A 60,948-nucleotide genomic window follows, 5' to 3' on the forward strand; every position below is an offset into this window, starting at 1 on the left:
ACGTGCTCTCACCACTGGTGTCCCCCAGGGCTCTGTTCTAGGCCCTATCCTATTCTCGCTATACACCAAGTCACTTGGCTCTGTCATATCCTCACATGGTCTCTCCTATCATTGCTATGCAGACGACACACAATTAATCTTCTCCTTTCCCCCCTCTGATAACCAGGTGGCGAATCGCATCTCTGCATGTCTGGCAGACATATCAGTGTGGATGACGGATCACCACCTCAAGCTGAACCTCGGCAAGACGGAGCTGCTCTTCCTCCCGGGGAAGGACTGCCCGTTCCATGATCTCGCCATCACGGTTGACAACTCCATTGTGTCCTCCTCCCAGAGTGCTAAGAACCTTGGCGTGATCCTGGACAACACCCTGTCGTTCTCAACTAACATCAAGGCGGTGACCCGTTCCTGTAGGTTCATGCTCTACAACATTCGCAGAGTACGACCCTGCCTCACACAGGAAGCGGCGCAGGTCCTAATCCAGGCACTTGTCATCTCCGGTCTGGATTACTGCAACTCGCTGTTGGCTGGGCTCCCTGCCTGTGCCATTAAACCCCTACAACTCATCCAGAACGCCGCAGCCCGTCTGGTGTTCAACCTTCCCAAGTTCTCTCACGTCACCCCGCTCCTCCGCTCTCTCCACTGGCTTCCAGTTGAAGCTCGCATCCGCTACAAGACCATGGTGCTTGCCTACGGAGCTGTGAGGGGAACGGCACCTCCGTACCTTCAGGCTCTGATCAGGCCCTACACCCAAACAAGGGCACTGCGTTCATCCACCTCTGGCCTGCTCGCCTCCCTACCTCTGAGGAAGTACAGTTCCCGCTCAGCCCAGTCAAAACTGTTCGCTGCTCTGGCACCCCAATGGTGGAACAAACTCCCTCACGACGCCAGGTCAGCGGAGTCAATCACCACCTTCCGGAGACACCTGAAACCCCACCTCTTTAAGGAATACCTAGGATAGGATAAAGTAATCCTTCTAACCCCCCCCCCCCCTTAAAAGAGTTAGATGCACTATTGTAAAGTGGTTGTTCCACTGGATATCATAAGGTGAATGCACCAATTTGTAAGTCGCTCTGGATAAGAGCGTCTGCTAAATGACTTAAATGTAAATGTATATCCCAGGACAAATTAGCTAGCAACAGCAAGCTAGCTAAATAGGACAAATTAGCTAGCAAGTGCAAGCTAACTAGCTAAATTGCCATAAATGTTTAATGCTTTTCGACCTGCCCCAAATTAATGTCATTGGTTCAGAGTTTGTTTTGATATTTTAACCTGCGTGTTGTGATCGCGTTTGGTGTAGGGATACAAAATAAATGTATGCACGATAGCGCACGATGGCGCACGCGAGCAGCAGGATGGCGCACGCGAGCAGCAGGTTTGGGTTCCGTGTTACAGCGCTTCAGATTCCAGGCGAAGCTATCGACAAAATCCAACTCGAACGTGTACACCGCTTCGGACAGAGAGGGCAAAGATATGAATGCCCAATCGTTGCCAAATTTGTTTCCTTAAAATATAAAATAATGGTTAAAAGCCTGGGTAAAAGACTTGCTGGGATCAAAATTGGCATGAATGATCAGTTCCCGAAGGAAATTGCAGAATGGCGTAAAGTTCTGTATCCAATTTTCAAAGAAAATAGATTAAAAGGGAACGAGTAGCTCTCGTCGTCGATAAACTATATATTAATAACCAGTTTGTTCAGAGACACAAAGACTATTCCATGGTTATTTAAAAAATTACAAAGTTCTCATAGACAAGGAAAATAATGAAACACAATTTTAGCCCGGTTAATGGATTGTAACAATACAATAAAACATATAGCTTTTTTATCTTCAAATATAACTAATTGGAACACACAAGCACTAATTCAACATGGTGAAGATAAAAACTCAGTAAACACAGTATGTGTGGTGTGTGTTTACATTCAATTCGTGCATATAGGTACATAATGCATTTCTGCAAATTTCGTGCGTTTTTGTGTGGCTTAATTCGTGAGAAAAGACACGAATTTATATGCTTCTTATTCGTGCGAAAATACACAAATTTAACCAGTAGGCTACACACAAGCCTTTGTAACAACCATATAGACGCGATAGTCTATATTTCATTTTTGTTCTTCTTAATGGCTAATTGAACGTTATGAATATACAGAAATGTTGTCTTTGTTTAACCATGTTTTAAAATGTGTAGTTGTATGCCTATATGTACTGTTTTAGACTTGCTGAACAGAATTTTTGAGAAAAGACACACATTTACTTGCGACTTAATTCGTGGGAAAATGGTTTTATTAATGCCAATGCTGTTTTCTGTGCTTGATTTCGCTGAATACTTTGGATACTGGTGCACTTGTAATCAGAAGTCCTTTTTGTCATGTAGGCAACAGTACACGATTTTCTTCATAACCCATTTAATATTTCGTGCAGCCTAAATTTCACACTTTTCTTCATAATGCATTTATTACATGTTAAACAGGTTAATGTAAAATAATGAATTATGTTGGCTCATACTTATGGCACTTCCAAGGCCTTTCCATTATGATTATTACGGTCATGTCACTCATGTTATATACTTTGGCTACTGTAACGCGTTCTACCAGTTAACAAGTCAGAAATGTCAGTTTCCTAGTACCGACTAGCACTTGAATGCAGTATTATGCTGGCTTCAAATTCTCGTGGGAAATGGGAAAATGGGAAGTTGTAACTCCAACATTATTGTGTTCAAGTGCTTTTGAAGTCTGAAAAATTCTTAAACCAATAAGATTGGCACATAATTTTTTCATTTCCCACTTGTAGTTCCTATTTGGAGGGTCATTCAAGTGAAACTTCCCATTCAGAACTAGGAATTCCCGAGAACTCCGATAGTACCTGAACGAGGCATTAGTATGTGTAATAGCAGCCTACATACATAGCCTACATCTGTCTTCAGATTTATTTTATTGGTGATTTTTCCATTGAAATAATAGTATTTAATCTTCCACTACACTCTTCCGATACATTTATTTGCTGCAGACAAGATTATATTCAACAGGTAGGCATTTTGAAACCGTTCAGAGATTACTCCAAGTAATGGCACTCTTTGGAATCTTTGCCAGGGAACATTTAAATACATTATCAATGGCAAATACTGTTTTCTATGCTTGATTTCACTTAATATTTTTGGGTGTTGCGCTCATTGCAGTCAGAAAACATATGTTGGCCGATCAAAATCCTTGCGGGTGATGTTGCTTTCTCTCCCCAAGTCGTACGAGAAAATAACGGAAAACTGACCCAAGATCAGTACTGTACATAGGCAACTTCAACCCAATGTAATGCGGAGCGCGTTCCAGCTCGTCAACACAATCGGCTGCAGGGGAGGTTGCTTTCTGTGTTGTTCAGTTTATATAAGAATATCAAATTAAATGAATATAAGAAACGCTTTTCCAGGCAGTTTGAATATATTCTTATTCTGTGCAGAATCTGTGACCTACAGCACAAATGCGCATCATGACTTCAACAAAGAAGGCAACTTGGAACGTACCCGATCCTCGCATGCGATCATTCTCTTTCCCGGTAAGTGGAGTATGTAAATAAACCATGTGGTTGGAATCGCTAGTATATAATGTTATGGAGATTGATTTATTGCTTTTTACGACATTTCTCAAACCACTATGCATTTTCACTGATCTGTCAAGGTTTTCAATCAAAATCGTAGCTATAGGCCTACTCAACAGTTTCAGCTAGCTTTAGCTAGCGAGCTAGGCTACAGTCTATGGAGTTTCATGGTCAGAACAGGGTTTTGTTCTGGGCAACATCTACACACCTGATTAAACTAGTTTGAGTGGTTAATTACTTTAATCCACATGTGTCAAACTCCTACCATGGGAGGTCCGAGTGTCTGCAGGTTTTTGCTCCACCCTTGATTGATAAATGAAGGTCACAAATGACTAAGGAACTCCACTCACTTGGTTAGGTTGTCCAGGTGTTGATTGAAATGAAAAAAACAAAAACCTGCAGAACCTCGGCCCTCTGTGGAATGAGTTTGACACCCCTGCCTAATAGAGCTAGTTCAACTTGTCTTTGCAAAGCCTTTCCAAAGACAGTTTTAGATCTTGTGGAGAAAACAATTCCAAACAATGAATGAATTGGGACCACCAGACAGCAATGCTCCCATCCACAGTGAATGTGTATCTATCCAGTGGTCATCTTGTTATCCATCATTCACATTCTTTACATTTTTGTACACCACCTGTAGTTTTTGTGATGTAATCCACTTACAAATTAAGTACATCTTAATGCTCAGTTAATTTTTTTTTATTAAAATAAGTATCCTACATATACAGCGGTGAAATACAATTCTAAACTTGTTGTGTTCTGTTTACTTTCCAGGTCCAAATAAAGACCCTTCACACCTACCACCCTTCTATTCAGACCACTCAGACCTACGGCTGACACCTTTAGCCTCTATCTCTCTTTCTTTCTATCCATCCTCTTGATACAGATCTCTTGATCTATCCTCTGGCTGCATTTTAAGTAAGTGGAAACTTTTTCTCTTTTAATTCAGCTTTCTTCCCATTTCTTGTGTTTTCAAAAACCAAACCAGATTGTAGTTTAAAAATGCAAACCAACTGGAGGAGATTATTCAAAAATTATATCTTAAAATAAGTAACCAAATCCCACTGGCCCAGGTAGTGTTTCATCTGTGAACTAACGACACTCATTGCACTATGCACCTGAAGCTATGGCATGTAGCCTATATCTAGGTTACAATAGTAGTCAACAGTTAGTATGACACATTTTTACATCACAGTGTGGCATGTGGGGTAATGTTAAAGCCTCAGGCTTAGTTTTAGTACCAGGCGAGGTCCATTATCAGATCTGACCCATATGATTGAGTCATTGAAGCCCATGTCACCTTCAAACACACACACAGCACTTTAGTGGGTTTGAGAAGGATCAGGGCTTGATGTTTAATGTGAACTCAACGTCAGCTCCAAAGTTGGCCAAACTCTTTATTAATTGCTATTGTTGGTATGGTTTTTATCTCACAATCTGTAGTTCTCCTTGTCCATTCACGCACCATGCCATAGTGGACCTCCCTGGTGCATTCCATCAGTCAAAGTTATGTGTATGGGGCTATTCTTTCTGACACTTTCATATCCACCTTTCATGCAGAATGGCTCCTGGCTCCAGCCGTAAGCTGTGTCCTAGTTGTAACACATCAATAGGAGTAGCATCAAAGAAGTGCAAGTTCTGTGATGCAACAATACAGCTAAAGTGTCACAACTCCCGCCGAAGTCGGTCCCTCTCCTTGTTCGGGCGGCGTTCGGCGGTCGAGGTCACCGGCCTTCTAGCCATCGCCGATCCACTTTTCATTTTCCATTTGTCTTTGTCTTTGTCTTACACACCTGGTTTCAATTTCCCAATTACTTTTTCATTATTTAACCCTCTGTTCCCCCATGTTTGTTTGTGAGTAATTGTTTATTGTATTGCGGTCCGTATTTTGTGGCATTGTATTTTTACAACGTGTATTGTGATATTATTGAGTAAAATTGCTGTCATTACTCATATCTGCTGTCCTGCGCCTGACTCATCTCACCAGCTACACACAGACGCTTTACAGAATTACTCACCTGAAATGGAGTCAGCAGGAGCAGATGACCCCCCCCCCCCCCCTTTTGCGGTCGAAGAGCGCGTCCAGCAGCACGCAATCATGTTACAACGTCTGGGCACCGCCATGGATCGCGTGCTGCAGACGATACATAGATGGGAAAGAGAAGGAGGTCTTCCAATGCCTCCACCAGCCCCACTACAGCAGGCTCCACTGTCCACCCCTCCTTCACCCGGTCCCAGCAGGATTCGGGTCGCGCTCCCGAGGGAGTATGATGGGACGGATGCCGGATGCCAGGGTTTCCTACTCCAGCTGGAGCTCTACCTGGCGACCGTCCACCCAGCTCCTTCGGGACGTGAGAGCGTGTCCGCCTTCGTCTCCTGCCCCTCAGGCAAAGCCCTGGAGTGGGCCAACGCCGTATGGAGTGAGGGAGACCCAGCATTGGACCATTACGCAGAGTTCACCCGCCGCTTTCGGGCAGTTTTCGACCACCCGCCTGAGGGTTGAGCGGCAGGTAAACGTCTGTTCCACCTGAGGCAGGGGACGAGGAGCGCACAGGATTTCGGGATGGAGCAACAGGGCCCTGATTGATCACTACCGGTGAAGTCTACGCGAGGACATCCGTCGGTAGTTGGCCTGCCGAGACACCACCCTCACGTTGGACCAGCTGGTGGACCTGTCCATCCAGCTGGACAACCTGCTGGCCACCCGTGGACGTCCGGATCGGGGCCCATCAGTTCCATCCCCCAGCACCTCCAATCCGACGCCCATGGAGCTGGTCGGTGCTGCGTTTAGGGCGACCGGAGGAGGGGTCATTCCCTGCACTATCTGTGGCCGCAGAGGGCACACTGCTGGTCGGTGCTGGGGGGGTTCCTCAGGGAGTCGAGGCAGCAGGCAGGGCACTATCGTGTCATCCCAGGTGAGTCGGCACCAGGCTCACCCAGTGCCCCCTGTTGCTCACATGTATGTGTTTATTACATTTCCTGAGTTTTCCCTGCATTCCCAGCATAAGGCGCTCGTAGATTCAGGTGCAGCTGGGAATTTTATTGACCGTTCATTTGCCCATAGTTTACGGATCCCCCTTGTTCCTGTGGATATGCCCTTCCCTGTGCACACCCTAGATAGTCGACCATTAGGGTCAGGGCTGATTGGGGAGGCCACCACTCCACTAGACATGGTTACGCAGGAGGGTCACAAGGAGAGAATCAGTCTCTTCATTATTGATTTTCCTGCGTTTCCTGTGGTGCTGGGCCTACCCTGGTTGGTCTGTCAGGACCCCACTATTTCGTGGCAACAGAGGGCTCTCACGGGGTGGTCACGATAGTGCTCAGGGAGGTGTGTAGGGGTTTCCATTGGTGCGACAACGGTGGAGACCTGGTCTGGACCTGGTGCATCCCCTCAGAATATGCCGATTTGGCTCTCGCTGTAAGAAGAGGGCGACTAAATTATCACCCCATCGACGGGGGGATTGTGCGATAAATCTCCTAGTAGACGCAGCACTTCCCAGGAGTCACGTGTATCCTCTGTCACAGGAGGAGACGGCGGCTATTGAAACATGTGTCTCCGAATCCCTGGGGCAGGGATACTTTCGGCCCTCCACTTCACCTGCCTCCTCGAGTTTCTTTTTTGTGAAGAAGAAGGATGGGGTTCTGCGCCCGTGTATTGACTATCGAGGTATCAATCAGATCACTGTGAGGTACAGCTACCCGCTGCCTCTCATCGGCAGTGCGATCGAGTCAATGCACGGGGCGTGCTTCTTCACAAAATTTGATCTCAGGAGCGCGTACAACCTGGTCCGTATCCGGGAGGGGGATGAGTGGAAGACAGCATTTAGTACCACCTCAGGGCACTATGAGTACCTCGTCATGCCGTACGGGTTGATGAATGCTCCATCAGTCTTCCAGGCCTTTGTTGACGAGATTTTCCGGGACCTGCACGGGCAGGGTGTAGTGGTGTATATGGACGACATTCTGATGTACTCCGCTACACGCGCCGAGCATGTGTCCCTGGTGCGCAGGGTGCTTGGTCGACTGTTGGAGCATGACCTGTACGTCAAGGCTGAGAAATGTCTGTTCTTCCAACAGTCCATCTCCTTCCTAGGGTACCGTATTTCCATGTCAGGGGTGGAGATGGAGAGTGACCGCATTTCAGCCGTGCGTAATTGGCCAACTCCCACCACGGTAAAGGAAGTGCAGCTGTTTCTAGGGTTTGCCAACTACTACCGGAGGTTTGGTCAGGTAGCGGCTCCCATTACCTCACTGCTGAAGGGGGGACCGGTGCGGCTGCAGGGGTCCTCTGAGGCGGACAGGGCTTTTGGTCACCTGATGGCTCTGTTTACCTCGGCTCCCGTACTGGCTTCTTTTCGAAGAAGCTCAGCCCGGCAGAGCGAAACTATGATGTGGGGGACCGGGAGCTGTTGGCTGTTGTCAAGGCTCTGAAGGCGTGGAGACATTGGCTTGAGGGGGCTAAACACCCTTTTCTCATCTGGACTGACCACCGCAATCTAGAGTACATCCGGGCGGCGAGGAGACTGAACCCTCGCCAGGCAAGGTGGGCCATGTTCTTTACCCGTTTTGTTTTCACTCTGTCCTACAGACCAGGTTCCCAGAATGCTAAGGCAGACGCACTGTCCCGGATGTATGACACAGAGGAGTGGTCCATGGATCACACTCCCATACTTCCAGCCTCTTGCCTAGTGGCACCGGTGGTGTGGGAGCTGGACGCGGGCGTTACGCACAGAGCCCACTCCCCCCCAGTGTCCAGCTGGGCGCCTGTACGTTCCGTCTGCTGTCCGCGACCGTTTGATCTATTGGGCCCATACGTCACCCTCCTCTGGTCACCCAGGCATCGGTCGGACGGTGTGTTGCCTTAGTGGGAAGTACTGGTGGTCCACCTTGGCCAAGGACATGAGGGTTTATGTTTCCTCCTGCTCGGTGTGCGCCCAGTGCAAGGCTCCCAGGCACCTGCCCAGAGGGAAGTTACAACCCCTACCGCAACGGCCGTGGTCGCACCTGTCGGTGGACTTCCTGACGGATCAAATAAGACAACGAAACATGGAAGATATGCAACCTTGGTTAACGCAGCAAACAAGCTGGTAAGCTTTATTATGTTTTCCTCTAAAAAGATATCTGCATTTCTAGCTTAGGGAAATGATAGGCCCTATGCACTTATTTGTTGTTGTCTCATTGTTGTTGTCTCATTTTAGACTGTAAATCTAAATGTTATTATTTGACTGATATTTGTTGTGTTTCTGGAAGTTATTTTGTCATTAATGATTCCAGGTACATAGGTTCCACAAGGTAGGAGTGTACCCCCTGCTACTCCTCAGCAAGAGGAAGAAGGATAAGAAGGATTCAACTTTTTCACTCCGGACGCTTTATCTGGACATGGTTCGTCAGCACCTTCAACAGCCGAAGCTAAGTAGTAACATTAACATGATGCCTTCTAATTGCAGTCGCTGTACTTATAATATACAGGAGAATGATCGCCTTATCGCCCTTCTTTATGAGGTTTTCGAAAAGCTCCCTGGTCTTTGTAGTTGAATCTGTGCTTGAAATTCAATACCTGACTGAGGGACCTTACAGATGTTCTATGTATGGGGTACAAAGGTATGGGTAGTTATTCAAAACTAATGTGAACCCCTATTGAGTCCATATAACATATTATGTGATTTGTTAAGCCAAATGTAACTCGTGGACTAATTTAGGCATGCCTTTATAAAAAATCTAAATTTTCTTCCACTTTGACATTAGAGTACACCATTTTGAGTTGCTTGTTGACAAAAAAATCTAAATTAAATCAATTTCACTCTGTCAAGGTTGTGCGCTATTGGTACGAAGTCAGGTGCAGGAGAGCAGCTAGTTGTGATCAGGCGCACTTTATTTGGCAGAGGCACAAAAGACAGACGCAACTGCGTCCAAAAACCTCCAGCCACAGGTAAAAGTAAACAAGTGCGAAAACACTCACAAATATACAAAATGTATGACAAATACATGCAACGGTTCAAAATACGATACCCGGGAGAAAACCAGTCTGGCGCATCACACTAAACACGTAACAAAACAATTTCACACAAAGACATGGGGAGGAAGAGAGGAATAAATACATGCAGTGTGATTAGGGAATGTAAATCAGGTGTGCAGGGAACAAGACAAAACAAATGGAACAATGAAAAGGTGGAGCGATGATGGCTAGAAAGCCGGTGACGCCGAACGCCGCCCGAACAAGGAGAGGAGCCGACTTCGGCGGAAGTCGTGACTGTCACGCCCTGACCTTAGAGATCCTTTATTTCTCTATTTAGTTAGGTCAGAGTGTGATTAGGGTGGGCATTCTTGTTTTTTGTTTCTATATTGGCCTGGTATGGTTCCCAGCTGTTTATCGTTGTCTCTGATTGGGGATCATATTTAGGCAGCCTTTTCCCACCTGTTGTTTGTGGGATCTTGTCTATGTATAGTTGCCTGCGAGCACTACATTTGCTTTGCGTTTCGTTTTGCGCTTTATTGTTTTCTGGGAGTTTCATTTAAATAAACATGTGGAACTCTACGCAAGCCTTGGTCCATTCATTATAACGATCGTGACAGTGACACACTCCAACGTTGTAACACAATAAAATGTGAAGAAATCCAAAGGCTATGAATACTTTTGCAAGGTACTTTATGTAGTTTAAATATTATATTTGAGAGGAGAAGGCGCTTGACCAACATGATTTTTGGTTGCACCTAATCTCACAAAACCCATTGAAAGGGAAAGGTGCAACCCTTGTTCACGATTATCTATTGAATGATTTATTTTCTATTTCTGCTTAAAAACATGACATTCCTTTTTATGTTTTCTTTCTTGTCTTACAGTGGCAAGAAATCTCCAGTTCAACCTACTTTATGCACAAATGTATTCCCTACTCTCCCTTCACATGTATCCCTGTCAATCATAAATGTTTGGTCAAATTCACCATTGAAACATGCATGGAGCATCAGCATGCCAACCATTTGATCTCAATCAGTTTCATGAGAATATGCATTTAGATATTCTTCATATGAAGTGAGATACAAAAGTATTGCAACAGTGACACATTTTTTGTTGTTTTGGATCTGTACTCCAGCACTTTGTATTTGAAATTGTACAATGACTATGAGGTTAAAGTGCAGACTATTAGCTTTAATTTGAGGGTATTTTCATCCATATTTGGTGAACCGTTTAGAAATTACAGCACGTTTTGTACATAGCCCCCAGATTTTAGGGGACCAAACGTATTATACACCCCTAGGAAACCTTTGTTGTAAGAGGTCAACTCTGGTCACAGAGTCCTCAAAAATATGTTTTGGTTGTTTTTTGTAGCCCAGTCTTATGGCTTGGCACAAATCATCCTATGCATGAATTAGACATCATTATGCAATCCCATACCCCTGGTGGCCATGGGGTGCTCAGTAGCACCACCAACAGTTGACTTTTTCACAAATGTTGATGATTTTTTAAAATCAAGAATAGATGAACATATCCAAACGTTATTTGACATGAAGGTTTAGTAAGGGGACCTTATTAAATCAAAATAATCACACGTCAATAGTTATGACGAAAAACACATTTCAAAAAGTGCACTACTTCAGACATTGAATTGGCATGTGCTGATGCAGTACAGCGTTACGTATGTCCTAATGAATGTACATATCACTCTACACATCAATTAGAATGATATTGGCGAAGATATTGATAAAGAACCAACCGGTTAGGGTTAGTAAAAAACTACAAAATGGCGCCACATTTGTAGTTCACAACTTTTCCGTTTTCTGTAACATAATAATTTATCTGTTACATCAATTATTTATTGGAATCCGAAATCTGTTTACGACATTCAAATGAAAGTAACATTGCGCAAGAATAATTTATGAATAGTTAAAAAATGTAATCAGAAACCGTCTATTACGTCACGGGCATTGCGACGCACATAACCAAAACAAACTGACCGGACGACCCAACCGAAGACGTGGCCAAACGCTGTAACCACACAGATATATATACGTGTGTGTTCAAAATTCTCCCACTATGTCAGACCTGCCTGCAGAAGTTTCATTTAAAAAAAATCTAATCTAATTTTAATAATAATACGGTGTTGCTAATGGTAGCGTTAAGAGTATGTCACTTGCAACTGGCCTGTTCAGGATGGGACAACCCCCATTTCAATAGGAACATTTCCAAGTTAGCAGCTTAACACACAAGGGCTATGCATTATTCTTCCCAAAAGATGTCATGGGTCATAATTGGGTCAGCATAATAAAATACAATAATCACTTCAATCATGCTGTCCATACTTTTGATGATTCATTGCGAGTGCCTGTAGATTCTAGGCAACATTTTTCAACTAACCTGTTTCATCTGCAGCTGATGGGAGTCAGTTCTTGTACTCAAGTACAAGTAAAGTAGCCATCTCGAAAACTACTTGAGAGTAAAGAAGTAACTGGTCAAAGTACTCAGTAAGCATTTGTACATCTCATACATACTTAAGGAATTGTACTTAAGCCCATGACTAATGTACTGATGTAGCTCCATCAGGATGCAAATTATTACTTGAAGACAAGGATAACCTTTTTTAGTTTTTTATTAACTAAACTAATAAGCACACACAAACACAGTACATTACAGTTTAACAATGTTTAAATTGGAAATCACCAGGTGATTTCCAATTTGTTTGATATGTTGATATGATATGTTTTTATTGGAATAGTGTATAACGAGTCTGCCTTTGAGCCAGATGGCCCGAGGCCAGTCCTATTTCACAGATTAGGAGATACACAGGAAACGTACATGTTTAGTCTTTGTATGGACATAGTTCACAAAGTCAGACACATCCTCATCCTTGCAAATAAATACACCATCAAAGAATCCTTTGTCATCAGCCCTTGAAAGGATACATGAAATACATTATATATGACATATGAAATATCAATCAACCTCAGTAACTGATTGTGGGACACATAACAATGTTGGTAATTAATTTCATTACAAACTCAAAAACATTTAAGATAAAAATGATCTCAACTGTATTTGAAAACGTTCACACTGGACAAAGAAAAGACAAACCTTGTTTGGATTGTTTAAATGATATAGAGTACGGTGTTATTTGATCAATTACGAATAGTTTTACATACCCTGTTTTGAATCGATACAGCTTCTTGTTCCCATCCACTGACACGGCAAGCATGCCGGGGGAACAGGGGGAACATATCGCAGACTTGATCAATTTCAGAGCGGCAGTACGTCCACTCAAAGAAGCATTTTTGAAAAGTGTCCTCACAGATCATTCCGTTCTGGTAAGAGAAAAATACATATGGGAAATATATGAAATAACTTACAACAATACTATAAACAAAACGTACTATAATTCACTATGGCTGACTGGATTTGAGTTAAAGCAGGGCCAGTGCATAGTGTTGCCAGCAAAGCAGGTGAAAGCCAACACAAAAGTAGGATGAGTACTTATGTTGTAAAGAGCAGGAAATATTGGATGCAAGAGGGACACATCAGGGATTGTAACGTTCTTTGCTTCACGGAAACATGGCTCACTCGAGAGACGCTAACGGAGTCGGTGCAGCCAGCTGGTTTCTTCACGCATCGCCCCGACAGAAACAAACATCTTTCTGGTAAGAAGAGGGGCGGGGGTGTATGCCTTATGATCAACGAGACGTGGTGTGATCATAACAACATACAGGAACTCAAGTCATTCTGTTCACCAGATTTAGAATTCCTCACAATCAAATGTCGACCGCATTATCTACCAAGGGAATTCTCTTCGATTATAATCACAGCCGTATATATTCCCCCCCAAGCAGACACATCGATGGCCCTGAACGAACTTTATCTGACTCTTTGTAAACTGGAAACCACACACCCTGAGGCTGCATTCATCGTAGCTGGGGATTTTAACAAGGCTAATCTGAAAACAAAACTCCCTAAATTCTATCAGCATATCGATTGTGCTACCAGGGCTGGTAAAACCTTGGATCATTGTTATACTAACTTCCGTGACGCATATAAGGCCCTCCCCCACCCTCCTTTCGGAAAAGCTGTCCACGACTCCATTTTGCTTCCAGCCTACAAACAGAAACTAAAACAGCAAGCTCCCGCGCTCAGGTCTGTTCAACGCTGGTCCGACCAATCTGATTCCACGCTTCAAGACTGCTTCGATCACGTGGATTGGGATATGTTCCGCATTGCGTCCAACAACAACATTGACGAATATGCTGATTCGGTGAGCGAGTTCATTAGAAAGTGCATTGACGATGTCGTACCCACAGCAACGATTAAAACATTCCCAAACCAGAAACCGTGGATTGATGGCAGCATTCGCGTGAAACTGAAAGCGCGAACCACTGCTTTTAACCAGGGCAAGGTGACAGGAAACATGACCGAATACAAACAGTGTAGCTATTCCCTCCGCAAGGCAATCAAACAAGCTAAGTCCCAGTATAGAGACAAAGTAGAGTCGCAATTCAACAGCTCAGACACAAGAGGTATGTGGCAGGGTCTACAGTCAATCACGGATTACAAAAAGAAAACCAGCCCCGTCGCGGACCAGGATGTCTTGCTCCCAGACAGACTAAATAACTTTTTTGCTCGCTTTGAGGACAATACAGCGCCACTGACACGGCCCGCTACCAAAACCTGCGGGCTCTCCTTCACTGCAGCCGAGGTGAGTAAAAAATTTAAACGTGTTAACCCTCGCAAGGCTGCAGGCCCAGACGGCATTCCCAGCCGCGTCCTCAGAGCATGCGCAGACCAGCTGGCTGGTGTGTTTAAGGACATATTCAATCAATCCTTATCCCAGTCTGCTGTTCCCACATGCTTCAAGAGGGCCACCATTGTTCCTGTTCCCAAGAAAGCTAAGGTAACTGAGCTAAACGACTACCGCCCCGTAGCACTCACTTCCGTCATGAAGTGCTTTGAGAGACTAGTCAAGGACCATATCACCTCCACCCTACCTGACACCCTAGACCCACTCCAATTTGCTTACCGACCCAATAGGTCCACAGACGACGCAATCGCAACCACACTGCACACTGCCCTAACCCATCTGGACAAGAGGAATACCTATGTGAGAATGCTGTTCATCGACTACAGCTCAGCATTTAACACCATAGTACCCTCCAAACTCGTCATCAAGCTCGAGACCCTGGGTCTCGACCCCGCCCTGTGCAACTGGGTCCTGGACTTCCTGACGGGCCGCCCCCAGGTGGTGAGGGTAGGTAACAACATCTCCACCCCGCTGATCCTCAACACTGGGTCCCCACAAGGGTGCGTTCTGAGCCCTCTCCTGTACTCCCTGTTCACCCACGACTGCGTGGCCATGCACGCCTCCAACTCAATCATCAAGTTTGCGGACGACACTACAGTGGTAGGCTTGATTACCAACAACGACGAGACAGCCTACAGGGAGGAGGTGAGGGCCCTCGGAGTGTGGTGTCAGGAAAATAACCTCACACTCAACGTCAACAAAACAAAGGAGATGATTGTGGACTTCAGGAAACAGCAGAGGGAGCACCCCCCTATCCACATCGACGGGACAGTAGTGGAGAAGGTGGAAAGTTTTAAGTTCCTCGGTGTACACATCACGGACAAACTGAATTGGTCCACCCACACAGACAGCGTTGTGAAGAAGGCGCAGCAGCGCATCTTCAACCTCAGGAGGCTGAAGAAATTCGGCTTGTCATCAAAAGCACTCACAAACTACTACAGATGCACAATCGAGAGCATCCTGTCGGGCTGTATCACCGCCTGGTACGGCAACTGCTCCGCCCACAACCGTAAGGCTCTCCAGAGGGTAGTGAGGTCTGCACAACGCATCACCGGGGGCAAACTACCTGCCCTCCAGGACACCTACACCACCCGATGTCACAGGAAGGCCATAAAGATCATCAAGGACAACAACCACCCGAGCCACTGCCTGTTCACCCCGCTATCATCCAGAAGGCGAGGTCAGTACAGGTGCATCAAAGCAGGGACCGAGAGACTGAAAAACAGCTTCTATCTCAAGGCCATCAGACTGTTAAACAGCCACCACTAACATTTAGTGGCCGCTGCCAACATACTGACTCAACTCCAGCCACTTAATGGGAATTGATGGAAATTATGTAAAAATGTATCACTAGCCACTTTAAACAATGCCACTTAATATAATGTTTACATACCCTACATTACTCATCTCATATGTATATGTATATACTGTACTGTATATCATCCACTGCATCTTGCCATCTTTATGTAATACATGTATCACTAGCCACTTTAAACTATGCCACTTTATGTTTACATACCCTACATTACTCATCTCATATGTATAGACTGTACACTATACCATCTACTGCATCTTGCCTATGCCGTTCTGTACCATCACTCATTCATATATCTTTATGTACATATTCTTTATCCCTTTACACTTGTGTGTATAAGGTAGTAGTTGTGGAATTGTTAGGTTAGATTACTTGTTGGTTATTACTGCATTGTCGGAACTAGAAGCACAAGCATTTCGCTACACTCGCATTAACATCTGCTAACCATGTGTATGTGACAAATAAAATTTGATTTGATAACAGATAAGGGGCATGGCAGGACAGTGGTGCAGGAGGCTAACACATACTGTAGCAAGAGACCTGAAGTTTTAACATAGTTGTAGTACTGGAAATACATTTTGTTACAACACTTTGTGTAACATAACTAACATATTGTTAACCTGAAGTCATACATTGGTAAAGCTGAGTATAATTGATTGTTCCCTGCCAAAGAAGCCAGGTTTGCACACACTGTAGCAGGGATTTTGTCTCACTCCTCCATACAGACCTTCTCCAGATCCTTCAGGTTTCGGGGCTGTCGCTGGGCAATACGGACTTTCAGCTCCCTCCAAAGATTTTCTATTGGGTTCAGGTCTGGAGACTGGCTAGGCCACTCCAGGACCTTGAGATGCTACTTACGGAGCCACTCCTTAGTTGCCCTGGCTGTGTGTTTCGGGTCGTTGTCATGCTGGAAGACCCAGCCACGACCCATCTTCAATGCTCTTACTGAGAGAAGGATGTTGTTGGCCAAGATCTCACGATACATGGCCCCATCCATCCTCCCCTCAATACGGTGCAGTCACCCTGTCCCCTTTGCAGAAAAGCATCCCAAAAGAATGATGTTTCCACCTCCATGCTTCATGGTTGGGATGGTGTTCTTGGGGTTGTACTCATCCTTCTTCCTCCAAACACAGCGAGTGGAGTTTAGACCAAAAGGCTCTATTTTTGTCTCATCAGACCACATGACCTTCTCCCATTCCTCCTCTGGATCATCCAGATGATCATTGGCAAACTTCAAACGGGCCTGGACATGCGCTGGCTTGAGCAGGGGTACCTTGCTTGCGCTGCAGGATTTTAATCCATGACGGCGTAGTGTGTTACTAATGGTTTTCTTTGAGACTGTGGTCCCAGCTCTCTTCAGGTCATTGACCAGGTCCTGCCGTGTAGTTCTGTGCTGATCCCTCACCTTCCTCATGATCATTGATGCCCCACAAGGTGAGATCTTGCATGGAGCCCCAGACCGAGGGTGATTGACCGTCATCTTGAACTTCTTCCATTTTCTAATAATTGCGCCAACAGTTGTTGCCTTCTCACCAAGCTGCTTGCCTATTGTCCTGTAGCCCATCCCAGCCTTGTGCAGGTCTACAATTTTATCCCTGATGTCCTTACACAGCTCTCTGGTGTTGGCCATTGTGGAGAGGTTGGAGTCTGTTTGATTGAGTGGGTGTACACGTGTCTTTTATACAGGTAACGAGTTCAAACAGGTGCAGTTAATACAGGTAATTGTGGAGAACAGGAGGGCTTCTTAAAGAAAAAGAAACAGGTCTGTGAGAGCCGGAATTCTTACTGGTTGGTAGGTTATCAAATACTTATGTCATGCAATAAAATGCAAATTAATTACTTAAAAATCAATGTGGGGCCTCCCGGGTGGCGCAGTGGTCTAGGGCACTGCATTGCAGCGCTAGCTGTGCCACCAGAGATTCTGGGTTCGCGCCTAGGCTCTGTCGCAGCCGGCCGCGACCGGGAGGTCCGTGGGGCGACGCACAATTGGCCTAGCGTCGTCCGGGTTAGGGAGGGTTTGGCCGGCAGGGATATCCTTGTCCCATCGAGCACCAGCGACTCCTGTGGTGGGCCGGGCGCAGTGCGCGCTAACCAAGGTTGCCAGGTGCACAGTGTTTCCTCCGACACATTGGTGCGGCTGGCTTTCGGGTTGGATGCGCGCTAAGAAGCAGTGCGGCTTGGTTGGGTTGTGTTTCGGAGGACGCATGGCTTTCGACCTTCGTCTCTCCCGAGCCCGTACGGGAGTTGTATGATGAGAGAAGATAGTAATTACTAACAATTGGATACCACGAAAAAGGGGGTAACATTTGATTTTTTAAGTAAAAAATATAAATAAATCATACAATGTGATTTTCTGGAATTTTGTTTTAGATTCCATCTCTCACAATTGAAGTGTACCTATGATACAAATTACAGACCTCTACATGCTTTGTAAGTAGGAAAACCTGGAAAATCAGCAGTGTGTCAAATACTTGTTCTCCCCACTGTACCTATTTCTTCATCAATGTTTAAACTGGAGTGGATTCCAATCCACTGGTCCTTGTCTCTAAAATAAGATATGCAAAAAAGGATTAGACTTAAAGGGGCATTCAGAAGTTGATAAAGCCATTTTGGACTTATATTAATGATATATACCCATTGATTCTAGAAGATTAGAATTTATTAATGCCTCATGAGTTTAATTCAACTGTTGTAACCCATCAGAGCCAAAACTATAAGCTTGTTTTAGTCAATGTTTGCAAACAAAGTACATGTTAAAAAAAAACACTGTATAGCCTTAAAACATGGTTAAAACTATTATTTTAATAACATTGATGGTAAGTTATTGCATCCATAGCTCTGTCAATAAATTGAAAGTGGTTACATTTCGCCAACCCCATCACTCAGCTTTTAACCAAAACGGAAGGGGAGTGTGCTTTGTTATTGTTTCAACTACCGATTACAGATTTAATAAAAATACAATAAATTAATTACAAGGCCACTGAATAACAAGGAATTGTAAAGATTAATATATTCAATCGCAGCGTATCCTAGTGGTTAGAGCGTTGGACTAGTAACCGAAAGGTTGCAAGTTCGAATCCCCGAGCTGACAAGGTACAAATCTGTCATTCTGCCCCTGAATAAGGCAGTTAACCCGCTGTTCCTAGGCCGTCATTGAAAATAAGAATTTGTTCTTAACTGACTTGGCTAGTTAAATAAAGGTAAAATAAAAAATCAATACCTGATTCTTCCTCCTCAGTGACTGGCCCAAAATGTTGCACTAGTCTTGATGTACTGGCCCTTGGAGCTGAAAAAAAAAAAGATAATAAAAAGGTTTTTAATTCAAAAAATTTGCTGGAGTTCTGACTCTCCTTTCGTTAAATATGTATTTTCACCAGAGACAGACAAAAGATAGACAGGGAAAGGTGGGATCAGACCTGCATGTAATGTATTATGTGCTGTGGGTAGATGGTACTAGACAGGCCTATGGCACGGTAACAAACGTTTGATATGCTATGATACAGTGTGTTTGAAAGGAAAAAGTCACATCAGGGACCAATCAAATTAAAGTGGATGTATTGCTTTCCTGGTTTGAGGAACAATCTGTCCTCTCTCATCCCTTTGTCTCCATCTGAACCTAATCCCTGGAGGCTTGTTTGTCTTTTTCTTCTTATTTTCCTAAAAGGTGCATTTCAAATATCATGGCTGGCCCACTAATAAAAGTCTCCCACAAGCATGGCTTGCTTGTGCACATATGGAGCACAAGCAATCATTTTATTTTCATGTAAGGTGAAGTGATTTGTTAGCTGAGGAAAGGCACCTGCAGTAGACCCACGTTCTGGCTCACTCACACAGCTAACATGTGTAGAAGTTCACAAGGATGCTAACAAGTGCACCCTTGTGCCTCATGCTCAATGGGCAATATCATTGATGCCCGTGTTCAGGTCATATCACGGAGTCTACGTTTAAATTCACATTTGTGCCACATGGGGTCTTCTTTGACAAACAAAAAGCAATGATAAATCATAACGCTGTGGTGCTGGGGTTGTGTTGGGAATATTTGTGCACGTATGGGAGGGGTTACATTACCGGTAATGTACGACTTGTTACATTACCTGTTCTGGGTTGAGCTCCTCAGCCAGCCTTTTTGCCTCATTAATGGCCTTGTCCAGTTGGGCTTGTGGGTCCTTCTCTTAGTTGAGCTCCTCAGCAAGGCGTTCTACCTTTTTAATAGCCTCATACAGTTGGTCTTGGGGGTCCTCAGAGGCCATACCATCTCAAAAGAAACAAAGAGACAACTTCCAATCCTAACACATTCCTTCACATAGTAACCTCCCGTCTATGAGAAAATCTGCATATCATTGATAGCGTGTGTGTTTTACTATGTCCTGCACGTAACTAAATGTCTTTATCATCCTCCACACGCAGACTGACTGATCTACAAATCACTGCATAACAAATACATATTTATTATTATTATTACTTGCAGATCAGTCAGTATGTCACCATTTACCAACAATGCACTATTAGTCTGTCACTTTCTTTTTCATGTTGTTCTATGACATGTGTGCAACTCCAGTCCATAAAGGCTACAGTGTCTACAGGTTTCGATCAATTTAGATCATTGACTAGTTAGGACCTCCCCTCACCTGATTGTCTGTCTTGACAGGATTTCATCAACTCCTTTACGTCCCTCCTCGGGTCCCTCTCTCCTTCTTCCAAGGAGATGTCACAAGATGAATACAGAAAATCTATAAACAAATGTCACATGACCGGATGAGGTAACCATTATTGTTCTTCTTGTAGAGTAGGCTAGGAGCTTTCCGGTGTTTTGCTGCACGTCACAGGTCGACGCAGGTATTGCACTTGATTTATCGTTCTCATAACCGTAGGTGCAGCCAAGTTGAAATCGAAAGCTTTCTAGCTATTTCGCACTGACGGTAATTTTAACACAGAAAGTTTCTAGTGAAAAGGTGCTTACACTCAGAGCCATGTATTTACACTCAGCCAGGTCATAGTACAATTCCACCCTAGCCTTAGAACGGGTTAACGTTTTGTTAATTTTGGTTGGCCAACAAATTTAAATTTACAACGACAACATACATTTCCCAAAATGTTATACGAAAAAAAAAAAAATGTTTTGGTATTGATGGACAATGGCAAGGCTGCTATTGTATTGTCAGTTAAATTCTGGTCAATAAAAATGGTTTACACATTTTTGTAAGAAATACATGGAACTACAACCGAATAAAACACCATTAGCCATCATGCATTGCTTACATTCATTCTATACTGAAAAGTCTGTTCAGAAAAATCGAAAACAGTACATATAGGCATACAACCACAATGTTTTAATAGGGATTAAATAAAGACAAAATATCTACATATTCATAACGTAAAATAAATAAATAATGAAATACAGGTTATCGCGTCTATGGTTGTTGCAAAGGCTTGTGTGTCGCCTACTGGTTAAGTTCGTGTCTTTTCGCACGAATTAAGTAGCACATAAATTCGTGTATTTTCGAATTAATTGTACCACACAAAAATGCACAAAAACGTACGAAATCTGCTGAAATACATGTTGAGGTTGGGCTGAACCCGGACGACGATGAGCCAATTGTGCGCCGCCCTATGGGTCTCCCATATTGTTTTAAATATTACATTTTTTATTATCAACAACAAATCAATACATAAAGTACATGAGGGAACACAAGTACATATAGATTATATACAATGGACAATCGAGCTAGGGGGTACAATATGACATTACAATTACACAAGGACCTTAAGGGACATACATATACTTACAATTCTAACAGCTTTTTTGTTAGTAGAGTATTTAACAGTCTTAAAATACAGTTCAATTTCTTTTTGTAGGGTAAGAAAATTTGTTTTTTTTGTTTGTAAATTTACATTTGTGTATATGAAATTTGGCCAAAAGAATAATGAAATTAATCACAGAAAAATGTTTCAGCTTATTTCTATCGTATGTAAAGAATCCAAACAGTACATCTCTCCACAATAGTGTAAAATCTTCATAAATGTGTTCAATTATAAACCTACTGATGTCTTGCCACAGTTTTCTTACATGCATACAATGCCAAAAAAAGATGCAACACTGTTTCTGGGTGGTCATTACAAAAGGAGCAATTTGAGTTTATGTTTTCCTTAAACTTCTTCATATAGTGGTTGGCAGGATAATATTTATGAATAATTTTAAAGGAAACTTCTAAAGTAGGTATGTGTGTGGCAACATCCAAACTTTTTTCCAACAGATATTATCAATAAATCCATTCCAATAAGGCATGACATAAGGTATAGATACAACATCCTGCTGAAACAAGGTTCGTATCGCTCTGTTGATGAATGGACCAAAAGAGAAACAAATCTTTCCTACTGATGAGTCAACAGGGTCAATAGAAGGTAGGTTCTGAGGGTCAGGTCTTGACACGTTCCTGAATAACATAGCAACACCCAAGGGAATGGCATCTAAAACAATTGGAAAATCTTTAGGTGTTACAGGGACCTTGTAAAGTGATAAGAATTCCTTATAACTGAGTAAAAGACCCTCTGCATTTACTAGTTGGCTCACCAATAGGATATTATTTCGGAACCAATATTCTAAAAACAAAGGAGTATTTTTATACAATATATCCCGATTATTCCATATATAATATCTGTGTGGAGAAAAATGGTGTTTATAAATTAAGGACCGTGATAAGAAAACCTGCCGATGAAAAGCAGAAAGTTTCACTGGAACTTTGTCAATATTATAATTGCAAAACAACATGAAGTTAAGGCCACCAAAAGTAGAGAAGTCATGATGAGGAATAAAATTCCAGATAGAAGTGGGTCTTCTTAGGAATTGTTTTATCCAATTGATCTTAAAAGTATTATTTAAAGTAGTAAAGTCCAGAAAAGTTTTCCTAATGTAATGGGTATGGTTTCTCCAAAGAAAGTTGAAAAGCATCTGGTCTATCTCCTTGCTTATTTTACTGTCAAGATATAAAGATAGAGCGCCATATGTTAGTCTAGAGATACCTTCAGCCTTGGTTATTAGGACTCTACCTTTTAAAGATAAGTCCCTCTGTAGCCATTGATTTAGCTTCTTCTGGTTTTATTTTAATAAGAGGGTTAAAATTTAGTAAGCCTCTAGACTTCTGATCCTTTGTAATGGTTATGCCTAAATATGTAAGTTCTTCTTTTATTGGAATACCATAATATGAAAGTGTCACACAATCTTTGACAGCTATGAGTTCACATTTATTAATGTTAAGATATAGACCAGACGCTTTGGAAAAGGATTGTATCACATTGATCGATATGGGAATTTGGTTAGCGTCTTTCAGAAAAAGTGTAGTATCATCAGCCAGCTGGCTTATTGTCACGATTGTCGTCAGGAGAAGGAGAGGAGGACCAAGGTGCAGCGTGGTAAATGTTCATATTTTTTATAAAACAACTGAACACTGAACAAAACAACAAAAACGACAAACGAACAGTCCTGTAAGGTGACGAAAAAAACACCAACCAGAAAATAATCACCCACAACTCAAAGTGGGAAAACAGGCTACCTACAGTGGGGAGAACAAGTATTTGATACACTGCCGATTTTGCAGGTTTTCCTACTTACAAAGCATGTAGAGGTCTGTAATTTTTATCATAGGTACACTTCAACTGTGAGAGACGGAATCTAAAACAAAAATCCAGAAAATCACATTGTATGATTTTTAAGTAATTAATTTGCATTTTATTGCATGACATAAGTATTTGATACATCAGAAAAGCAGAACTTAATATTTGGTACAGAATCCTTTGTTTGCAATTACAGAGATCATACGTTTCCTGTAGTTCTTGACCAGGTTTGCACACACTGCAGCAGGGATTTTGGCCCACTCCTCCATACAGACCTTCTCCAGATCCTTCAGGTTTCGGGGATGTCGCTGGGCAATACGGACTTTCAGCTCCCTCCAAAGATGTTCTATTGGGTTCAGGTCTGGAGACTGGCTAGGCCACTCCAGGACCTTGAGATGCTTCTTACGGAGCCACTCCTTAGTTGCCCTGGCTGTGTGTTTCGGGTAGTTGTCATGCTGGAAGACCCAGCCACGACCCATCTTCAATGCTCTTACTGAGGGAAGGAGGTTGTTGGCCAAGATCTCGCGATACATGGCCCCATCCATCCTCCCCTCAATACGGTGCAGTCGTCCTGTCCCCTTTGCAGAAAAGCATCCCCAAAGAATGATGTTTCCACCTCCATGCTTCACGGTTGGGATGGTGTTCTTGGGGTTGTACTCCTCCTTCTTCTTCTTCCAAACACGGCGAGTGGAGTTTAGACCAAAAAGCTCTATTTTTGTCTCATCAGACCACATGACCTTCTCCCATTCCTCCTCTGAATCATCCAGATGGTCATTGGCAAACTTCAGACGGGCCTGGACATGAGCTGGCTTGGGCAGGAGACCTTGCGTGCGCTGCAGGATTTTAATCCATGACGGCGTAGTGTGTTACTAATGGTTTTCTTTGAGACTGTGGTCCCAGCTCTCTTCAGGTCATTGACCAGGTCCTGCCGTGTAGTTCTGGGCTGATCCCTCACCTTCCTCATGATCATTGATGCCCCACGAGGTGAGATCTTGCATGGAGCCCCAGACCGAGGGTGATTGACCGTCATCTTGAACTTCTTCCATTTTCTAATAATTGCGCCAACAGTTGTTGCCTTCTCACCAAGCTGCTTGCCTATTGTCCTGTAGCCCATCCCAGCCTTGTGCAGGTCTACAATTCTATCCCTGATGTCCTTACACAGCTCTCTGATCTTGGCCATTGTGGAGAGGTTGGAGTCTGTTTGATTGAGTGTGTGGACAGGTGTCTTTTATACAGGTAACGAGTTCAAACAGGTGCAGTTAATACAGGTAATGAGTGGAGAACAGGAGGGCTTCTTAAAGAAAAACTAACAGGTCTGTGAGAGCCGTAATTCTTACTGGTTGGTAGGTGATCAAATACTTATGTCATGCAATATAATGCAAATTAATTACTTAAAAATCATACAATGTGATTTTCTGGATTTTTGTTTTAGATTCCGTCTCTCACAGTTGAAGTGTACCTATGATAAAAATTACAGACCTCTACATGCTTTGTAAGTAGGGAAACCTGCAAAATCGGCAGTGTATCAAATACTTGTTCTCCCCACTGTAAATATGGTTCTCAATCAGAGACAACGATAGACAGCTGCCTCTGATTGAGAACCACACACGGCCAAACACAAAGAAATAGACAACATAGAACACCAGACATAGAATGCCCACCCAAACTCACGCCCTGACCAACCAAAATAGAGACATAAAAAGGATCTCTACGGTCAGGGCGTGACAGTACCCCCCCCAAAGGTGTGGACTCCGGCCGCAAAACCTGAACTTGTAGGGGAGGGTCTGGGTGGGAATTTCACCGCGGTGGCGGCTCTGGTGCGGGACGTGGACCCCGCTCCACCTTAGTCTTGGCCCACTTAGGTGGCGCCTCTGGAGCGGGGACCCTTACCGCCGACCCCGGACCGGGGACCCTCGCAGCGAGCCCCGGACAGGTGGGAGACTCTGGCTGCTCCGGACAGGAGGGAGACTCTGGCTGCTCCGGACAGGAGGGAGACTCTGGCTGCTCCGGACAGGAGGGAGACTCTGGCTGCTCCGGACTGAAGCCAGTCGCTGGAGGCTCCGGACTAGAGGACGTCGCTGGAGGCTCTGGACTAGAGGGCGTCGCTGGAGGCTCTGGACTAGAGGGCGACGCTGGAGGCTCCGGACTAGAGGCTTCGTGCCATGGATCATCACAGGAGGCTTCGTGCCATGGACCATCACTGGAGGCTTCTTGCCATGGATCATCACTGGAGGCTTCGTGCCATGGATCACCACTGGAGGCTTCTTGCCATGGATCATCACTGGAGACTTCGTGCCATGGATCCTCACTGGAGGCTTCGTGCCATGGATCATCATAGGAGGCTTCGTGCCATGGATCATCACTGGAGGTTTCTTGCCATGGATCATCACTGGAGGCTTCTTGCCATGGATCATCACTGGAGGCTTCGTGCCATGGATCATCACAGGAGGCTTCGTGCCATGGATCATCACTGGAGGCTTCTTGCCATGGATCATCACAGGAGGCCTGGCTCTGGGAGAAGGCACAGGACTCACCAGGCTGGGGAGACATGCAGGAGAGTTAGGGCTTAGCACAGGCACAGAGCTCACCAGGCTGGAGAGACATGCAGGAGGCCTTGTCCTTGGCCGAGGCACCGGATGCACTGGACCGTGGAGGCCTACTGGCGGTCTCGAGCGCAGAGCTAGCACAACTCCTCCTGGCTGGATCCCCCCTGTAGCCCGGCAAGTACGGGGAGTTGGAACAGGCCGGACTGGGCTGTGCTGGCGAACCGGGGACACCGTACGTAGGACTGGTGCAGTATACCCCGGGCCGAGGAGACGCACTGCAGACCAGATGTGCTGAGCCGGCATCATCCCTCCTGGCTCGATGCCCACTCTAGCCCGGCCGATTCGAGGAGCTGCGATGTAACGCACTGGGCTATGCGTGCGCACTGGGGACACTGTGTGCTTCTCCGCATAACACGGAAAATAATCACCCACAACTCAAAGTGGGAAAACAGGCTACCTAAATATGGTTCTCAATCAGAGACAACGATAGACAGCTGCCTCTGATTGAGAACCACACACGGCCAAACACAAAGAAATAGACAACATAGAACACCAGACATAGAATGCCCACCCAAACTCACGCCCTGACCAACCAAAATAGAGACATAAAAAGGATCTCTACGGTCAGGGCGTGACAGTACCCCCCCCCCCCCCCCCAAAGGTGCGGACTCCGGCCACAAAACCTGAACCTGTAGGGGAGGGTCTGGGTGGGAATTTCACCGCGGTGGTGGCTCTGGTGCGGGACGCTCACCAGGCTGGAGAGACATGCAGGAGGCCTTGTCCTTGGCCGAGGCACCGGATGCACTGGACCGTGGAGGCCTACTGGCGGTCTCGAGCGCAGAGCTAGCACAACTCCTCCTGGCTGGATCCCCCCTGTAGCCCGGCAAGTACGGGGAGTTGGAACAGGCCGGACTGGGCTGTGCTGGCGAACCGGGGACACCGTACGTAGGACTGGTGCAGTATACCCCAGGCCGAGGAGACGCACTGCAGACCAGATGTGCTGAGCCGGCATCATCCCTCCTGGCTCGATGCCCACTCTAGCCCGGACGATTCGAGGAGCTGCGATGTAACGCACCGGGCTATGCGTGCGCACTGGGGACACTGTGCGCTTCTCCGCATAACACGGAAAATAATCACCCACAACTCAAAGTGGGAAAACAGGCTACCTAAATATGGTTCTCAATCAGAGACAACGATAGACAGCTGCCTCTGATTGAGAACCACACACGGCCAAACACAAAGAAATAGACAACATAGAACACCAGACATAGAATGCCCACCCAAACTCACGCCCTGACCAACCAAAATAGAGACATAAAAAGGATCTCTACGGTCAGGGCGTGACAGTACCCCCCCCCCTCCAAAGGTGCGGACTCCGGACGCAAAACCTGAACCTGTAGGGGAGGGTCTGGGTGGGAATTTCACCGCGGTGGCGGCTCTGGTGCGGGACGTGGACCCCGCTCCACCTTAGTCTTGGCCCACTTAGGTGGCGCCTCTGGAGCGGGGACCCTTACCGCCGACCCCGGACCGGGGACCCTCGCAGCGGGCCCCGGAGAGGAGGGAGACTCTGGCTGCTCCGGACAGAAGGGAGACTCTGACTGCTCCGGACAGGAGGGAGACTCTGACTGCTCCGGACAGGAGGGAGACTCTGACTGCTCCGGACAGGAGGGAGACTCTGGCTGCTCCGGACAGGAGGCAGACTCTGGCTGCTCCGGACAGGAGGGAGACTCTGGCTGCTCTGGGCGTGACACTTATAATAATTTCTTTACCAGCTATGGAAATACCTTGTACAGGAATATTATTTAAAGAATTTGCAAGACGTTGGGTGATAAAAACAGGTACGGAGAGATAGGACAACCTTGCCTAATTCCTCTCTTAAACTCAAATATAGGTGAGGTGCCATATTTCAATTTGATAGAGCTGTTACTATTTGCATAGAGAGTCTTAATAGCCTTACAGAAAAAATCCCCAAAGCCAAGTCTCTCAAGGGAGTGGAAGAGAAACTAATGCTCTACTGTGACAAATGCTTTATAAAAACCAAAAAATAATATGAAGCTATCCTTAGTTATTAGGTCTGAGTAGTCAAGTATGTCTAATACTAGTCTGACATTGTTAGAAATATGTCTGTTCCTCATGAAGCCAGACTGTGTTTCATCAATGATTGCATCCAAGACTTCTTTAATTATTTTTGCAAGTAGTAAGGCTAATATCTTATAGTCATTATTAAGAAGACAAATTAGACGGCAGTTATCGATGAGCAGCACTTATTTTTTAGGCTGAGGTATCAGTATTATTAACCCCTGTCTCCCATATAGAGCTGGGAAGTGAAGACCATGAGCTCTGACATCATGTATTGCATGTTACTGTACAGTCACTTCGTTCCAATTTAAGCACTTATCAGTGTCCTAATCTGCCATTTTCAACCCGTACGAGTGTAAAGGGTTAACTCTAAAATCTGTAAAGGGTTACATTTATCCTATAGATCTACACAACCTACTCCACATTTTTTAAGTGAAAAAAAAATTCAATAACGTTTTCCAAATTACTAAGAAATACAAATAGAGGTTGTATTGATTGAGTATGTCTTCACACCACAGAGTTAATACTTGGTGGAAGCACCTTTGACAGCCATTTCAGCTGTGAAAACTTTTTATAAGATTCTACCAACCTTGCACAATCCTGAAAGAAATACATTTTTATAGAACGTTAGCAAAAATAGATAAGATCTTGCTACCATGGAAAGGAAACTACCTGTCTATTTGAAGAAAAAATCACTTTGATTAACTCTTTAGTCATATCCCATTTTAACTACAGTGCCTTGAGAAAATATCCCCTTGACTTATTCCACATTTTGTTTGGTTACAGCCTTATTCTAATATGTATTAAAATGTTTCCCCCCCTCATCAATATACACACAATACCCCATAATAACAAAGTGTAACAGTATAACTTTAGTACCGTCCCCTCGCCCTGACACGGGCGCGAACCAGGGACCCTCTGCACACATCGACAACAGTCACCCACGAAGCGTCGTTACCCATCGCTCCACAAAAGCCGCGGCCCTTGCAGAGCAAGGGGAAACCCTACTTAAGTCTCAGAGCAAGTGACGTAACTGATTGAAATGCTAGTAGCGCATACCCGCTAACTAGCTAGCCATTTCACATCCGTTACACTCACCCCCCTTTCAACCTCCTCCTTTTCCGCAGCAACCAGTGATCCGGGTCAACAGCATCAATGTAACAGTATAACTTTAAACCGTCCCCTCACCCCGACACGGGCGCGAACCAGGGACCCTCTGCACACATCGACAACAGTCACCCACGAAGCGTCGTTACCCATCGCTCCACAAAAGCCGCGGCCCTTGCAGAGCAAGGGGAAACCCTACTTAAGTCTCAGAGCAAGTGACGTAACTGATTGAAATGCTAGTAGCGCATACCCGCTAACTAGCTAGCCATTTCACATCCGTTACAAAAGCAAAAACAGGTTGTTAGAATTTTCTGCTAATTTTAAAAGTATTCAGACCCTTTATTCTGTACTTTGTTGAAGCACCTATGGCAGCGACTACAGCCTCGAGTCTTCTTGGGTATGACGCTATAAGCTTGGCACGCCTGTATTTCTCCCATTCTTCTCTGCATATCCTTTCAAGCTCTGCACAGCTATTTTCAGGTCTCTCCAGTGATGTTCGATCAGGTTTAAGTCCGGGCTCTGGCTGGGCTACTCAAGGACATTCAGAGACTTGTCCCGAAGCCACTCTTGCGTTGTCTTGGCTGTGTGCTTAGGGTTGTTGTTCTGTTGGAAGGTGAACCTTCGACCCCAGTCTGAGAGCTCTGGAGCAGGTTTTCATCAAGGATCTTTGCAGATTCATGCTGTACAACATCCGAAGAGCACGACCCTACCTCATACAGGAAGCGGTGCAGGTCCTAATCCGTCTGCACTACTGCAACTCGCGGTTGGCTGGGCTCCCCGCTTGTGCCATCAAACCCCTGCCATCAAACTCCCCCGGAAGGGGGAGTAGCAGTGGTCAAGTGTTTTCCAGCGTGAGTACTGTGTTGATAGAACTTCGGTAGTGTTTTCCTCAAATTGGCTTTGTTAAAATCCCCATCTACAATAAATGTCACTTCAGGATATGTGGTTTCCAGTTCGCATAAAGTGTAGTTCCTTGAGGGCCGTCGTGGTATCGGCTTGAGGGGGAATATACATGGCTGTAACTATAACCGAAGAGAATTCTCTTGGGAGGTAATATGGTCGGCATTTGATTGAGAGGTATTCTAGGTCGGGTGAACAAAAGGACTTGAGTTTCTGTACGTTATCACAATCACACCATGAGTAGTTGATCATGAAACATACACCACAACCTTTCTTCTTCCCGGAGAGTTCTTTATTCCTGTCTGTGTGATGTACTGAGAAACTAACTGGCTGTCTGGAATGGGACAGTATATCCGGAGAGAACCATGATTCCGTGAAACAGTATGTTACAGTCCCTGATATCTCTCTGGAAGGAGATTCTCGCCCTGAGCTCGTCTACTATATTGTCCAGAGACTGAACATTAGCGAGTAATATACTTGGATGCGGTGGATGGTTTGCACGCCTCCTGAGCCGGAACAGAAGTCAACTCTAATAACACAAAAAACGTTTGGGACTAATAACATATGAAATAACACACAAAAAAACAATACAGCAAAGTTGTTTAGGAGCTAGAAGCAGAGCTCACGTCTGTCGGCGCCATCTTCCGACCATGGTGCTTAAGCGAGCATAGAAGTAGTTTAGCTCGTCTGGTAGGCTTGTGTCACTGGGCAGCTCTCAGCTATGCTTCCCTTTGTAGTCTAATGGTTTGCAAGCCCTGCCACCTCCGACGAACGTCAGAGTACTAGTTAACTTGAACTAGCTATCACGGTAGCTTACATGTCCATGTTGGCGTCGCTGGACTACAGATATCAAATTATTTGTAGTTGTCGTCAGCTAGCGGAATGCCAATGAGACAATGATTTTTACCTGCTACAGTTGTCAATCGTGCAATTATGACCCAAATGCAAACACCTGTAGAAAACACGTCTGGTTTCTGCCTTCAAAATAAAAGCACCTATACACAATGAGCTCCAAAGTCTAAAAATAAAATGCTTTAGTCAAAGTTGTCACAGTCATGTCACTAAAAACAAAGTCAGTTATTTTGCTCCTTTATTCATACAATCCCATTATTGCAGGTACAGTTAAATAATGACAAAATAATAAAAAGCTATTTTAGAGTAAAAGGAAATAAATTGGTACAGGCGGCTAACATCCTACTATATCTGAACTGTGGGAAAATGCACGCGTTCTCTACCACTGATGGATAAATTATTTATTTTAATTGAGAAATCAAGATACCATATGTATGCCTGTGAAGGGGGTAGCAATGGAAGGCAACTAGGTCGCACCACAACCTTCCAGCAGCCTATAAAGAGGCTTTAAAAGCAGGAGGAATTGGGCATCTTGAAATGGAGTAACATGCTTCGAGTTATATAGCCACGTGAAGAGGGAATGGGAAAAATGGGAGTCCACAGTCTTGGGACAGTGCAGTCTTGAATCCGGGGAGGTCTTTCAATTTTCTATACACCATGAGAATTTTTGTCTATCTTCTTTTTCAAGTGGTCTTTGTAAGCCAAGATGTCCCGGTTCCATTTGGTGATGGTTTGCTTTTCGCACACCCAGATCTCCTGGGCCACCTATGGAAAACAAAGGAGAAAGGGGGTTAAATAGTGACACAAAAACAGGACAAGCACATACAAGTGCATTAATCCCAGTTCTTCCAACAAATAATTCCAATAAGTAAACTAGAGCTATTTCTGATAAGCTCATTCAAAATGTTGACTCCGCTGCTGTATACTAGTGGAGTTTAACGGCTCAGCACCGTTGTGCTGAGCACAAATGCATTGCCCTCATTAAGGTTGGAGCAAAAAAAAAATACTTTTTAAAGCAACACTTTCAAACAAATCTGGTTCCAATTGTCCGATCCTCACCTGCTGGATGAGCCTGAAGTCATGGCTAACCAGCATCATGCCGCCCTCGTACTCGTTGATGGCGTCGGCCAGGGCATCGATGGTCTCGATATCTAAGTGATTGGTGGGCTCGTCCAAGAAGAGCATGTGGGCGTTCTGCCCGGCCAGCCAGGCAAAGCACACCCGGCACTTCTGCCCGTCGGACAAGTTTCTAATGGGGTTCACCTGGGGGGAAAAAACAAATGTCAGAAATTGTCAGAAGACAGTTCCCCCAATTCATATATAGGGGTTTAATTGAATTACCGACTTGGGCTGAATTTTAAATGACTACAACCCTGCCTGGGTTCAAATAGTTATTTATTTTCCATACTTAAGCCGCCCTTGGAGCTTTCGTGATACAAATGGAACAGTCCCAAAAGTACAAACCCCACTCCCCTGGCACAAGACAGGCTCAAACGTTAAAATGACTTGAAAGCAAAACAAAATGTTATCTGAAGGCAGGTCTGCAATTGGGAGATAACAATATTTGAGGATCAAACTGACCTGCTGTTTGCCTGTCAGCCCATAGCGGCCAATGATCTTCCTCATCTCCTCCCTCTCCTTGATCTCTGGGTAACACTTCATCATGTAATCCAGGGGGGAGAGGTCAAGTTCCAGCTGCTCTGTTAGATGCTGGAGAAAATAGAGTAGGTTCAGCTATGTGAATTATGGAGATTTGTAAAAATGTCTAACAAACTTAACTTCAACCAAGTAAAATAAAAAAGTAATCCACTGCACAACCACGCACAAAATCAGTTGGTGGAACCACAGATTCACTCAAATTCGCAGACTACTCCAATTTTGATTAATAAATGACCTAAGACAGTTCAGGATACCAGTGTGCTTTAATGGTATGGTACCTGGTGATATCTGCCAATCTTCACGTGGGAGTTCTTGCGGATCATACCGTCAGTGGGGAGGAGCTGAGGACAAAGACAATGAGGAGACATTGGTAGGGATGGAGAGATGGCAGTTGTGGGATATCTGTTCAAAGAAATGCATAGGCAACTAAACAGGAAATAAAAAAAACAGCTTACATTTGGTTTCTTATTGACCATTCTCACAATCAGTAAAAATTAAATTATAAACTATTTATGGTAACGTGTCATGGTATGGCTGAATAACAGGAGAACAATTCAAGTCGGCTAAATGACCATAACAATGTCAAGACTAACCTCTCCCATGAGAAGTTTAAGCAGGGTGGACTTCCCGGCCCCGTTGGGCCCCACAAGGGCCACTCTGGTGTCGAGGTCGATACCGAACTCAAGGTTCTTGTATATATGGGGCTGAATCATCAAACAAGGGAAAACGTAAGACAACAATATTGCGAAAAACATGATACAGTATAGTTTGGAGCTGGAATCTCTTTTTAGTCTTTCGTTTTAGGAACAGTTACGCAAAACATTCGTTAGTCAGAAGTGAGGTTGGACAAACACATACCTGGTCATCAGAGTACTTGAAGCTGACATTTTGGACCATGATGACAGGAGGGGGAATCTTCCCACAGGGAGGAAAACAAAATGACAGGGTCTAAAAAAAGGAAAAGAAGAATGAGTTAAGAGTTTAGGATGGTTTGCAGGTGTTATTCTTTGATTCCTGCCTTGTGACACCCTGAAGGAAGCTATGGAATTATGGATTCTCTTTTGCAATTTACTATTATCCTGGAACTAACAAAACCCATGGCGTCTGCTCTACACTACTTGGCATGCTGCTTAGATCAGAAAAACTTGCCGACCAATTTTTTGTCACCGTGCCCCTTCATGGAGAACACACTGCCTGGCAGGGGCACTATAATTTGACCTTTTGTTTATATCATACCACAGCAGCAATAATAAGAGTACACCCAAACTCTGGTCACCTGCCTGCAGTAATATCCACTAACTAAGGTCCATAGATTTCTGATCATGTGACTTGCCTGTCCAGGGAAACATTTGGGCTGTAGCCAAAACTACAAACTTGTTATACCAAAAAGAGCACCTGTTCTTACCCTATACGGAAAAGCACAATCAGCCCTGTCAAAGTCACTAAACAGACTTACTTGGTCATTCTTAACACTTTCAGTCAGGCCCGAGGCCACCATCTTCTGCAGAGTCTTCTCTTTACTCTGGGCTTGGCGAGCCAGCTTGGCTGAGCCGTGCCCAAACCTGGCTATGTAGTTCTGGTGGGGTAGTAAGGAGAGAAAGAAGGGTTTACAAAACGACTAAATGTTTGGTGAAGCAGTTCACTCCCAACACTTTCATCGGCCACAAGCTAGGTGGTTCCAAAATAACCATCACAATGGGCGATGTATCCCATTACTGGAGTCAGCCCGAATTTCACATACCACTTGTGAGAGAAAGGGGAGTTTACCTTCATGTGTTTGATCTGGTCCTGCTCCCAATTGAAGCGCTTCATCTGGTTCTCTTCCAACTCCTCCCTGGTCTTAATGTACTGGTCGTAGTTGCCCTTTGAGGATGTAAACAAATATTTGTTTTTAGTTGATTGTGTACCATTTAACAATTTAAAAAAGGGATGTACCCCCACATCTTTCATTTGCTTTGTTTTTATGACTTGAATGTAGTAAGCTTTTCAATCATAGTAACGCACCAAGGCAAAATACACTATAACATGTAAATGCAGAGTTCAATACACATCCTGACAGATGGAATTTCATGACATCTAACCAAATTTCCATGACCACCAATTGGTGGCATCTATGCATGTATAAAAAAGCAAGCGTAATGTGGTATCGTCGCTGGGAGGCTGCTCTGATCCCATGTACCATCTCTCGTCATTGTGTAAGGTTGAGCAGCAGCACATAAAAATAAGTGTACAAGACACCTGTCTGACTTGTGCCTGTGAGTGGACTTATCCATTGTGGAGGCTGTGGAGATGGCACAGTCCATCAGTCCAAGACCTGTGCTATTGAAAAATAGTATATGGTGCAACAAATAAAAATATTTCGGAACAAAAAGGCGCTTTCTCCCGCGTTAGATACTGGTTGCGGTCCTGAAACGCATCAGTGCGCTGTTGAATTGGCGCCTTTTCCTAGACCATGTTCCTATGTGCGTAATAGCAAAGTTAACCACCATATTGGTTTGTCACAAATCTGTCAGTTTTTAATCTAGGCCATGCCTTAGAGGCTGTACATTTTGTTAGACCAGCCTCCCTGGTATTATTTATTTAGTTTTGGTAACACCGCCCCAAATTTTCTGGGAAATTATATAATATTAATCCACATATTTTCCGCGATCTCATTATAACATTAAGTAATGTCATTATCATTAGTAGGCTTATTATAGCAGCCTTGTATAACCACCAACGAGCTGTAGGCCTAAGAGCGCATCCTGTTTAGTCTAAAATACCGTAACTTACTTAGGCCTATATTTCAATACTTATATAGGCTACTGTATTAATAAATGATTTATTTGTTCATGTCACACAGCATAAGAGTCATTCATGATTTGAAATGCAAGCAAGCATTTAATAAAAAAACTAAAGCATCCATTGAATAATTAGCAATTTTTTAAACCGTTCCATTTCGGAAATTGAATTCACGAATGAATGCGACTTTAGTATTTACTGTAATGAAGGCTTAACAAAAAATGACAGATACACTTATAATCTCCACATTTTTTTAATTTAGTGTTTGCTTGTCTGAAGTAGAGGACCTCATAAGCTGTAGACCACACCATCTACCAAGACAGTTCTCATTTACATTTTTCATCAGGGGTCTCTGTACTTCACTTCGTTCATCTTTCCCCTCGATCCCGACTCGTCTCCCAGTGGCCACCGATGAAAAACATCCCCACATAGGGATGGTGCCAGGTTTCCTCCAGACGTGCCCCTTGGCAGTCAGGCCAAAGACTTCAACCTTGGTTTCATCAGACCAGAGAATATTGTTTCTCATTGTCTGAGTCCTTTAGGTGCCTTTTGGCAAACTACAAGCGGCCTGTCATGTGCCTTTAACTGAGGAATGGCTTCGTGTGGCCACTTTACCATAAAGGCCTGATCGGTGGAGTGCTGCAGAGATGGGAGAACCTTCCAGAAGGACAACCAACTCCAGAGAAACTCTGGAGCTCTGTCAGTGACCATTGGGTTCTTGGTCACCTCCCTGACCAAGACCCTTCTCCCCCGACTGCTCAATTTGGCCGAGCGGCCAGCTGCAGACATTTTTTGGTACCCTTCCCCAGATCTGTGTCTCGACACAATCCTGTCTCGGAGCTCTACGGACTATTTCTTCGGCCTCATGGCTTGGTTTTTGCTCTGACGCGCACGGTCAACTGTGGGACATTATATAGACAGGTGTGTGCCTTTCCAAACCATGTCCAATCAATTGGTGGACTCCAAGTTGTAGAAACATCTCAAGCATGATCAATGGAAACAGGCTGCACTTGAGCTCAATTTCGAGTCCCTTAGCAAAGGGTCTGAATACAAAGACGATTTTTTTCTCCTCTCGCAAAAATGCCTAAGAACCAGTTTTGCTTTGTCATTATGGGGTGCTGTGTGTAGAATGATAAGGGGAAAATATTTATTTGATTTTAGAATAAGTCTAACGCGACAAAATGTGGAAAATTTCAAGGGGCTGAATACTCTCCGAATGCACTGTAAATAGCATTCACTCCCTAATAGCTAAACAGTTACCTATAGTGTACAAGATATGTTTTGAATTGCCAACCTAGTTAGTCTTATATCATATTTCATAGGCTAGGCCTACCTGCTGCAATGACCGACTGTTTCTCTCCTCGAGCAACGGCCTACTTGTCTCGCACACATGTAGGTGATGCACACAAACGTGTAATTCCGATCCTGGCAGACGTTGCTTTAAATTTTATTGATATAATATTAACTGCCTGAATAAATTACACCAACAGAAATTAATGTTCATGACTTTTGAAAATTCTCAGATTTGATCCATTTCCAAAACTTATCCAGGCCTGGAAAACATAATTTTAAAATTATGACTTTTCCAGTATTTTCATGACCGTACAAACCCTGTAAATGGTGGAAGTCTGAGCTATAACTGGGTCCATTTGGGTAAGTAAGTTTAGTGAACTAGTGTTTATTTATCAACTGAGGACAGGAAATGCAACTGCTCAGACCTGGAGAATTATTGTAAACCAGACAAACATCTTGTTGGTCCATGGTGGCTCATGACAGAGTGCAGTTGCTCTTACCGTGTAGTATTTCAGCTTGCGCTCGTGCAAGTGCATGATGTTGGTGCACACGCCGTTGAGGAAATCTTGCGAATGGGAGATCAGGACCAGAATACGTTTGAATCTGTAGAATAGGAGAAAGGTTGAAACTTCGGACACGTTACACAACCAATAGGCATTATCCGTACAATGTCAGGGACCAAAGTCAAAAAGGTAACTGCCAAAGTAACGGAAACACTTTAATAAATGATGGATACAAAGAATATTGAAAACAGGTGCGGTTCCGGAGCTAGCTACGCAATTAACATCCCATCGTGCTTAGGGTCATCTATAAAAATGCGGGGCAGGCCATTATTTTGGTTACCTATGCCTTGCCTGGCTACCCAAACGCCTTGCTTCGGCCAAACGCTACGCCCACGGACATGAGTTTCTCCGCAATGAGTCAGGATTCGAGTACCTCCCCTATGATTTATAGAACACGAACACATTCTTAAATACTCTGAATAAAGCTGCATTTAGAAAATGTGTCATTGGCTGTGATACTGATTGGTTAGAGAAAACCCAACCGCTGATGACAGTTTTGTACAACACCCCTCCTTTTGACATCACCACAAACAGCTAACGATGGCAGTCTCCGACTGAAACATGCAGTGAACATAGAGCAGCGGAGGAATTCAGTTTGAGCCACCAGGCAAGGCTATGACCCCATAGGATGACAATTCCCCCCCACAGGGTACGAGTGGTCACTGAATGGTTTGATGAGCATGAAAACCATATGCCACCGCAGTCACCAGAGCTCAACCCAATTTAACACCCATGGGAGATTCTGGAACAGCACCCAAGACAGCGTTTTCCACCACCACCAAGAAATCACGAAATTATGGAATTTCTGGCGGAAGAATCCATCCAATAGAGTTCCAGACTCTCTGGCCTGTGGTGGCCGAATGCCCTATTAAGACACGATGTCAGTGTTTCCTTTATTTTGGCAGTTACCTGTATATAGCTAGTTAGCACATTACTATAAACTCCATGAGCAATGTCTAAAACAAATATGTTATCTTGGAACTGACAAACCCTGTGGCATCAGCTCTACACTCTTTTTGGAATGCTGCTTAGATCAGATAAACGCTTCGGTCTAGTTTTTGTCAATGCGCCCCCGCACTGAGAACAAACTGCCTGGCAGGGGCACTACAATTCGGCCTTTTGTTTACATCATGTCACAGCAGCAATAACAGCATGTAATAGCAGCTTAAAATGAGGTAGATCATGTAAATGTTCCATGATTTTCCAGTTTACCTCTGGAGTTGTCACTTAAATGCCATGGAAGAACCCTGCCTTCAATCTAAGGTGGCTTTTCACATTAAAAGTAATGATACAGACACAACTGTTTCTAGAAAAGTCATGTCCTACGTCTCACACGTCTAAATGGCCTTACTGGCTAAGCTCTTCCTCCAGCCACACACAGGCATCCAGGTCCAAGTGGTTGGTGGGCTCATCCAGCAGCAACATGAACGGCTTCAAGAACAGGGCCCTGGAGACGAGGAACGCAAACCCAGGTTAGTAGGTCTTCAAAATAACAGTGCTAAAATAGGCTTATTAACACCCCCACCCCAAAAAAACAGGCCATTTGTGAATGAAAAACACAATTTACAGGTAGGTCTTATTGGAGGTGGTGAATTAGATGTTTTAAAGCTAAAGTCACCTGTCCATTATGATCCGAAAGTTAACTGATGCTAGATCAGCACGCCTACACTTGGAACCTTTATGAACAAGGGACCAGATCCCAAATATGCACTGAGATGCTTTATTAGTATAGGTAAAGGTTTGTCTTTGTATTGTAAAGGGTGGGTTTGTACCTGGCCAGAGCGACGCGCATCCTCCAGCCTCCGCTGAAGTCCTTAAGCTTCTTCTGCTGCATGCTGGCGGTAAAGCCCAGGCCGTGGAGGATCTGGGAGGCCCGCACCTCAGCCTTATCTGCATCCAGCTCCTCCAGGCGCTCATAAAGCTCCATCAGCTTCTCACACTCGGCTTTAGGAGGGAGAGAAACAGGAGAAACAGAGAGATGAGCGTTTGGGTGGAGGACAATGGAAAAGAGGGAGACGAGCAGGATAAGAAGAGAAGATAACAGTTGGGGTGGGTGGAGAGAAACTTTTACTCTACGGTGTTTATTTTAACTGGTTGGAGCTAAATGGAATCACGGTTATTATCCCACCAATTAAGCCTTTGTGCCCTTGTCCCGATGCTACATCATGAAGGGAACACGTTATGGGAGGTAGTAAACCACGCCCAGGAAGGGAAGCTGCCACAGTGAGCAGTTCCCATGGTAACTCACCGTACTACAACCAAACCACCATTATAAAGCAACTCACAGTCCTCGGATGCCAGGCGCTCTGCCTCCTTCTCCAGATGGATCCTTTCCGCGTCCACCTCCATGACACACTGCAGGGCAGTCTTCTCACTGGGAGACATCTCACGGGTCAGGTGGTAGATGTCAATGTGCTCTGGGATAGGTACCTCACGGTGGCCAATGGCTGCCAGCAACATGGATTTACCTGGAAAGAGAAAGATTAGTAAATGTGTCATTTACGTGTCCCCGTAGAGCTCAAATTTGTAAATAAGGCGGGGATAGTTCAAATAAACTTCTACACAGAAGATAAAGGGTCTACAGCTGCTGTTCGGTTATAAATGTCATAAGGGGCCAATACATATACACAAAAAGTAACCCTACCCCAGCTAGATGTTGCTCCTGGGAAAACTAGGGTATATTATGTCCCGAGGAGATAAAGGCTGAGTTGGCTGAAAGATGTCCCATGTGGACAGGTGTGACTAACGCCGAAAATGACCAATGACGTAGCAAACCGAGGTGTCCCAAAGGCACTGTTCATTAGAGCACACCATAACAAAATGTTCTCCAATGAAAAAGGTCTTAACGGATAAATTCTTACCCAAAACACATTCAAAGCGCTTACTTCCTCTTTGTGCCTACTGAACACACCCCATGTGATGTAACCACTTACCGGTGCCGTTGAGGCCAATGAGGCCGTAGCGGCGGCCCGAGTTGAGCTCCAAGCTGGTGTCCTGCAGCAGCTCCTGCCCATGGAAGGTGAGCGACATGCTGGTGACGTGCACATCTGTGCTGTTGGGGTGCGAAGCCAGCACGCCAGTCACCGCCCGCGCCTCAGTCTTCTTCAGCTCAAACTCATCCATCTCCTTGGTCAGGCTTTCCATACCTGTAACTCGGGGACACGGAGGGACATTTAGTAAGTAATTTCTCCAAATGAAGGGTTACCTATCTCTACTTACACTAATCTGCATACCAGCCTTTCCATTTAACATGAGAGAACAACCACCTGGCATACACATACATTCCTGAAACCTGAACTAGCAGTGAAGAGGATTTAAACTTAAGCCCTTCTTTAGTTGCTCTATGATTATCAACTATTACCGTTGCTTATGGCTCCATTCTCCTGGCCGTCCTCAGGTTTCTCTCCCTCTCCATCCTCAGTCTTTTTTGTCTTCTGGCGGGATTTGGCGGCTTCCTTCTTCTTCTGCGCCTTCTTCTTGGCCAGGTCTGAAGGCATGGCTGCTGCTGACCTCGACAAAATTCAACTTGAAGACAGAGAGCTGGGGATCAAAGCAGGGAAAACTGGTTCAGAAAGTAACATTGTGTTGCCTGCATCTGGATTATCAGGAGTAGCTAATATGGTAAGCAGTCATCAGTGAACCAAAAGGTCGGTGCCATTTCGTTTTGTTTGATACACCTCATTACCACTAACAAGACAAATGGAAGTAATATCAATTTGGTTGGAAAGGGTCGCCCGTTTGTTATCTTCATTCATGAAGCATGTTGCTGACCAGCCAAATGACACATTAAATGTACCTAACCCTCTTAAAGCTCTGCCTGATCTGGCTTTAGTCGGAATCGCAATCGAAGACGATACATAAAAAAATGCTAATCCATCTATGGTTAGACCGAGGATAGATTTTACGCGTAGTTACCTAATCATATTGCGCAACTAGCAAGCGTTAGTTAGGAAGCTAATCATATTGCGCATTGAATTATAAATGCCAGTATCCTTTACCTGGTCAGCTGAGTTAGTCATCTTCCAGCATAACAGTAAGCACTGAATAACTGGGGTAGCTAGCCAGGTGGCCTAGTATGGCTAATCTTACGTATCGTCCTCATACTCCTTTCCTGCCATTTAATTTACCATGGCTGGCTACATGACTATGTTATACTCGATCAGAACTGTAACTAACGTTCGCTAGCTATCAGCATTTAATCAGTTTGCCAACTGCAAATTAACGTTAGCTACATAGCTGTTAAACTGGCACCCTGGGCCATTGTATTTTAGTGACTGAAATATTTAGGCCCTACCAGTTAGCTAAAACTGGCTAGCCAAATTACCTCCGAATCTCGAGCTAGTAATTTAGCTAAGCAGTTTTATCACAAATCCAGGAAGTCCGTGTGGGCTTTGTTATCTTTCGAATTGTCAGATGCCAATCATCCCACTGGATAGAAATCCCCAAATTATTTTAGAGTCACAGACGCCGGTAAGATAGCTGGTGGCTAATGCCGAGAAACTCGTGGTCCTCTTTTCATTGCATTGTGTGGTGACTAGAAACTAACGTTAGCTAGCTTACCTGTATGCTAGCTAACGTTATCAAACAATTCCAAACTAACAACAGATCCTGCCAACAATTTATCAGATACATTTTTACTAAATCCAAAAACATTTAAACACTATTTGTGACTGTTAGATATATACGTTTTAATATCCTGCTGGCGTTTTCTTACCGGTCTTTTCCCTGTTCACCCGCGGCTGCGACGATGTTGGAAACGCACAAGAAAGAATGAGCTCGTTGTCGCGTGTCCCAATGCCGGTTCACCAACCAATGAAATGCCGAGTTGTCTTCCTAGACCTACTTTCTCATTTTAATAAAGGGCGGGTAAAATAAGAAGGGTTGTGGGAAATTGTGTCTTCTGAACGTTATTAAATAAAGACCAGAAATGATTCATTATTGCATCATCATTGATAGAGTGGACCTCATTTTTCACAGACAGTTCATGGTTACCGCTTTGCAGAATTTTCACTTTTTTTTTATTGGAACACGTTTTAGGCTACATATAACTCCAGTGAAACAAAAATAATGATTGTTATTCATTAGGCTTAAAATAAATATTTGTAACTATTGAGCTTATTTACACATCTAAAGACTCAAGCAGGGTTGGGGTCAGTCAATTCCATTTAAATTCAGTCGATTCGGGAAGAAAACTGACAATTACATGTTTTCTCATATTGAGTAAAATCTCAAATTCAGTTACTATATTGGTTTGGATCAGTTAAAAAATATATATGACAAGATAACAACATTCAATCATAACAACAGCAAATACATATCAACCGTAACCAAATACATCTATCTAGATTTAGAAATTGCGCTATGGTTTAGCGGTCAAGGGTTAACCCTTGCTTAATAAATCAGACTGTGATACCAGCTTTCTGGGGGCACAGTCTAAATTAAAGCACTGCAAACGTGGATAGTTTCCTTTCAAGCAAGAATGCTGAATAAAATTACATTTGAACTTACTGTACTGGTTGTCTGAAAAATATCCACAGGAAAGTATTATTTACCCAACTTTTTGGAGCACCTGTACTACAGTTAGGATTTCTATCACCTGGCACATGCACAAATGAATTGAACCATTTTAACACCTGCAAGACTTCGGTTAGTATGCATGCATCGCATGCCTTAGGTGACGAGCAAACAAATCGTGATAACCACACACAGAGACCTGCGTTTTGAAGTCGGTTTAGTAATACCATCAGAACCCAAAATATATGCTTGTTTCACTCCATTGTTTGTAAACAATATAATTAAACAAACAGTGTAGGCTATATCCTCAAAACATGGTTAAAACTAGAATTTTGATCTCATAGATGATCCGTCCTTGCACCCAAAGCTCTGTCTATGAATTTGAGAGTGGTTACAGGCTGGTTGAGAGTGACCGCTTGTTTGAACTGCAGATTGACCCTTTAAGTTTCCGTTCTGGCGGTTGAATATACACTTTCTGAGGCAAGGGCATAGGTTGCATGTTTTGATTTGTGATAAAATATTGGTGTTAATATGTTAAACATAAATTCAAGGAAGTATTCACTTGTCAACATACTGCTTTTCTATGGCATTCTACCTTAAAACAACCACATCACAATATTGCTTCCTTCGTCACAAAAAGGAAGGGCTTAGAACAGGTCCCACCCAGCTGTAACATTTAGATTTAAGGTTGTCTTGAACACAGCAGATTCCCTCCGCCACAAGCTTTGACAGAAGAGACAAAATGCAGCGGGTATCATTGGCATTGGTCATTTTTACCATTGCAATAATTACAATCCAATCTGTGCCCATAGAAACAAGTGGTGAAATGGTAAGCTTGTTATATGATTTCTTATTCACTATCTTAAAAGTTTTTGGGGAGTAACATTGTTCTTTGTGATTGCTTTTGATGAGTAGACTAACATTGGTGAGCAATCCTTTGATTCTTTGACTCTTGGATCAGAGGAAACTTTTTTAATGTGGGACATTCATTGCAGCATTTCATTTCGTTTGCTTTGGAATAGGATGGTAACATGTAAGAGGTTTGACATGTAGGGGCACTAGCTATAGAGATGATTTAACAGTTAATTATAATCATCAAAGGGTTAAAAGCACAAAGTTCCTCTGAATGCATGTCCCGCCAACAACAAAAAAAATACAAAAAAGCCAGCACCTGATCATAATCAAATTAGCTGATTTTCTTATTTTCCCTATAGTCCCAAGCTTAACTTCAGATCTGTGTGTTAGTCTTTACTTTCACATGAATTATGAATTGATGTCAATGGAAGATTTGGGTAAACTTCTGAATTATACCTACAGATATAGTAAACAGTAAGTGTTGGTTCACTGTCCTCCGCAGATTGAGAAAACGCAACACGTCAGCATGAGACAGTTTCGCAGGAGAAGGGGGACTGATGACTCATTCAAGAAACCCTCACGCTCCTGCTCTGGCTGCTACTCTGTCATAGGAGACCCCATTACGACATGATCATTACGCTAGTGAGGTGAGCCATAATTTCACAGCCCATAAAGTCCTTAATTACTGAATACCCTCAGATCAGTAGGACTACATGTACTGTATTGAAATGTAACTTAAGTTGAGCTGTTTATTAATACTATATACAACCACCTTGACTCACCCTGCAGGAGCTGGTTTCACCTTTCCAGAGGAGAAATCAACAAATGAGGAATCACCAGAAACTCCACTCCAAAGAGCAAGAAGAAAATACTAAACCAAAGAACTATCCTCAAAGTAAATATCATCACTGGCACCCCCTGTTTTCTAAGACAAATGAATGACACTTTCATATGAATCGTGCATTGTATTGATGAACGCTGGCTGTGTCTTGTGGGAGCGCCTGTTGAAATGTCCTTTCCCCATCCTCATTTTGACTCATAAGTGCAAGAAGTACAATTTAGGCATGTCATTATCAATGACTTCAATTTAGAGCTTTACACATGCTGAGTCACAGCCTGGTTAAACCAGACTGAATGGTGTGCTAATGATTGTTTCACGTCATGTTGAGCACCTGTTTCAGTGTGGTTTAAGCAGGCCAGCTGAGTCATAGGCTGGTTGAGGCACAAGTGGTATTTAAAAAATGAGTCATTGAAACCATGCCACAACTCCCAAAACCATATTGGCTAAGTTTGAAACCAATTAGCGGTTTTAACCAATCAGCATCCAGTATTGGACCCACCCCTTTGTAGAAGGTTTGTTAATGTATCAACAAAGTAGTCTTATATGCCATAACTGAAAGCAGTGTCCCCAAAAGGAAAATTCCAATCTAACCCCAGTCTATTTGAATAAAGAGTCCTATTTGAAAAAAGAGGACCAGATGCTTTCTTGCAGAGGTTTCAATTTTATTACACTCTTTAGTAAGAACATGGTCTCTGAAGGAAACTGCACAGATACCTTAGAGATCAACGGTGTGAGAGCTTCATGTTCATTGGTGTTATTCCAAACCCAAGGATAGTCGATCATAACTTGAACTCCAACATTAAGAAGTGGCCTAGTCCCCAAATGGTCCTCAGTCTTTCCACTAGTAACTAGATGTGTTGGAACCTGATAAGACAAAAAATGCATAATAAGTAGTTCGTTATACCGGAATAGTATCGGACCCCAGTAAGACTAGCTGTCACCATTGGAGTCGGCTATTGCAGACCCTAATAAATCAAATCAAGTATAAAGGACTTGAACAATGTTTAATAAAGATATATAATTTACAAATAGTATGAAGAAAGGCGAGAATGTGTTTCTGCACTTGCAGAAATTATTTCCGTCCTCAATGAACCAACAACCTACTAGTATGGTGGACCAGGAGTGACAAAAAAAATTAAAATAAATGTGAACATAAACCAATGATTAAATTAAATTAGAAGTAATTGACTATTAATGCGTTAATAATGCACTTATAAATGAATAAACAAATAACAAAACATTTGAAAACTGATGAGGAAATATATACATTGATTTCTATACATTTTCATTATTCATGTATACATTTTCTATAAGATTTTGTCACTCCCGGTCCTCCATAATTACAAGCAACCTAACAACAACTTACTCCTACTGGTTTCTACAAGGGTGACTAGCACTTGGAAGATGCTCCCAAAAACAGGGAACATCACACATCGCTCACATGCCAGTCAGCTTTCACATGCAGGTGTGTGAAATGTTTGAGGAAATCAAGATCATTGTCATCTGTGTGTGGATATGCTTTAGGAAGAGATACACAGGTAACTGCCAAAATAAAGGAAACACCAACATAATGTGTTTTAATAGGGCGTTGGGCCACAACGAGCCGTCAGAGCCCCAAGAACAGCTTCAATGCACCCTGGCATAGAGTCTACAAGCCTGGAACTCTATAGCAAGGATTCGACACCATTCTTCCATTAGAAATTCCATAATTTGGTGTTTTGTTGATGGTGGTAGGAAACGTTGTCTCAGGCGCCGCTCCAGAATCTGCCATAAGTGTTCAATTTTGTTGAGATCTGGTGACTGAGACACACACACCCTTTACACCCCCTATGCTCCTTTGACACCCCTCTTTCAAAGTCACTGAGATCTCTTCTGCGAGCCAAAATAATGGGCAACTGGACACCCTAAGCACGATGGGATGCTTTAATTGCTTAATCAACTCAGGAACCACACCTGTGTGGAAGCACCTGCTTTCAATATACTTTCTATCCTTCATTTACTCAAGTGTTTTCTTTATTTTTAAGTGTTTTTATTATTTTTTCTTGGCAGTTACCTGTATATGTCAATATTCTAAACAATCAGGCTGTTCTCCCTGAAGAATGCTTCACATTCAGAAAAAAGTTTTTAATAAATTGTTCAATTGAACTTGCCACCACAATAGAGGTATTTTAATATCATGAAGAGGGCCTTGCTCCTCCTCGGTTTTTGAACGGGACTGTAGTAGACTTTACCTTGAGGTGCTGGGCCGCCGCGGGGCTCCGAATGGGGAGGAAGGGGAGTTTGTCTCCCCTTAGGCTCTGATGCACCTGTGCACCTGTTGAGAGGAACATCGTGTCAAAGGAGGTCATGCAATCTCACCCATTGGAGTATATTGCGTGCAGTTCGCCTTGAGATCCAGTGCTTGACTCGAGCAGGATTTCACCAGAGCTGAGTACCGGCACCTAAAATGTTCTACTGCTTGAGCTCCTGTTCCTCTTATAGAATATTAGCTCACCTAAATATAAACAGTACCGGCTCCCAAAATGAGTACTGGAACCTATTTCAGTCCAAGCCAAGCACTGTTACTATAATAGCATAAACAGAAAACAAGTTTACAACCATAAAAGTATATCATTAAGAAGTCATGTGTAAATGGTATTTTGCCTGCTGGGCTATTAATCTTCTTTTTTGATATTGCCTTTGCCTCAGAGGTTATCTCTGAAGTTAGCTACTCACATCGAGGGGTGGTAGCGGCTCTCCTCCCCATCCAAGATGCCGTGGTAGGTGCCGATCTCCAGCTCCAGGCGCATTTTGTTGCCTAGCAACGTCTCATAGTCACGGCGTTGCTGTTCAATGTCGCCGCGGACGTCGCCCAGCTCTGACTCCAGCTTGCCAATGACGGATCCCAAATTCTGCAGCTCGATGTCATGCCAATGCTTGGCATCGTTCAGGGAGTTCTCCAGACCGCGCTTCTGTTGGAGCAAGTTGACACAGTTGATGCAGTTGACACCTACGAAACACACACACACACACACACACACACACACACACACACACACACACACACACACACACACACACACACACACACACACACACACACACACACACACACACACACACACACACACACACACACACACACACACACACACACACTTTGTGTTTCATTCGTTCCATTCCAACCATTCCAATTAGCCCGTCCTTCCTATTTCTACCTCCACCATTCTCCACTGACATACACACTATTGGTGGTGTTGGGCTGTCCCCAAAAACGTTGCCCTATATAGGGACATTGTAGAGGTGACGGCACAATACATACCAGTGCTCTGATGGACTCGGTTTCGGCCTGCAGACTCTGGATTTTACAACCAGCGTCGTTATACTCCGTCTTCAGACTCTCCAGCTCCTCCTCCTCATGACTCAGCTTACTGCCCACACTCTCCTCCTGCTGAACACACACACACACACACACACACACACACACACACACACACACACACACACACACACACACACACACACACACACACACACACACACACACACACACACACACACACACACACACACACACACACACACACACACACACACACACACAGCCGTCAAGCTATGTCAAAGAGCAGGTGTATTCCTGCTAAATAAACTTGATTTGATATTCCGTTTGTTTTGACTGGCCCCTAGTAGACACAATAAACCTCAAGCTGACCTCATAATAGATAAACAACTAACGACAAATGTAAATACATTTCAACTACACATTGATCTATCAAAAGTAAATATTGATTTCTCCCCTTTTTACTGAGATGTTAAAGGTTGTAAGTATGTGGAACTACAGTATGAACTTACCTTGTATTCCAGGTAGGCATCAGTCTCGGCACGGTTCTTCTCGATGACTCTTTCCCAGTGGGAGCGGATGTAGGCCAGTATCTGGTCCAGATTGGTCTCAATGGGAGCGTCCGGCTCGTCCACCTCACGGCCTGCCATCTGGTTGTAGAGCACCCTCACGTCCTGGAGGGAGCAGAAGAACACCTGGGAAAAGGGCCTTTGTTCCACCCCAACACTAATACACCGGATTCATATAATCAATACGATCCTAATCATCTGATTTCAAATAACAACCAGCTGGATGAGGTGTGGGCTTTCAATCTGGGTTGGAGGTGAATGCTTGTCAGTGGACAAACCCCACAAGAAAGGAATCCTATGGAAATGCTAGTAGTTAGGGTTTCATATGTGCTCCATTTATTTCTATTTTGGGTAAATAAACTAAACGAATACACAAGAACTGTCTTGGGGATTCAACTAAGTGAGAAATTGTATTTTGTTAGATTGTATGTTGATGGGAATATCCCTTTCTCTAATATCCCCCTCTAAAAACACGACAAGGAACCCTATGACAAAGTTAGCGGTTTGCTGGTAATCTGTTTTTTCCAGGATGTGCTCCATCCTTCATGCTTGACTCACCTCCTCGTGGTTGCGGGCCAGGTCTCGGAGCTCAGCCCTCATGCTGTCCATCTGGCTCTCCAGGTCTGACTTGGTCAGGTTGGCGTCGTCAATCACCTTGTACAGAGAGCTGATCTCCTCCTCCACCGCTTTCCTGAAGGGCTGCTCATTCTCATAGCTACAGGATGGAGAGAAAGTGAATCTCAAAAGTCAAGGTGTTCTTCTCCATGCTCTTCTCAATTCCCCAGGTTCTGACATTTTGGGAAGGAGGAGAGAGGAGGTGAGGAGAGAGGATGTGAGGATGTGAGGAGAGAGGACACGAGGAGAGTGTATGCTCACCGGTCCTTGAAGTCCTCAGCGTTGGCCTGCACATTCTCTGTCTGCAGCATTAGCCTGGCATTGTCAAGGATGGACTCACTAACCTGTGGGGGAGATTTTGCAATATGTCAGTCTGTCCACTAGGGTGCAACAGATGCTCTGAAGTCCAATTTAGGATGAATTTTTCGATAAATGGGTATTCTGCATGCAGGTATAATGCTCTATGACTTGTTAAAAGCATGTATGTGCCTTTACAATGTCTTATTATAAGGCTTATGGTATGTTAAGTCTGGACTCAAAATAGCTGTTATTAAGTGAGGATCATTATGAGATGATAATAAGACCAGACATTATAAGCAGTGGTGTAGTGGAGGGTAAACGCAGGTAGACCACATTTACACAACATTGTTATTTTGCACGAGCGTTTACCCACCTATCGTTGTAAACAGCATACAGGGAGTGTTACTTTATACACCGCGAAAGGTGGTCAGCTTTTACCCACCTATTTTGTTTACTCACTACATCACTGATTATATGGGGGTCATGCATGCCTGTGCCAAGTCTTGGAGTGCATTGTAATGGCATCACAATGCATTGCACCTCATCTATGGAAGACTGCTATACTTCAACATCATTTCTTAATTGGAAATCCAGCCGCCATCAGACTCCCTCCCAAGACTGGCTGGCTCCAGAGGTTACGTGGGTCTCCACAGAGTCCGGAAGATTGGATTTATTTATTGTGCAGGCCACTTTGAGGCTTGACTCTCTGGTCTCGAAGGGTCCGTTTGGGACTTTGAGGAGGAATGTGGTGATGTTTTGATTGAGGTGTAATTTTATTTGTCACTTTTGAATTTGATTTGTTGTAATGTGTCATTGTAACTGTATAGTATTGTATTGAGGCTGATCATGTTGATGTATTGTTCCCAGGGCAGCCTTATAAATGAGACCCTGGTGTTAATGGGTTTCCCCTGGTTAAATAAAGGAAAACAAATTAAAATATGCTAACAGTCTCACAGTGCAATAAACAATTGAGGATCATGAACACTGCTTCAAAGTTAGACTCCCCATTCCAAAACTGTCACTTTTAAATGAACGCACTATCCAGCGCAAATCCCGCCACAATCTCCAGCTCCAATCACCCACTCAATCAGTGCTTCAACCTACTCCCATCTGGTCGGAGGAACAGAACAGCAAAATGCTGCACTGCCGCATCGGCAGGAGCTTTCTTATCTTCATTCTAGGACTTGTGAACAATTCAACCACTCCCTCTCTTATTTACCTGTACCCAGTCCTTCTCTACCCCTCTCCTCCCGTTCTTTCTCTTACCCTCCTTATCCGTCTGTACCCTCTACCCATCATACTCAACTCCCTCCTCCCTCTCCCTATTCCTGTAGAAGTCCTCCTAGTTCTTCTTTACCCCTCTCCTCCCTGCGCTGCCTTTCTCCCCCTCACCTATCTGTATCCTCTCTACCCATCATCCTCAACTACCTCCTTCTCTCCCCTTCCTTACCTGCCTGTAGACGTCCTCCCAGTCCTGTCTGAGGGGACCCCAGGCTCCGGCACTGGACGCCTTACGATCCAGGCAGTGTCTGATCTGCTCCTCCAGCTGCTGGTTGAGCAGCTCCAGGGCGTGCACCTTGTCCCTGTACTCCATCAGGCAGCCGTTAAGGCTCTCAGCACCCCCGGGGTGCTGCCTGCCACCAGCCCCAGCCCCACGTGGCATAACAGGCACAGCCGTGCTCCTCAGCCCCTGCAGGAACACACTGCTGATGCCCAGGGCACGCCGCGACACGCGTGTGCCCAGACTGGAGGTGCCGCCCGTGGGGGCTGTCCCCACAAAGACGCCCCGGGGGGCTGTGGTGATGCACGCGGTGCCAGCCCTGGTGCTGGCGCTACCCGGGCGCTCTGCAGCGGAGGGCTGGCCCAAGAAGGAGGATCGACGTCTTGGCAGAGGCATGGCCCTTGTTCTTGGAGAATGTGGGTATGAGACGAGAGAATGCGGGAGCGTGTGCGTGTCAGAAGAAGGCTAGTCACCATGCATAGACATCATTGAGTGGCTTGAGAATCTGTTTGGTGGCCTGTGGTGTCAAACAGCCGGTGTCCCTGGGCGCATGGCTCTTTATTGCGGCCTGGGCTTCTGGAAAGCAGAGGGGCTTATTGTTCCCTTGTGGTGTTTGTGTTGTCATTGTGACAGTGGCCTGGTTCAGGTTGGTTTATTGGGGCTCTTTGTGTGTGGGTGCTGGTTGTTTTTTTTTGGTTGACTCAGCATTGGAGCCCTCTCAGGAAAACTCCATTGAGCGCTGGCTTGCTCAGCCTATCCCCATGCACAAACTGCCACCGGTGCGTCATCTGACTAGACAAAATCTGACTGGAGATGCTTCTACCTCCTCTTTTTGTATGTGTGCATGAGTGAGTGAGTTTGTGTGTGTGTGTGTGTGCGTGCGTGAATTTATATGTGAGAACTTAATAAATCAGGTCATGCATCAGTGTAAAGAGTATGCCCAATGGCTGTAAACATTTACATTTACATTTAAGTCATTTAGCAGACGCTCTTATCCAGAGCGACTTACAAATTGGTGCATTCACCTTATGATATCCAGTGGAACAACCACTTTACAATAGTGCATCTAACTCTTTTAAGGGGGGGGGGTTAGAAGGATTACTTTATCCTATCCTAGGTATTCCTTAAAGAGGTGGGGTTTCAGGTGTCTCCGGAAGGTGGTGATTGACTCCGCTGACCTGGCGTCGTGAGGGAGTTTGTTCCACCATTGGGGTGCCAGAGCAGCGAACAGTTTTGACTGGGCTGAGCGGGAACTGTACTTCCTCAGAGGTAGGGAGGCGAGCAGGCCAGAGGTGGATGAACGCAGTGCCCTTGTTTGGGTGTAGGGCCTGATCAGAGCCTGAAGGTACGGAGGTGCCGTTCCCCTCACAGCTCCGTAGGCAAGCACCATGGTCTTGTAGCGGATGCGAGCTTCAACTGGAAGCCAGTGGAGAGAGCGGAGGAGCGGGGTGACGTGAGAGAACTTGGGAAAGTTGAACACCAGACGGGCTGCGGCGTTCTGGATGAGTTGTAGGGGTTTAATGGCACAGGCAGGGAGCCCAGCCAACAGCGAGTTGCAGTAATCCAGACGGGAGATGACAAGTGCCTGGATTAGGACCTGCGCCGCTTCCTGCGTGAGGCAGGGTCGTACTCTGCGAATGTTGTAGAGCATGAACCTACAGGAACGGGTCACCGCCTTGATGTTAGTTGAGAACGACAGGGTGTTGTCCAGGATCACGCCAAGGTTCTTAGCACTCTGGGAGGAGGACACAATGGAGTTGTCAACCGTGATGGCGAGATCATGGAACGGGCAGTCCTTCCCCGGGAGGAAGAGCAGCTCCGTCTTGCCGAGGTTCAGCTTGAGGTGGTGATCCGTCATCCACACTGATATGTCTGCCAGACATGCAGAGATGCGATTCACCACCTGGTTATCAGAGGGGGGAAAGGAGAAGATTAATTGTGTGTCGTCTGCATAGCAATGATAGGAGAGACCATGTGAGGATATGACAGAGCCAAGTGACTTGGTGTATAGCGAGAATAGGAGAGGGCCTAGAACAGAGCCCTGGGGGACACCAGTGGTGAGAGCACGTGGTGCGGAGACAGATTCTCGCCACGCCACCTGGTAGGAGCGACCTGTCAGGTAGGACGCAATCCAAGCGTGGGCCGCGCCGGAGATGCCCAGCTCGGAGAGGGTGGAGAGGAGGATCTGATGGTTCACAGTATCAAAGGCAGCCGATAGGTCTAGAAGGATGAGAGCAGAGGAGAGAGAGTTAGCTTTAGCAGTGCGGAGCGCCTCCGTGACACAGAGAAGAGCAGTCTCAGTTGAATGACTAGTCTTGAAACCTGACTGATTTGGATCAAGAAGGTCATTCTGAGAGAGATAGCAGGAGAGCTGGCCAAGGACGGCACGTTCAAGAGTTTTGGAGAGAAAAGAAAGAAGGGATACTGGTCTGTAGTTGTTGACATCGGAGGGATCGAGTGTAGGTTTTTTCAGAAGGGGTGCAACTCTCGCTCTCTTGAAGACGGAAGGGACGTAGCCAGCGGTCAAGGATGAGTTGATGAGCGAGGTGAGGTAAGGGAGAAGGTCTCCGGAAATGGTCTGGAGAAGAGAGGAGGGGATAGGGTCAAGCGGGCAGGTTGTTGGGCGGCCGGCCGTCACAAGACGCGAGATTTCATCTGGAGAGAGAGGGGAGAAAGAGGTCAAAGCACAGGGTAGGGCAGTGTGAGCAGAACCAGCGGTGTCGTTTGACTTAGCAAACGAGGATCGGATGTCGTCGACCTTCTTTTCAAAATGGTTGACGAAGTCATCAGCAGAGAGGGAGGAGGGGGGAGGAGGGGGAGGAGGATTCAGGAGGGAGGAGAAGGTGGCAAAGAGCTTCCTAGGGTTAGAGGCAGATGCTTGGAATTTAGAGTGGTAGAAATTGGCTTTAGCAGCAGAGACAGAAGAGGAGAATGTAGAGAGGAGGGAGTGAAAGGATGCCAGGTCCGCAGGGAGGCGAGTTTTCCTCCATTTCCGCTCGGCTGCCCGGAGCCCTGTTCTGTAAACATGAAAGACTGGAGAAGGGGCCAGAAGAATGTTCAGTATGGCCTGTTTTTTAAAGTCCAAAGTTGGGATATGTTTGATCAAAATACAGTCAATGAAGGCCCAAGGTTTTATTAAATAATTGTTCTATATTTTAAATATAAATGTTGTTCTAATTTCTATTTTCAATAATATTTCAATGATATTCTGAGAGCCTGATTATATTCTTATTTTCAATGATATTCGGATTTAATCTCTTCAGTTTGTGTTGGAAAGGGTTAAAACTGATGAGAGAAAATGATCGAATCAGGATTTTGCTTATTGGTGATGTGATGGTGATGTTGGCTATCTAAGCTCATGTGTAGCAACACATCACTGGGTCCAACGGTTGTCTCACACTGAACTGTTCATGTGCAGGCCGTCAAATTAAAGGCACTTCTTCGATATAAAGTAGTTTTTGACCAAAATGAAAACGTGTCAGTTTGTCACCTTCACAAGGTTGGAGTAATATCATGACCAACTACTTAAGACATTGGCTCAAATCTAGGTCGTGCCTTTCGATTTCGAGAGAATTAACAACTAAGGAATATTTGTTCATATGTCTCATTGACTTCTCAAACCCAAAACCCCGACCTGGTCTGCTTCTGCTTCCTGGGAAGTCTTGTGATGTTGCGCCTCTGGGTTTAGAAACTCAGTAGATACATCTATAGATAACTCACTACTGACTAGGCAGGGGTAGGCAACCCTGTTCCTGGAGTGCTGCAGGTACTGCAGGATTTTATTCCAACTAGGCACCACACCTGACCAACTGAGCTAACTGATCAGGTCAATGATTGCCTAAATTCAAAACACCTGGTCTTCCAGGTCGGTTAAATCAAAAACATGAAGTGCCTGCGGCACTCCAGGACCAGGGTTGCCTACCTCTGGGCTAGGCCCTCAGAAGTTTGATAGAAGGCTGTCTTTCAACTGTATTAGAGCAGACAGTGGAATCAACCAATCACATTTTGACTTATAATCATTTTTACATAAACATATGGAAACTGCTGCCTTCACGAAGGCCAACAGATCACTGCTGAATAGCGAGCAGTAGTTTTCCCACGGACTAAGATAGTTCGTTTTTGTTGTAGGATAGTGTGCGGCGGCTGCAATAGCTGCAGGTGTTATCAAAGAAGATGTTGATGCTCATTTATTATCTTTGCCCTTTTCAAGATGAACTTTCAACAAGAAGTTACGTTTCAAATGATCATCATCTGGTGAGTGGAAATGTTCTTTTTTTATTGCAACTCACTTGCGGTTGTTAGCTATCACTTTGAAAAAAATGTGTTCCGTGTGTGAAACATTGTTGCATTTAAACTTTGTTCACTGGTTATTTTTTGTGCTGAATGTAATGAAGATGTTTGCAATGGGAAGTACAGTATAAGGAGGACCAGAGTACTCCAAATGAAATATATATATATATATATATATATAAATTAATATATAAATTAATAAATAACTAAATACCACATACTCAAGATAAAAATACATAAATAATTAATTAATAAATACATCATTAAATATAAATGATTCAAGAATAGGTGCTGCATTATTATGAAATCTTTTTTCATAATGTCACTTTTCAAAATAATGTTACCATATTTTATTTCATAATACATTGTATTTCCCAATGGGGTTTTTTCATCAGAACATTTATCATTTTATAATGGCGCTTTGTCACATGATGTATTTCCATAGAGGAAGAGGAAGAGAGAGGCCCAACTCTGCGGAAAATGTGTCTCCCTCCAGCAGGTGGCGTTTTTTCGTTGTTTTGCCCACCAAGCAAGGAGTTTTTGTTTGGAGGTCAATGAGAGGTTCAGTAATGGATTACAATAATAAGATGTATCCACCAATCCAAAGAAAGGATAGGCGGGAGCTAGACAGCAAAGAAAGGATAGGTGGGCGCTAGACAGCCCGACATGCCGCTTTGTGGACAATGACTCCCATTGTTAGGTATGGCGAGACGTGTCTGGTCAGTATATCCATAATCTTTGGGATTTCCAAATTTCATGGCCTTTTTCATTTCATGGCCATAATCGCAAGGGATATGCCAATCAATGCAAGTGGGCGTGGTCAAGTAGGTAATTGGTTCAAAGCCCTTGAACAAGATTGTTAGGCAAAAGTGGTGGCTAAAGTCAAAGAGATTGCTGAAGTCGAGCGTGTGAGGGGGAGCAATGGTGGAAGCAGAAGCAATGCGTTGATTCTGTTGGCACGAGTGAAGATAGAGGAAATGAGTGGAATACTGTAACGTTTAAGAATGGAGCTAATAGGGCTAAAGTTGTAAATCAAGATAAGCAGCGATATGATAACGCCTCATTCCTTGTTGGGGTGCAATTCGTGAGCGAGGATGTTTTTGGGGAAACCTGTTTGCGGTCACAAAGATGGTGAAGGATGTATTGGGAGAAGTGGAGTCAGTCAGAGTGGCCAGGAGTGGTGTGATGTGGATGTCATGTGTGTCAAAAGAACAAAAGGAGAAAGCACTGTGGATGTACATATTATCGACACATGAAGTGGAATGCTACGATTGTCGGAGTAGAGCACTGATGAAAGGTGTCATATCTGGCTTCTCAATGGATATTGAGGCTTTATGGATTAAGATGAACATGCCAGGAATGGTTGATTCACATTGCTTAGCCCACACTGTTAATGGAAAGGAGGAAAGCCTTTTTGTATTATTGATGCTTGATTTAGAATTTCTCCTAACCCATGTAAAGCTGGTATATATAAGATATATGGTGCAAGCTTATGTACAAAAGCCACAAAAAGAAGTTTGGCCACGTGTCAAAGTGTTTGCAAACAAAATATAATTGTTGAAGAGTCTGAGGATGCACAGCGTTGCAATTGTGATGGGAATCACATTGCAGAGTTCCCCGACTGCGTGTAGAAGGATGATTTTCTTGCATTTATTGCACAGGTGATTTATTGTTCAGAGCTAACAAAACCAAAAAAATCGAAGAACCTGGAAATCATTGTGAAAGCGGCTAAAAGAATCTCGGCTCTCTAGGATTTCACTGCTGAAACATTGCAGGGAATACTATTTGAAGATGCTTCACCCTCTGTGTAGGGATCCGAGTACATTTGACTAAGTGAAGGAGTATATTGACTTTTGTTTAGTTTTTTTTAGAATAATATGAGTTGGTTTTATTTATTTGTTTTCGTTAAAGTATCTGTTTTTGCCACACCCAATATGTGGTGCACCTTTTTGGATGTAGTCCGCCAATAAACGCTTAAAGAAGAAGAAGTCGAGCTTGTAACAGTATGCATTCTCGCGTTGCCCTGTTTTTGATATAGCTACTTTGCTTAACAATGGATGAAACCACAAGTCTATAGTTTCTCCGTGAAGCCGCCAATCGTTTGGAGAATTCTGCACCAAACACTCCATATGTTGGAGAAATACCGAAAACATCCCTGGATGTTTATAGACCGAAAATGCTGCAGGTTTGGAGCAGCACATGGAGGTGTGAGTGTGTGTGTGTCTGTCTCCTCAACTTCTGCTGTCCTCATCTTTTACTGTTTGCTGTCACATAATTTGCCCACTTGTTAGATGCTGTACACATTGCTTGCTAGCAAACATCCTCACCATTTGATGTATCATAGTAGCAGGCTAACAGGAGGCAGCAGCCATCTAAATGATCAGACCGAAACATGCAAGGAGAAGGGATGGCGTGAGGGAGTGGATGGTGAAATATATCTTCCCTCTCCAATCAGAGCAGCAGGATCAGCATACAACCCCCCTTTCTCTTTACAGACAGGCAAATTAGCTAGTTGAGCTATTTAGACCATGTAGCACCTTGCACTTGATTTAAAGTTGCACGTTGGAACCCGAACATTTCTTTTTTCCAATTACGGATAGTAACAAAAAAAATACTCTGATCATAATCGTATCAGGAAAATCTCGGCACACCCCTACATAGAGATATGGCATACCTAGCTCTGCCCTAACTGTCAGGTCAAGTTCAACAGGGTGAAGTAATCGATTGTGAATGATTATACAATCAGTGACTAAAGATTACACACCTGGGCTGATTGACATATGAGGGATATATACACTGCTCAAAAAAATAAAGGGAACACTTAAACAACACAATGTAACTCCAAGTCAATCACACTTCTGTGAAATCAAACTGTCCACTTAGGAAGCAACACTGATTGACAATAAATTTCACATGCTGTTGTGCAAATGGAATAGACAAAAGGTGGAAATTATAGGCAATTAGCAAGACACCCCCAATAAAGGAATGGTACTGCAGGTGGTGACCACAGACCACTTCTCAGTTCCTATGCTTCCTGGCTGATGTTTTGGTCACTTTTGAATGCTGGCGGTGCTTTCACTCTAGTGGTAGCATGAGACGGAGTCTACAACCCACACAAGTGGCTCAGGTAGTGCAGCTCATCCAGTATGGCACATCAATGCGAGCTGTGGCAAGAAGGTTTGCTGTGTCTGTCAGCGTAGTGTCCAGAGCATGGAGGCGCTACCAGGAGACAGGCCAGTACATCAGGAGACGTGGAGGAGGCCGTAGGAGGGCAACAACCCAGCAGAAGGACCGCTACCTCCGCCTTTGTGCAAGGAGGATTAGGAGGAGCACTGCCAGAGCCCTGCAAAATGACCTCCAGCAGGCCACAAATGTGCATGTGTCTGCTCAAACGGTCAGAAACAGACTCCATGAGGGTGGTATGAGGGCCCGACGTCCACAGGTGGGGGTTGTGCTTACAGCCCAACACCGTGCAGGACGTTTGGCATTTGCCAGAGAACACCAAGATTGGCAAATTCACCACTGGCGCCCTGTGCTCTTCACAGATGAAAGCAGGTTCACACGCACATGTGACAGACGTGACAGAGTCTGGAGACGCCATGGAGAACGTTCTGCTGCCTGCAACATCCTCCAGCATGACCGGTTTGGCGGTGGGTCAGTCATGGTGTGGGGTGGGATTTCTTTGGGGGGCCGCACAGCCCTCCATGTGCTCGCCAGAGGTAGCCTGACTGCCATTAGGTACCAAGATGAGATCCTCAGACCCCTTGTGAGACCATATGCTGGTGCGGTTGGCCCTGGGTTCTTTCTAATGCAAGACAATGCTAGACCTCATGTGGCTGGAGTGTGTCAGCAGTTCCTGCAAGAGGAAGGCATTGATGCTATGGACTGGCCCGCCCGTTCCCCAGACCTGAATCCAATTGAGCACATCTGGGACAACATGTCTCGCTCCATCCACCAACGCCACGTTGCACCACAGACTGTCCAGGAGTTGGCGGATGCTTTAGTCCAGGTCTGGGAGGAGATCCCTCAGGAGACCATCCGCCACCTCATCAGGAGCATGCACTTGTTTTAAGGACATTACATCAAAGTTGGATCAGCCTGTAGTGTGGTTTTCCACTTTAATTTTGAGTGTGACTCCAAATCCAGACCTCCATGGGTTGATAAATTTGATTTCCATTGATCATTTTTGTGTGATTTTGTAGTCAGCACATTCAACTATGTAAAGAAAAAAGTATTTAATAAGAATGTGCAGTGTATATCCCTTGCGAGTGGCCATGAAATGAAAAATACAATGAAATCGGAAATATATTATGAAATGAAAAAACCATTGGGAAATACAATGTATTATAATGAAATTAAATATGGTAACATTATTGTGAAAGTGACATTGTGAAAAAGATTTCAAATAATGTGGTACTTATTCTTAAAGTATTTTAAAATAATATATTTAATGATTTATTCATTTATTTACTTCATTTTGAGTACTTTGGTCGTCCATAGAATGAATGGTTCTGTTTTGGTATTCTTACGATTGGGACCTACTGCCTTATTATGTCTGAGTGAACGGGCTGCTTATTCTTTAACATCATGCTGACTGGTGTTTTTCTATCAAAAGTGCACTCTCCTACATGGAGTGCATAGGTATTACGGTCGCTGTCCTTCCAGCATCACAAGCCTGTCAAACTCACGTCCTTTGATGTGTCACTGTTGTCGCTTTTGGGGATATTGTGACAGTGGTGGCGTTAGGCTGCCATAGGTTGTTGTTGCTGGTAACGTTAGTGCGGGTGCTGTCTCTGTTGTTCTTAATTTTTGAGTTTGGTATAACGTTTTGGACGATTTTTTCTCCCACTGAAGGCCTAGGTCAAATAGCCATGGTTCGTCACTGATATTTTCAAGGATCATTTTCTCACCTTTTAAAAGAAGTGTTAAAGAATTATATTATTAAAGAAGTGTTGAATACCTGTGTTAAATTTAAACTCATGTCCTGAATTAACTGAGTTCAAACTGAAATGATCACCCTGGAGATATCGGAGCATGACGTCTGTCTTTGAAAGTGGTCCTCTTCTTTGCCACAGAAACATACCAGGTTGTTAAGCTAGTACTTCAAATCAAATCCAATGTTATTTGTCATATGCACCGAATACAACAGGTGTAGACCTTACTATGAAAGGCTTACTTACAAGCCCTTAACCAACAATGCAATTCAAGAAATAACCAACAATGCAATTCAAGAAATAGTTAAGAAAATATTTACTAAAAAAACTAAAGTAAACAATAAAATAAAAAGAACACAATGAATATCAATAATGAGGCTATATACTTTCAAATCTTCATGTGTTTTTCTGTAGAAGGCTTTACCAACCTTGTGGGGAACAAAGGCCATGTGATAATGTCATGCAGCACGCAGGACCATAGACAGCAGGTTGAATACCAGAGACAATAGAGAGTCACCACTTACCATTCATGAATTCTCTCCGGTGTGAGTGAGTCGAATGGACAATTATGCAACATCACGCATACCAGACAAGCAAATGCGCATTAGAGTTGGTGTCAAAAGAAGAGACTGGACCATCGGAATCAGGCGAAGTGTGTTTCAGCTCAATGATCAAAACAGACAGCCATAAAGCTCAAAAATGTTATGGAAATGTCATGTTGTGCTGTTCGGTGACAGAATAGTCATATCATCTGGATTGAATCAGGATTTTGAGCACTAGTAGAGGGATGAGATATTTGCTGATCAAATACTTTTGTAATGCTTTTTAAAGGAGCCTGGATTCCCAATCTGGACAATTATGTACTTTTGTATTTATTTCATTTTATTGAAAGGACAGTAGTAAGGTAGATAGGGAGACAGTATAGCGAGGCACAGACAGAGTGGTCGAGGCGGCTCATCGCCGTTGCCAGGGATTATGTGATCCGGAATCAGGGGCTCTGACCGATACACCAGATTTTGGCAAATTATTTTTAATCAGATCAACTTGCCGTAGACACTTTGAATCCATAATTTAATCAACGGAAAGAAGCAACTCTATGCTCAAAAGGTGGATACATCAACGCAACTAATGTCAGA

The 60,948-nt window shown here is 44.2% G+C and overlaps 2 protein-coding genes, 2 long non-coding RNA genes and 1 other non-coding gene across 6 annotated transcripts; 1 reads left to right on the forward strand and 4 right to left on the reverse strand.

The window, feature by feature from the left end:
- Positions 1-12,157: 12,157 nt before the first annotated feature.
- On the reverse strand, positions 12,158-20,448 carry LOC139551212 (uncharacterized). Its single transcript, XR_011670220.1, has 6 exons — positions 20,312-20,448; positions 19,778-19,938; positions 18,904-18,969; positions 18,173-18,228; positions 12,726-12,884; positions 12,158-12,475 (listed from the first exon to the last, which is right to left on the reverse strand). It is a non-coding gene; the product is annotated as an uncharacterized lncRNA (long non-coding RNA).
- Positions 20,449-30,999: 10,551 nt separating this feature from the next.
- LOC139551213 (ATP-binding cassette sub-family F member 2-like) lies at positions 31,000-41,934 on the reverse strand. Its single transcript, XM_071362685.1, has 15 exons — positions 41,789-41,934; positions 40,436-40,614; positions 40,008-40,220; positions 39,360-39,542; positions 38,847-39,018; positions 38,426-38,521; positions 37,012-37,114; positions 34,205-34,300; positions 33,894-34,013; positions 33,296-33,385; positions 33,031-33,141; positions 32,716-32,778; positions 32,360-32,488; positions 31,838-32,041; positions 31,000-31,543 (listed from the first exon to the last, which is right to left on the reverse strand). The coding sequence occupies exons 2-15, from the start codon at positions 40,569-40,571 to the stop codon at positions 31,427-31,429; spliced, it is 1,833 nt and encodes a 610-aa protein (XP_071218786.1). The 5' UTR covers positions 40,572-40,614; positions 41,789-41,934; the 3' UTR covers positions 31,000-31,426.
- Positions 38,101-38,214, reverse strand: LOC139551416 (small nucleolar RNA SNORD89). Its single transcript, XR_011670282.1, has one exon. It is a non-coding gene; the product is annotated as a small nucleolar RNA SNORD89 (small nucleolar RNA).
- Positions 41,935-43,263: 1,329 nt separating the features above from the next.
- LOC139551215 (uncharacterized) lies at positions 43,264-44,912 on the forward strand. The gene is made up of 3 exons (XR_011670222.1): positions 43,264-43,417; positions 43,946-44,090; positions 44,233-44,912. It is a non-coding gene; the product is annotated as an uncharacterized lncRNA (long non-coding RNA).
- Positions 44,913-44,933: 21 nt separating this feature from the next.
- On the reverse strand, positions 44,934-51,115 carry LOC139551214 (phakinin-like). Of its 2 annotated transcripts, none has more exons than XM_071362687.1 (8): positions 50,538-51,115; positions 49,049-49,131; positions 48,731-48,887; positions 48,116-48,277; positions 47,586-47,711; positions 47,000-47,235; positions 46,516-46,598; positions 44,934-45,148 (listed from the first exon to the last, which is right to left on the reverse strand). In XM_071362687.1, the coding sequence occupies exons 1-8, from the start codon at positions 50,982-50,984 to the stop codon at positions 45,126-45,128; spliced, it is 1,317 nt and encodes a 438-aa protein (XP_071218788.1). In that variant the 5' UTR covers positions 50,985-51,115; the 3' UTR covers positions 44,934-45,125. The 2 variants fall into 2 exon arrangements, with proteins under 2 accessions (XP_071218788.1, XP_071218787.1); XM_071362686.1 differs by having other exon boundaries at positions 47,586-47,714; positions 50,538-51,114.
- Positions 51,116-60,948: the final 9,833 nt, after the last annotated feature.

Source organism: Salvelinus alpinus, chromosome 23, assembly GCF_045679555.1.
Source record: "Salvelinus alpinus chromosome 23, SLU_Salpinus.1, whole genome shotgun sequence".
NCBI lineage: Eukaryota > Metazoa > Chordata > Actinopteri > Salmoniformes > Salmonidae > Salvelinus > Salvelinus alpinus.

Excerpts from the sequence above, each read along its gene's own strand:
- LOC139551213 (XM_071362685.1), bottom strand. The coding sequence starts at position 40,571 with ATGCCTTCAGACCTGGCCAAGAAGAAGGCGCAGAAGAAGAAGGAAGCC. Across the intron at positions 33,386-33,893 it reads AAAGTGTTAAGAATGACCAA|ACCCTGTCATTTTGTTTTCC; the intron begins GTAAGTCTGTTT and ends TCCTTTTTTTAG. Across the intron at positions 32,779-33,030 it reads TTAAACTTCTCATGGGAGAG|CTCCTCCCCACTGACGGTAT; the intron begins GTTAGTCTTGAC and ends CTTTGTCCTCAG.
- LOC139551214 (XM_071362686.1), bottom strand. The coding sequence starts at position 50,984 with ATGCCTCTGCCAAGACGTCGATCCTCCTTCTTGGGCCAGCCCTCCGCT. Across the intron at positions 48,888-49,048 it reads GCTGAGGACTTCAAGGACCG|CTATGAGAATGAGCAGCCCT; the intron begins GTGAGCATACAC and ends TCCATCCTGTAG. Across the intron at positions 47,715-48,115 it reads ATGCCTACCTGGAATACAAG|CAGGAGGAGAGTGTGGGCAG; the intron begins GTAAGTTCATAC and ends GTGTGTGTTCAG.